This window comes from Arachis ipaensis, chromosome B7, assembly GCF_059453495.1.
Source record: "Arachis ipaensis isolate K30076 ecotype BB chromosome B7, ASM5945349v1, whole genome shotgun sequence".
NCBI lineage: Eukaryota > Viridiplantae > Streptophyta > Magnoliopsida > Fabales > Fabaceae > Arachis > Arachis ipaensis.
This window is the reverse complement of record NC_142442.1, coordinates 24,344,373-24,416,461: the sequence shown is the minus strand read 5'-3', so window position 1 is coordinate 24,416,461 and position 72,089 is coordinate 24,344,373. Positions and strand designations below refer to the sequence as shown.

Genomic DNA, 72,089 nt, shown 5'->3' with positions numbered 1-72,089 from the left:
TTACAAAATTTAATCTGTAAATTTTAAACCCTAAACAACTAAAACCATAACATTAGAATTTAAACTTACATATTTAAAAGTTAAAATTTTAAATCTAAGTTTTTAAATACGATACTTAAATAACAACTCAAAAAGCCTTACAATTTGAACCCTATATCTCAAATACAAGAGTATCATCATTCTACTTAAACATTTGATCCTACCTTTAAATTTTATATCTTAACTTTGAAATCCTAAACTGGCCAATCCTTAATTATGTGTTCTAACTACTGCACCCGAATACTACATTTTATGTTATATGAAATTCAATAACTAAAAGAAAACAAACTTACCTCTTCGTTGATGCTGCCGACAACGTGCGCAACGCCGTTGAGCCGGTAAAGACTGCGTTCATCCGCCATGGTCCTGGCCCCAGCAAAGTCATAATGGCCAAATCCTCTAAATGTGAAGAACTTTGTCTTTCTCACCACACTTTCCTCTCTCCCTCTCTCTAGAACATCTCTTTCTCTCTCTAAGAAGGTGAAAATAGCTTAAATTGAATAATCCGCGACACCCCTCTCGTGTATTTATACTAAAGCATAAACCGCTGGACCCCCTGTCGTGGTTTATGCACGTTTGACATTTGCACAGAAACCGCGAGACACCTGCCGCGGTTTCTAGCCATTTTGCATCTCAACATAAACCGCTGGAGGGGTGTAGCGGTTTATGTACATTTAGAATCCGTGGGACTCCTCTCGCGGTTTATATAGTTTAGTGAAAAATTACATTTTCGTATGCAATATACATAAGTTATATTTCGGTAAATTTGAAGCCCAAATGTTTTATTTTGGTCATTTTCCCTTTTTTTAACATGATTTTTACCCTCAAACGTATGTTTACTTGAAATAATATTTTGTAACTTTTGCTTTCAGTTCTTACCGAATTAATTGCAAAATTTATTCTCTCAATTATCTTTCTTCACCTTCTTCTTCCTTTTCTACATACACGGTCATCTTTATTTTATTTTTCAACTCTCCTTCTTTACCTTTCTGTCTCATTTTTTCTACATACAAGATCATCTTCATTTTATTCAACTACCCTTCTTATCCTCATTTTCCTCATCTTCAATAATCAAGGTAAATCTCTTTGTTCTGTCATAATTTTGTTTATTAAATAATTTTGGTACTGAAAAAATTGTTTTCTATTTTAAAATTAGTCAAATACTAATTCACTCTAAATTAAAAAATAAAAATAAATCCTACCATTTACCACTCATCAAGGAAAATATATATTTGATCTAAGATGAAATATTATAATAGACTTCAAAAAAATGTATTTGAGCTAAAATGAAATTAGTTGATATGTTTTGACTTGTTATAAAGGTTGTCTGCCCAGCTCTGATCCAACATGCCAATTTACAAGTCTTGATATGTATTAGAATGTCTTCACAAGCTTGTCAATGCCATTTCTTTTTGTTAAGAATATGACCAATTTGTCTACTATGTCATACATGCTTTGGAAAGAAATAATAGTAGCACACGTCACGTAATAAAATTTATTCAAAGCATTAGAGCTCCATTATGTGGTGTCTTGTTTTAGTTACTAAAATAGTTTAATGTATTATGCTATTTTTAATTTAATTTTATTTTATTGACCTTTTTAATCTTTTGTGGATATAGTGGTTTTATACTTATTTATTTAAGTGATTGTAGTGTAATCAGTTTAGTTTTTTTATTCTTATAAGTAGAATAATAAGTAATAGAAGAAAAAAGATTATGGACAATGAACCTCAAAAGATAAAGGCTGCATGGGATTCAGAGACGACTTACCACTCTATCCAAGTATGTTTGGGTTAAAGTAAACAACGTCATGGAACCACTCTTACAAAACAAGGTTGAAGAAATGTTATACTCTAATTCGAGCAGAGGAGTGAAAGGCAATATGATAAAGGTCAATTGAAAAACAAATAAGATAACCTTAAAAAGGAGTGGGTTGCATGGTTCAAGCTATTTGAAAAAGGGACAGGTTTAGGATAGGATAATGTTAAGCATATTATTGATGCACCAAAAGACTAGTAGGATAAAAAGATATTGGTATGTATATAAAAAAATAATTCAAAGTTTTAATTAATGGTGTTGCTAATTGTCTTAATAAATTTTATATATGCAGAAAAATTCACAATATAAAAAATAGAGGCATAAAGGACTTTCATATGCTCATGAATTAACTACTTTGTTCAAAGATGTTGTAGCTACTAAAAAGTATTCTGGGGCATTGATAAAGCTCAATTTTGTGGTTTATCTTGTGCTTAATTTGGGAGAATTTTATCAACTTATCTTACATTTATTCAATGAAATAGCATGGTTTTGTAATTCTCCCTAATTTTGTACTTAAATGTGAAAACATGCTTTTTAGGCCTTAAAATTGCTAATTTTAATTCACTTTAATTCCATTCGATGCCTTGATATGTGTGTTGAGTGATTTCAGGTTCATAAGGCAAATATTGGATGGAAGAAGTGAAGAGAAAAGCATGCAAAGTGGAGAATTCATGAAGAAATGAGCATTTGAAGAATTGAAGGCCACGCGCACGCGTCACTCACATGTACGCGTGAGAAGAAGATCTGCAAGCCACGCGCATGCGTCACCCACGCGTACGCGTGAGGAGGAATTTCGGTCAACAACGCGCACGCGTCGTCCACGTGCACGCGTGACGAGCAGCACGTGACTCACATAAAGTGAATTCGCTGGGGGCGATTTCTGAGCTTTCTAGACCCAAATCCAACTCGTTTCTGAATCTATTTCATGCAGAATTGAAGATTGGACAAAGGGGGAGCAATTAGTTTAGGTTAGGAATCGTGTAGGTTAGTTTTCTAGAGAGAGAAGCTCCCTCTTCTCTCTAGAATTAGGGTTTTAGGTTAATTTCATCTTAGATTTAGGGTTTAATTCTTGCTTTCATATACTTTTTCTTGCAATTTATTGTTCTTTCATTCTAGTTCTTCTAGTTTTACTTGTCATTTCCTTTACTTTGTTACTTTTAGTTTACGAACACCCTTATTGGATTTGGATTTTCTTTAATGCAATTCGATGTTTGATGTTCTTTTATTGTTGATTTGAGTTGCTATTGTTAATTTCTTACATTGGGTAGTTGTAGAATTTATATTTCTTGCAATTTATGATACTTTCCTTTTATGCCTTCCAAGTGTTTGACAAAATGTTTGGTTGGATGTTAGAGTAGATTTTTGAGCATTCTTGGCTTGGAAAGAGAAATTAGGCAATCTTGAGTCATTAATACCCAATTTAGATTGGTGATCTAGAGCTGTTAGTTAATATTGTTTCCATTGACGCTAGTCTTTTGCTAATTCAATTAGTAAGTTGACTAGGACTTTTAGATTGGGATTAACTAGTCTTATTTGACTTTCTCCCTATGTTGAAGATGACATTGTACCTTCTTCCGATGCTGGAGATGACTAAATAGGATTAGCTCTTGTTAATTATTGAATGACTAGGATAGAAAGCCTATATTCTCAATCATTGCCATGAATGTCTCTCTTTATTACTTGCTTTCTTTAGTTGCTTACATTAATTCTCTTGTCATATTTATTTTCTTACCCCTTTTTACCAACCCAACCCCTTGGATACCATAACCAATAATATGCATACCTCACTGCAATTCCTTGAGAAGACGACCTGGGACTAATACTCTCGATTATTTTTATTGGGTTGGACTTGTGACAACCAAAAATTAAACTTTGATTGAGCATTGTTTGTTGGTTGGAAACTATACTATCAACGGAATTATTTTGTGTGAAATTTCTAACCGACGATAATACTCTTTCAGGCATCCTCATCTGGAATATTACCTAATGAAATACATGAAGATGATGATGGGTACCATCAATAATTTGAGAGTGATTTTTTAAATTTAGAAGAAGAAGGTTCAGAAAATAGTGAGAAAAATGTAAATGCTAGTGTGGGAGTTAGTGCTGAATTTCAATAGATAAATTTAAGTTCTTCCCAAAAAAATAGTTGTCAAATCAGTAATGAAAAGAGGAAAAGAATTGGAATATGTGATATGACAGATAAGAAAAGAAAGATCAAAGTTCCTCCATCAAAACAAATTGCAAACACAATAAATAGAATTGCATTTGCTTCTGAATTATACTCTGTTGTTGTTAGTACACTTGTAGTATCCGGATTATCTATCGGTGATGTGATGACTGAAATTCAAAAGATAGAAGCTATTACTAATAATCCTAATTGGCATTTTTGGTGTTATCAACTAATGATGCAAAAACAAGCACGAAAAATATTTGTTGCTTTGAAAGACTGTGAAAAAAATTATTAAATTGGCTTAAATATGCAACTGACCATGCAAAAAATAAGTCAGTTGAATCAATAGAGTATTTTACCAAAGTTTAGGTTGTGTTTATATATTTTATTTGGAATAAATCATTAATATTTAATATTAATATTTGTCTGAGAACTACTTTTGATGCTAACTAATATATTATTTTTGAATATATTTATCATGTAATATGTCTAGTATGATTATATACTAACGTATGATGTATGTATTAAACTACTTTTATTATATATTGTTAGTAAATTTAGTTTCCAATTTATTTCTACATGAACATTTGAATTTTTAATTATATTGTAATATATATTGTACAAATTTAGATTTAAAATTAGAATTAATGGACAACTGGAATGAAGATGATGAAAAAGAATGCAATGATAAAGCTAAATTATTTTTCATTATAAAAGATAATCTAATGGAAGCGAAAGAAATGTGCACATTGATTGGTGAATATGCAGTTAAATATATTTGCAAAAATTCACATAGAACTAATGAACAAACTGGTTATTTATTGGTTCAAAAAATTTTGGAAAATCATCCTATTCGATGTTATGAAATATTTCGAATGGAAAAATATATTTTTATTCATTTGTGTGCAGAATTAGTTGAACACAATTTAAAGAGAACTAAACAAATAGTAGTGTAAGAGATGGTTGCGATGTTTTTAAATATGGTTGGTCATGAGATTAGCAATAAAATGATACAAGAAAGATTTCAGGATTTAGGAGAGACGGCGAGTAGGCATTTTAAGTAAGTATTACTTGCTTACTTGAGGTTATCATTCAAATACATAAAGCCATTAGATTCTATGTTTCGAAAAGTTCAAACCAAAATACAAAATGATCAACGATATTGGCCATTTTTTAAGAATGCTATAGGAGTCATTGATGATACTCATTCCATGTGTGGTTAGCCAAACCGAACAAGCCAAATTTATTGGAAGAAAAGGATTTCTAACACAAAACGTAATGGCAGTGTGATAAGAATATGTATTTTATATTTGCATTACCAGGATAGAAAGGCACAGCTTATGATGCTCGTGTTTTTGAAAATGCAATAACAAGACCTAGTATGAAATTTTCCACAATTATATTTTTTTCATAATTATGAAATATTTTTCTAAATTTATTATTGATATGACAAAAATATTCTTTTTTTAGGTAAATATTATTTAGTAGATTTAGGATATCAAGTACCAGTTGGGTATATTGATCCATATAAATGTGAATGCTATCATCTTTCAGATTTTAGGCATTCATCTGAATTTGCAAATGGTAATAAAATGTTTAATTATTATCACTCAAGTCTAAGGTGCACAATTAAAAGAACTTTTGGTGTGTGAAAGAATAGATTTATAATTTTGCGTCGTATGCCGAAGTTTAAAATGAAAACTCAAGTTCAAATAGTTAGTCCAACAATAACTATTCATAATTTTATTCGACAAAATTTTGAAACAGATTTTGAGTTCACACGATATGAAGATGAAAATATTATTGAAGATGAAAATGATAAACAAATTGGTGATAGCATGTCCCCAAATTTATTTGTTGCCTTTTTTTTCAGAAATGAACATTGTGTGAGACTCTATCTGAAATCAAATTTTAGGCACAGATAAAATCTTATCAAATAAATTAAATTTAATACTTTTGCAATTAAATTAGTGTTATATTTATATTTATATGTTATAATACACTTTTGTATTTTATGCACTTTATTGTTATTTTTATTTAATTTTATAAACTTGTGTGTGTGTGATTTATTATAATACGCATATATAATATTTAAGATAATATTTTATATAATAATATGTTCTAATTTAAAATTCTATAATATAAAAATTGTTAAAATAATAATTTTAAAAGTTTAATTTAATTTTTATTTTTTTAATAATTTCATATCTAAAAATAATTTTATTTATTATTATTTAAATAATATTTTATTAAGTATAATTATTTTTAAATTAAAATATCCAAACATAAATCACGTCAAAATAAATTTAATTTTAGTATAATTAAATTGAATTCAACTTCAATTTACAAAAGCTAAATCAAACACACATGAAGATGAAGAGCAACAATAACAACTAGGATTCACAATGTGAATGAACAAGAAGTATCAAATGCAACATGTTAAATACTCGCCTAAAGATAGGCCGTGGACAAACGGATAACGGCGGTTTTAGCTAATCACTGGAATAACTGCCGCAAAATTAAAAATGATTTTGTGGCGGTTTTAACCTGCCGTCGTAGGGGGTTCGGAAAATGCATATCAATTTTATAGCGGTTGCAAACTGTCGCTAAATAGCATTGAAATGAAAACGATGGAAGTTTTGCAGCGGTTGTAGGTGGTTGTAAACCGCCGCTAAATAACAGCGGAATGAAAACGATAACCGTTTTGCGGCGGTTAGAAACCGCTGCCAAATTCCGTATTCTCATTAAAGTTTCAGCCTCTTTTATAGCTGTCGGTTTATTAATTTAAAGAACTTTCAACCAAATAAAACAACAAAATAACATAACAAACTAAATTATATATATACAAACATAACATATATAATGAGATTGTCGTAAGTGCATCATTCAATATAAACTAAAATTCGAAAATGTCAAGAAAATAAACATAAAGCACTAAAACAACTTAAATTCAATAGTATCTAATAACAATGATTAAAGTCGTTATTTTTGTTGTGGGTCATGATTGCCAGATAAAGATGGCCTTGCGCGCAATGAGGTTGGTGTACCGCCCAAATAATCCAGCTCTGCAGCAATGTCAGTTGGCAAATTGTCTCCTTGCTCTATCGACTGTCTCTTCGCTTGCTCTTCTTCTATTTTAGCCGTTAATTCTGCAATCCTCCTCTCATACTCATCATTTGGCACACCAGAACTCGACGGTTGTGCAACAGCGTTACCAAAAACTTGGGTGGGACATGATCTAGCACCTAAGGCACGAACTCGTCCTGGGTGTTCTTTTCCAAGAACTTGTGCTAGCGAATCATTTTGTGAAAGATGCTTAGAGGATTCATCTTGGCTCTCAATATTCGCAATTGCTTCCTACATATATACAAAAAATTGGGTTATGATGATTTAAAATTAGCATCATATATACAATAAGAGAAGTTTAAAATTTTCAAACATTACTTACACCAACAACACGCGCATCGGCATGGATATAGGAGCCATTTTTTTTCTTATGAGTGATGATAAACAACTCTCCTCTATCAACGGGACTTCCTCATACTTTCTCCTATAACATTGATATCCACACAATTATATAAATAACAACACCATATTCAGGAAGATTAAGAAAAATCTCAAAGCCAATAATTATTTATTACCACTTCGTCTTTTTTCTTGCCAATATTTTGGAGCTCCCAGTATGTGTGTAAAATTGCTTACTCCGATTTAAAGCATTTTGTTTACACTTTTTCTATGAACAAATAATATAACAAATACAAATGAGAATGGGATGTTGAATATAAAACGTAAGGAGTTTATTATGTATACAAATGTATGTTTTCATGGAAATAATAAAAAATACCAAGGGTTACCTTTGTTACTTCCTTTTGGCGATATTCAAGGAACCATTTCCAGTGATTTTCTTCTATTCTTGATGGGCGATGCTTAACATTTTTCTCAAAAGTCCTTGTTGATTCGTGAAACTTATGATACAAGTTGTGTCTTGTATCCATCCAGTTCTTTCCTATCCTTTTCATAAGATCCCGTTTTATCTTTCCTCCGGCATCATTCTCATAGTGAAAGACCCGCTGCAATTGTTAGATATTGTCATTAACCAAACCCAATCAACAAGAATAAGTCTGGTAATGTGAAGAATATCTATAACCAAAACAGACTACTTCAATGTGAAAAAGGATAACACTCACATCTAGGTCAACAAGTCACTGTTACGTATAAGATAGAGATGCTGACATAAACATGTGAAAAACGAAATATGGAAATGTAACCAACAATATAATTTACCCATGCAAACGTTCTTACAAAAAAAATTGAATACTAAATTTGCTTAAGATGTTGAAACTAAAAGATGTACCTTAACCATGTCATATGCATGTTCCTTCTTAGATCTGTTTACGTGCTTCCAACTGTCTTCACATATGGGAAAATAGGAGGACGAAAATGGAGGAGCTCTATCACGTGGTTGCTCACGTGATATCTGAGCTTCTCTAGTCATGGATCCAACCTTTAAGGCAATATGAAATCATTTAGAATTATATTGAACAAAAAGAATTATTTCAGAATATTAATTGAATTCATATACTAGTAAGTTTCCACGAAAAAGTTACAAAACTGTTCAATGATATAATTGAAGGCTACATAATTTTCACATAAGCTTTACGTAAAGAAATGTTAATGAGGAACACTTACCGTAGTCTATTCAATTTCGGCATTAGTTCTATTATCTTTTGGGGTTTCCGTATAATATTGTATCGTGGTTTCCTAAGTATTCTTACAAACCTTAACAAAAAATAATATTACTAGACAAATATGAAGATTAACAACAATTTAAAAAATCATTAAATTAATGATTAATATTGCTCGTTGTGTTGATTTGCGACTGTTGTCTGGATTGAAAAATCACGACTGCCATATTCTGATGGAACAATTACTTCCAAACTTAGATTACTTCAATTAAGATTTGAGAATAAAAATAAAGATAAGAAAGCTTAAATAATAAGTCATGATATTGATGAAATAGAAAAAAGCATAATAAAATAAATGAAGTGAAAATGGGTAAGAACTAAGAACTCATCATATAAGAAGAAAGATGACACGAGGGAGAGGAGGGACTTTCAGCAACGTTTTTTTTTTGGACAATGACTTTCAGCAACGTTGGAAGAGAAGAAAGTATATGGAAAGTGTGTGTTTCATGCTGTGTTGTTAGAGAGGAAAAAATTAAAATAGAGAAAGAATAGTAATCGGCTTGGGCCACTATCTTTTTTTATTTCTTTTTTTACGGGCCTTACATTTTTCTTTGTACGGTTAATTTTGAAGTGTGGTTAATGAGAACGGTAATTTTTTTATACACAATATCTACTATTTATATTTAGTTATTTATTTTTATTAAAATACAACAATAACAACTTATCGCATTAGGTGGAGTTGATTATATGAATCAAATAATGTAATTGCATTTTATTATGTATCATGTTTACAGTAAAATTATTAACACATAAATCTCTTTTAATCATCTTATCATGTATGATTTTTTTAAGTCTTTTTTTACTATTTATCACATGTCCATCTTTTATCCCATCTACCTTTTTAACTGACTGTTCTATTAATTTTCTTTTTATTTGTTCAAGCCACTTGAGACGAGATTCTATCATATTTTCTACAATAGATACTTATCGATCTCAACATCCTCATTTCTATCACACTTTATTTTTGTTTATGTTCATCTTTTGTTGTCTAACACTTTATTCCATATAACATAACTAGTCTAATGACTATATGATAAAATTTTTCTTTAAGTTTTAAAGTATTTTTTGTTGCATATAAAATCAAACGCACTCTGTCACTCTAATCAACCTGTTTATATCCGATGTTTTACATCTTCCTCAGTTTTTCTATTATCCTATATGATATACCCAACAATAAATGAATGAGGGAATGCTCCCATAAAGACGCGTAAAACGTCTTTTTGTAAAGACATTTACGTGTCGCATTATTATTAGACGTATTAATGAACCGGTTATTTTTGAATTTCTTAACAAATTAGAATAAAACCGATTTTTTTATAACAATAACAATAAATTCAAATTTTTTTTAAGGATTTAATTGTATTTTTAAATTTTTAAAAATTTAAATGTCTACAAAACAAAAAATCAGGCATATATATTTATCTTTTTATCAAAAAATTTAAAGATATTCAGTTTAGATTATATAATTCGATCAGATTAAATCAGGTCTAATAATTATAATGCAGACAATTGAATTTATTATTGTTGCTATAATAAACTGATTTTGTTCTGGTTTATTAAAAAATAAATTAGTAATCGATTTAATAAAAATGTCCAATAATAACATAACATGTGTGAATGTCTTTAAAAAAAGATATTTTTAGTGTCTTAATTAAAGTGGTCTCCAATGAATAAAACCTTTTTATGGAGTTTAAAAAATTTAGTTTATAGAAAATATCTCTATGCGTATATACTATAAGGAAAAGTCTAGGGGACCAGTAACTTTGTTAAATTCTGGCCAGCATGTAACCAGCAAAGAAAAGTGAGTCATTGGATGAAATCTCACACTAATCTCATACTATTAAAACTATCATTAATGACTATTTGATAGCTACAAATCACAAAAATTGCTTACTCCCTAGCATTTTTCGTACTAAAAAATAGGGCAAATAATTGGAAGCCACTATTTCGCTCAGCTCAATATCCAATCATACTTGGAATTATTTTCAGTCTAGCACACATAATTGTACCACAGACGATAATAACTTCAGATTTTGCTTTCTTCCTTCTTAATTTTGTTAGTAATATTTGATATTTCAAAAAAGAGAGTTAAGCATCTGCTAAATTAAAAATATAAAAACTTCCTAAACTAATACTATCTTGTTATAAAATAACTAAATAAATAAATAAATAAATAAATAAGGAAGAGGTAATATAAAATAAGAAAATATAATTAGATAATAATATTCACCATAATTACTATCTCAATATAATAGAAATGATTAATATATTTACTAATATTATATATAAAGAGTAAGAGAGGGGAATAGGGTTTTTTATTTAAATAAAATATTTGGGCTCCTATATTACCTAATTCCCCTAAATAATTTTTTTGAACGTGAATCCCCTAAACCATATAATATATAAATCGTCTTAGGGTTGTGTGTTTTAATGAATATCTAAATCATTGTACCCTGGGACGATTTATGCATGAATTGCATAGGTGAATAAGGCATAAATCGTCCCAACCCACTGTGTGTTACGAATAACACGTAAATCGTCATAGCCTAGGATGATTTATGCATTTTAACCTAAAACACTCTATACTGGCACGATTTATGTGCTTCTTCCTAACCCTATAGTACGATTTACGTACAAATCCCAAATCCACAAGTTCCTAGGACGATTTTTATTTGTATTTAACAATAATTTTTTTAATTTAAAAATTTATTTCTAATCAACATTTAACACTTGATTATTAGTAAAAATTATATATTAATTTTATAAAAAATATAAAATAATATATACCATTTTTAAAAATTAATCATTTAATCTTTGATTTTTCATAAAAAATAATTAATTAATACAAATAATATTTTAAAAACTTAAATTTTGAAAACAAAATAAAATTATTTTAAATATTTTAACATTTTAAAATAATTTTTTTAGTTACAAAAATTCTTATATTTTGTGACAAACAAATAACTTATTACAAACAATATTGAATTTTGTGACAAATTAATTTTTTATTACAAAATAATTGGAGTTTTTAAAACAAATGAATATTTTGTTACAAAATATTTTGAATGTTTGCAACAACTTCATTTTTTGTTACAAAATATTATAAAATATCAAAACGTTTTATAACAAATTGTATTGTTGTTACAAAATATTATTATTATGTAACAATCACTAATTTTTGTTACAAATATTTCATTTTCTTATAGTATATATATAATCAAGCCCATAATGTGATTTACATAAATATTTGTGTAGTAGAATATTGTAGAACAAATAAATAAGTCAACACAATATAAATTTGATGAATAAATATATGAAAATTAACTTTAATTAATATTAGTTTATTTTTTATTGTAAATCAATTTTTTATTTTTATTTTTTTAAATTTAAAATTTAAAATAAAAATAAATTAAAAAATTGTAACTTAAAAAATTAACTTCTTAATTGAACTCAAATTTGATATAGTAGTAAATATGGTGTGATTGCATCAAAAAATAGTTGTCATATATTAAAGAAACACATGTCTTTTTACTCTAGATGAATTAGAATTCGAATTACACATAAAAGTTTCCACATAAATTGTCCTAGGAACTTGTGGGTTTGGAATTTGCACGTAAATCGTGTTAGGGTGTAGAGGATTAGGAAGAAGCACGTAAATCGTGCCAGGGTAGAGTGTTTTAGGTTAAAATGCATAAATCATCCTAGGTTAGGACGATTTACGTGTTATTCGTAATACACAGTGGGCTGGGACGATTTATGCCTTATTCACCTATGCAATTCATGCATAAATCGTCCCAAGGTACAATGATTTATATATTCATTAAAACACACGACCCTAGGACGATTTATATATTATATGGTTTAGGGGATTCACGTTCAAGAAAACCATTTAGGGGAATCAGGTAATATAGAAGCCTAAATATTTTATTTAAATAAAAAACCCAGAGGAATATTCAAAATACTTGTAAAATAAAGAAAGAGAGAAAATATAAGAGAGAGAACGTTGCTATTATTGATGATGTGTAAAGAGAGAGAGAATAGTATTTGTTATTGATTATAGTGTGTTTTCATTCAGAGGCTTAAGCCTCTATTTATATGTGTACATGATGACACATTTTCAAACTATATTTAATAGAGTCATCCTTGATAAACTAAGCTTCATTAGAAATGGGCATCAACATCAGTACTTATCACAACACTCTCCCTTGGATGACCATTTAGGATTATCGCCTCGTTAAAACTTTACTAAAGAAAAACCCAGTGGGAAAAAAAACTTAGTGAAGGAAAAAGAGTACAATATCCTTTGGTGATGGAGACTGTCTCATTAAAAACCTTGTCAAGAAAAACCCAATGGAAAAAAACCTGACCAAGAAAAAAAGGGTACAGTCTCCCCCTCTTGTTGACATCAGTTAATGTCTCGAAATCGGCGCATCCCAATCTCATGTACCAATCTTTCAAAGGAGGATTTTTGGAGTGACTTTGTAAATAAATCTATTAGATTGTGACTTGAGCGGATCTGTTGGACATCAATTGTCTCTTGATTTTGAAGATCATGAGTGAAGAAGAATTTGGGAGAAATATGCTTTGTTCTATCACCTTTGATATATCTGCCTTTAAGTTGAGCAATACATGCTGTATTATCTTCAAACAGGACAGTTGGAGCTATCTTATGATCAATCAGTCCACATGATGACAGAGTATATTGGATCAAACTCCTGAGCCAAAAACACTCGCGACTTGCTTCATGAATCGCTAGTATTTTGGCATGATTAAAGGATATTGCAGCAATCGTCTATTTTGTGGACCTCCATGATATAGCTGTTCCACCATATGTAAATAGGTATCCTGTTTGAGATCTCCCTTTATGTGGATCAGACAAGTAGCCAGCATCTGCATAGCCAACTAGTTGTGACTTGGATCCATAGAGATAAAACAATCCCATATCAACCCTTCCATGAAGATATCGAAAGATTTGCTTGATTCCACTCCAATGTCTTCTGGTTGGAGAGGAACTATACCTTGCTAGTAAATTCACAGCAAATGATATATCGGGTCGTGAATTATTAGCAAGATACATTAGTGCTCCAATGGCACTAAGATATGGTACTTCAGGACCGATGATATCTTCATTCTCTTCTTTAGGACGGAATTGATCCTTTTCCACATCCAAAGATCTTACGATCATTGGAGTACTCAAGGGATGTGACTTATCCATATAAAATCTTTTCAAGATCTTTTCTGTGTATGTTGCTTGATGAATAAAGATTCCATTTTTTGTATGCTCGATCTGCAGGTCGAGAAAAAATTTAGTCTTTCCAAGATCTTTTATCTCAAACTCTTCTTTTAGAGTTTTTATAATTGTTGGAATCTCTTCAGGAGTCCCAATGATATTAAAATCATCAACGTACATAGCAATTATAATAAATCCAAATACAGATTTCTTTATGAAAATACATGGACAGATATCATCATTCTTGAATCCATTTTTGGCCAGATACTCAGTAAGACGATTATACCACATTCGTCCAGATTGCTTTAGACCATATAAAGATCTTTGTAATTTGACTAAGTATAACCCTTGCGAATATTCTTTGGATGGTTTAGATATCTTTAGTCCTTCAGGGACGTTCATATAGATATCCCGATCTAATGAGACGTATAAATAGGCTGTTACCACATCCATTAAATGCATATGCAGTTTATGATATGCAGATAAACTGACCAAATAACACAATGTTATCGTATCCACTACAGGAAAATACGTTTCTTCATAATCTATTCCGAGCCTTTGTGAAAAACCTTGTGCCACAAGTCGGGCTTTGTAGCGCACAACTTCATTTTTCTCATTTCGTTTTCTCACAAATACCCATCGATATCCAACAGGTTTTACATCTTCTGGTGTACCGACTACAGGTCCAAAGGCTTCACGTTTTGCAAGTGAGTCTAATTCAACCTTCATGGCTTCTTTCCATTTTGGCCAATCATTTCTTTGTCGACATTCTTCAACTGGTCTTGGCTCAAGATCCTTATTTTCATGCATGATATTTAATGCCACATTATATGCAAATATTTCATTGACAATTGTCTTATTTCGGTCCCATTTCTCTCCTATAAAGACATAATTTATCGAGATCTCGTCATTTTCACAATTTTCAGGTACCTGAACGTCTTCTGGCGTTAAAACTATATCAGAATTTTAGACAACTGCAGGTGTCTCTACTATGTCTTTTTCAACAGGAATCGTATTTACCTCTTTTTTCTTTCGAGGATTTTTGTCTTTGGAACCGACAGGCCTACCACGCTTCTGGCATGAATTTGCTTCAGTGGCTACTTGTCCTACTGGGACATCAATTTGAATTGGGGCATTTTCTTCTGGTATATAAGATTTGGTTATCCTCTTTGTATCGGAAAATGCATCAGGCAATTCATTTGATATTCTTTGCAAATTTATAATCTTTTGAACTTCTAGTTCATATTGCCTTGATCGAGGATCTAAATGCATCAACGATGATGCTTTCCAATTAAGTTCCTTTTCAGGAAGCTTATTCTCTCCTCCTAATGTTAAAAATTTTGATTCATCAAAATGACTATCTGCAAATCTGGCTTTAAATACATCTCCAGTTTGTATCTCAAGATACCTCACTATATAGGGAGAATCATATCCAACATATATCCACAATTTTCTTTGGGGTCCCATTTTGATGCGATTAGGTGGTGTAATGGGAACATATATCACACACCCGAATATTCTTAAATGGGAAATATTTTGGCTGCTGGCCAAAAGCTAATTGCATAGGAGAGAACTGATGGTAACTCGTTGACCTCAAACGAATAAGTGTTGCGGCATGTAAAATAGCATGCCTCCAAACCGAGGTTGGGAGATTTGTTCTCATAAGTAAGGGTCTAGCAATAATTGGAGGTGTTTAATAAGTGATTCTGCTAACTCATTTTGTGTGTGAACATGAGCTACGGGATGTTCAACACTTATTCTATTAGCCATACAATAGGCATCAAAAGCTTGGGAAGTAAATTCACCAGCATTATCAAGATGAATTGCTTTGATTAGATTTTTTGGAATTTGTGCTTTTAACCAAATAATTTGAGTTAGTAATCTCGCAAAGGCTAAGTTGCGAGAAGATAATAAACACAAATGTGACCATCTCGAAGATGCGTCTATTAGGACCATAAAATATCTAAAAGATCCACATGGTGGATGAATATGTCCACATATATCACTTTGAATCCTTTCTAGGAATTCAGAGGACTTAAATCCAATCTTTACTGGTGATGGCCTTAAAATTAACTTTCCCTGAGAACATGCAGCATAACAAAATTAACTAGTTTTAAGAATCTTCTGATTCTTTAGTGAATGTCCATAGGAGTTTTCAATAATTCTCCTCATCATGGTTGTTCTCGGATGACCCAATCTATCATACCAAGTTATGAATTCATTTGGGCTAGTAAACTTCTGGTTTACAATGGCATGTGATTCAATTGCACTAATCCTGGTATAATACAACCCAGATGAAAGTGAGGGCAAATTTTCTAATATAACCTTTTTATTTAAATCATGAGTTGTGATACATAAGTACTCATGATTTTCCTCATTCATAGTCTCAATATGATATCCATTTCAGCGAATATCTTTAAAACTCAACAAGTTTCTTAGAGACTTGGTAGACAATAGTGCATTATTTATTATAAATTTTCTTCTTTTGGCACAAGATGGGTAAAATATATATTACTTTTAAGAATAGTGTGCGAACTTGCACTATCCGCAAGACAAATATCTTCAGAATATGTCCTTGCAATTTTTTTTCAAAGACAAATAATAATAATAATAAAAATGAGTAGAAGTACATGCACAGTAAAATTATTCACATGAATACTTAACAAACACACATATTAAACTATTCCATCATTGATCAAATAGCCAATATTTTCTTCAGAATAACAAGAAGAAGGCAAGAAATTAACTCAGAATATTTTTTAAATTCTTTTTCTCGATACTGCTGCAGGAGGAGCACATTCGAGGCATGGAAGATCGAGAAAGTTTTCTCTAACATTTCGGGCTTGAGGAAGTATCACCGTCTTTTGATGATTGTACCTTTCTTCAAGGTCTTTCCATAGATCTGCAGGATCTTTTAATGTAGGATATTCATTTTTCAATCATACGTTAAGATGACGACGGAGAAAAATCATAGTTTTGGCTTTATCCTTCTGGGATGTATTATTTTCAGCCTCAATGGTATTTTCAAGATCCATTGAATCAAGATGGATTTTAACATCAAGTATCCATGATAAATAATTGTTTCCAGATATATTAAAAGCATTATATTCAAGATGAAAGAGATTCGACATAATAAAAATTTGTTACCTGAAGTCTTCCTAAAATTTCATTAGAGTTTCGTGCTGATAACATGTTATAAAATAACTAAATAAATAAATAAATAAGGAAGAGGTAATATAAAATAAGGAAGTATAATTAGATAACAATATTCACCACAATTACTATCTCAGTATAATAGAAATGATTAATATATTTACTAATATTATATATAAAGAGTAAGAGAGAGAAATATTCAAAATACTTGTAAAATAAAGAAAGAGAGAAAATATAAGAGAGAGAAGTTGCTATTACTATGCTATGTAAAGAGAGAGAATAGTATTTGTTATTGATTATAGTGTGTTTTTATTAAGCCTCTATTTATACGTGTACATGATGACATATTTTCAAACTACATTTAATAGAGTCATCCTTGATAAACTAAGTTTAATTGGAAATGGGCATCCACATCAGTGTTTATCACAACATATCTATCAATTATTCAATTTTTTATCAATGGAATTCATCTTTTTTTTTTTTAAATAGAATTATCGATTATGGTAAGCATAAATGCATAATACATGTTTTAGTGGGATACAAAATTAACCATATCTCTATTCTAACTCTAATCATACTACCAATACATGCACAATTTCCATCAGCTTTAAACTTTACTTTTGGTGACTAGTTGATGCACTAACACCTCCAAGCAAATCGTTCAGTTTTGCTTCAATGTCTCCATACTTAACATACTTATCAGCATTCTTGCCAAGTTTGGCAACACTTTGGAACCTTCTAATGAAGCTTCCATATGCAGGCAAAAGAGTCTTCACAAGTACAATCATTATATCTTGCCTTAGCTTCTCATCTACATACCAAGAAGACTGAACCCGGCATATATTCTCAAACTCCACGTTGAACATCTTCAGCTTCTTCTTCATTGCCTTTGCCGCACCATTAGGCCGAGTTTGGATGCTGTCACTACTACCATCAAGTTTCAAAATCTCGAGCACCTTGTCCCATGAACTGCTTAGATACCCAGCAAGGTATTGCCTAATTTTTTCAGATTGTTTCTGGAACCAATCATCACCCAAAACGATTCCCAATTCTCTATTTCTCGCCTTTTGAACCATGTAGTGTCGGTTATTCATCAGGAAAACATGGCTTAAAGCAAGGTCCTCAAAAGTTTTTGACTTTGCCTCCAAATTACGGTCAAACATTTCCATAATCCAATTGATTACAGTTTGCATAGACGAAGAATTGGATCCAACTCTCTCATCAAGCTCAGGATACTCTTTCAACAAATGCATGTTCTCTTTAAAAACTTGCTCCAAAGTCTGACGTGAATCACAAGCAATAAGGAGGTAGTTCATCAAGTAGCGAGTATGGGAATGGATGGTGCCGCCAATAGGAGTCATCGTCAGCGGTGTTTGATTGCGAATAAGCGCATACCCTAACTCCATGAAATTTTTCCAAATTGCTTCGCCCAACTTCTTCCAAATGGTAACCGCTTCATTTCTCATCTGATCCTGAAAGATCCTTTCAAAGTCCGGAATCATGTCACGCAATGCCTCAAACAAGTCAAGGATCATGAACAGCCGCTCTGGCGAGGGGCTCGCTGTTGCTACGGCGTTTGCGAAATCTAGAAGCCAGGTGGCAGTTTTGCCGGAGATCTCCATGAACGAGAGATCCGCCGCGGCGGGGAATCCCAAGAAGACTCTGCCGCAGAGTCTGCGCTCTCCGTCAAACAAGATCTTGAGGCAGACGTTGGAGGCCTTGATCCACCTCACCGCCGTGTCCCTCTGGTTCTTCCATGACATGCTGTGAACTTCATCGGTACTCAGCTTCTTCAACCCCAAGCTAGTGAGGCTCTCCTCCAAGAACTCCCGCCGGCAACTTCCATACACTTGTATGAACTGCTCACCAAATCCTCCGTTCACCGCCGTCTGCTGTGCAATCTTGTGGAGGTCGCTAATCGTCTCAGCCAGAAGCGACTCGATCTTGACGTCATAGCTAATCACCGGCACCACCACCACCGGAATCTGTTCCTCATCCTCTTGGGAGTTATTTTCTTCTTCCGCGTTGGTCAACGGTTTGTGGTCTTTGTTTTGTTCTTTCACCTGCTCCGAAATAATTTGAATCAGATCAGAGTTTCTGTTCCGAAGGGCCTCAATACAAGCCACGAGTTGTAAATCATTATTTGATTGTTGTGAATCAACTCTAATGGCTATATGATCTTGATGTTCCAGTTGGAGATCATCGTTTTCTGATTGGGAATCCAAAGAGGATCGAAGAATAACAAGGAAATAACTGAAACAAACTCCAATTGTGCCTAACAACAATCTTAGTTTCATGAGTTGTATTATCAATACTCCAAGAAAGAAATATAGCAGATCCACTTCGAATCCACAGTGAATTTGTCTCGATAAACTGAGCGACATCATAGCAAAAGCGGCACAAGATAGAAGGCTAAACGCATCTGGTTTACCGTTCACGGCTTTGTCGAAAAAGAATGAGTAAGCAGAGGTAACTGTAAGAACTAAAAAAGCCATGTGAGCTCTGAATCGGAGGCTTGAAGAATGTTGCCATACCTTGGCAAAGAATGTGGCAAGGCAAATTATAATACTGAAAACAACGTATATAAACATTTTGGTCAAGTTCCATTTTCCGAATAGGAAGTTGAAAGAGGTGCTGAGAGCGTAACAGAGCAGTCCAACTATGGATGAAGTTAAACCAATGAATCTCCACGGCTCTGGATGCATCAGCCATCTTGGAATTTGGATGGACATAAGCTTCATATTCTTTGTAAAATAAGCTGAGTGAGTAGCAATTGCTTTCTGAGTTGAAGAGAGGAGCCATTTTTAGGTCAAAGACAGAAGCCTACGCTATTAAGAGGAAATTTCAAGGAATTCATTGTTATTTTAAAACATACTTTTGGCAGTCAGCCTCATTCAACTCACTTCCCTTTATATGATAATCATTAGGTTGATTTAATAAAAAATGTTTAAATTTTAAGTACTTGATTGAAATTTTAGATATTTATGGATACTAAACTACAAATTTTAAATTATAATAAAATAATTATTGCATAATTAAGGGACTTCTAATATTTTACTTCTTCATTTTCTAGATATGAAGCATGAGTTTGGTAAGCAGGTAAACATTGGTGACAAAATTTTATTGATAGAATTTTATGTGTAATTTTACAGTGTCGGTTATTCTTTTGGTGGGGTTGGGGGAATAGACATCAATTGAAGTATTTTTCAGTGTGTCTTGATTGTTGAAGAAGCTCAATCTTTTCTGCTTTTAAAGAACCATAATCATGTTTCATTGTTCCCAAATAACAATTTTTCCCGATGTTATCAAGTAACATTTTTTATTGGCCACTATTCTGATAAAGGCATCATAAGTATCTTTTTGTAAAAACGTTATATTGCTGTTGGACAAATTATTAAATTGGTTAATAAATTATTTTTAATAAACTAAAATAAAATTGGTTTATTATAATTATCAGATTCAATTCGATTCGATCGATTTACATAATCTAAACTAAATTATGTTTAAATTTTTTTATTAAAATAATAAATGTATTCCTAATTTTTTATTCTGCAAACATTTTAATTTATAAAAATTTAAAATTATAATTAAGTCCCTAAAAAAAATCCTAACCTTCTACCCTTGCTCTAGCCCAAGTCTAAGCCAAGCCAAGCCAAGTTCAATCTAAATGTCTCACCAATATCTGAATCTGACCCAAAAAAGCCCTAACCTTCGTTGTCGTCTTCTTACTTTGAATCTCGCCGTCAGCTTCCTCCCGCCCTCAGATTCCTTCGCCCAACCAGAAGCTAGTCCCCGATTTGGTGATTTTCAATAAATTCCTCTGTTCTTTTTTTTTTTTTTCAGTTTTGTTGCCCTAATTCATCACTACACTTTTATTTTAATTTTTTCCTGAATTTTGTTACTGAAAATATCACTGAAGTAGTTTTTATTTTTGCTAAAAATTATCATTGACGTGAATTTGTTACTATTTATCACCACCGAACCTTGAATAATTTGTTGAGCTAGTTTCTTTGTTGCTTAAAATCATCACTAAGATGAATTTTGTACTGATTATCATCAATGAAGCTTGAATTTGTTGCTGTCTTGCTCAAATATTTACTTAGCTAAATGTTTTTTTGCTGAAAATGTGAGTTTAATTTATTAGTGATTGAACCTTGAATCTGTTGTTGTCTTGCTGAATAATCACTTAGTACATGAAAATGAATGTTAAAGGGTGATCCCTGCTAGAAATTATTATTTCTCCTTTTTTTGATGATTTACTGTGTAATATCATGGTTAGTTATGAGAGCAGGACAGATTTGTATGGTTGTTCATTTTTTTCGATGATTTGCTGTTTGTTACATGTCTTTGGTTGCTACAAATATTAGCTAAATACATATGATTCATTGGTTAAAATATTTTCTTATTTTTTCTAAGCTTCCTCTAGTCTTTAAGATGATTATTTACACCTTTTTAGTATATGTTTGTATCCCATTGATGTCCTGAAAGCACACTATATTTTATAGCAAAATTCCTAGGTGAGGTTACCTCTTTGACTGCATGACTTTTAAAATAGTGGTGGAGTGGTAGAAATTATATTCATCTATACTTGGCAAAGTTGGCAGGGAAGGTCCACTAGTTTGAAAATGAAATAACTTGCATTATGAATGTACACACATGGCTTTTTCATTCTAGCTGATACGATTACCATGAATGGAGCTTATTAAATTTGAGGGTGATCGGCCTTCTTGTTCATAGATTTTCCTTCTCTGTTATTATGATTTGCCCAAGCAATTCTAACACTTCTATGATGTTTGTATTTATTCAGAATTCAAGGCCTGTTATTCCTTCCGATTGCCCACCTGCAATGCGCGCTTTAATTGAGCAATGTTGGTCCGTGCATCCAGACAAGAGGCCTGAGTTCTGGTAGGTTGTTAAGGTGTTAGAACAATTCGAATCATCACTTGTATTGGACGGAACCTTGACTCTGGTGCAAAACCCTTTGTACCAAGATCATAAGAAAGGGCTTTTTCATTGGATTCAAAAGCTTAGTCCTTCTCATCAAAATAGTGGTCCAGCACTTAAACCTAGATTCTCATGAATCTTTTGAGTAGCCTGACTTTCGTAGCAGTGATAGCACCCCAGGTCCATTGTAATTAAAAAATGGTAAGTTTGGAGTGTAAAAAAGGACAAGAAAAGAAATTTTTTATCTTTTTTTAAAATGCTCTGGTTGTAGTAATCTTTATGAAATTCTTATGGAGGGTAAATTGATTTGTGTACATTGAGGCGAAAGCGTGTTTATTTGTCCTATTGTGCATACACACTAATTATATTGAAGCTATGGCAATGGGTTAGGAGCAGTCTTTCTTCTTGACCACAGTTTCCTGTTTTTGTTTGTTGTTAATACACTTATAAAGTACTCATATTTCTTTTGTTTCTTTAAAGTCTAATATCTCCCAGTTATACATTCTTTTAGTCATTTATTTTTAAAGGAAACTTATTGATGCAATGATATCTGCATAATAACCCAGCAAAGATTAGTTAGTTAACTCCACTTTGTGCTTATTCTGTTCCACCATGCAATTGATCTCTTGATAAGTTTAGTCCTTGACTCATTAGTCTCTTCAATTAACTTAAGCGCATAATCCTGTTTGCCAAATTTTAGTTTATAACAGAATTAGACCAAAACAGGCCATTTACCATGATACATCGATTATGACAACGCTGTAGTTATTACATGTCGCACTTTTATCTTTCATGTTACTATTTTTTTTTTTGTGACTGAAATAAATTAAACAAAGAAAAACAAAACAAACAAAATAAAGAACTGCCTAAATAGAGGGACAATCCCGTTCAAGACTACTCTTAAACTCCTCCCAAGGTGAAAGAAGCTCCACATGCGAAAGTTGTAACTTCATCGCCATCTTTGCCATAGTATTTGCCACCGTGTTTGCATCTCTCATAATCAAACGAAAGTCAACCCGCCAATTCCAATGCATGATATCTCTTATTTTGAGCACCAGTGGATCAATAAACCCAAAACCATCTTGAGTAACAAGATTAAATGCTTCCACACAATCCGTCTCACAAATAACATCTCGTTGACCCACATCCCAAGCTAAGAGATATCCTCTCCAAATAGCAAACAATTCTCCTTGAAGAATACTATTACTCTCAATCATTCCCAAACACCCCTTTTGCCATCTCCCATTACAATCTCTAATAACACAAGCAAAACCAACACTATCACCCGAACCAAAATAACTAGCATCACAATTAATCTTAAAAGTACCAATAGATGGGGGATTCCAAAAACCATTTAGAGTAGAGGGAAGGGACATACGTTGTAATTCAAAAATATTCCTAAGCTCATTTTCTGAAGTTAATGCCAGACAAATCACTTTTTCCGGAGGCCAAGTTTCATGGGGATTAAAGATGTCATTATTCCTTGCTCGCCATATCCACCAAAGTCCCGAAAAGAACTTGAACGGATGCTCTCTGCTATGATACAAGAACCAGTTCTTCAAATCCAAAGGATGACAAGAAATATCCAACCTATGCCAGACAAGCTGAGCTTTTGGACAATCCCGAATACAATGTAAAACTGATTCCTGGCTAGAAAGACATCTTGGACACCTATCCGATGACGACATCCCTCTTCTAAAGCGAAAACTTGCAGTAGGAAGATCCTCCTTAAGACACAACCAAGCCAAAAACTTATGCTTTTCCGAAATAAGCTGACGCCAAAGCCAAAGCCAATTCTCCCGCTCCTCCCAACCAAACAGCTGCTTACACAACCACAAGTAACCATTGCGTGAGTCATAGACTTTGGCAGCAGACCCACTCCAATACCAACCCACTTCCGGACCTGCTTGTTCATCTGGATTGTAAGAGAGAATATTATCTTTCAGATTTTGAGATAAAGGAGAATAAAGAGTATCCAAATGCCACCTACCAACCGACCAAATATCCTGTATCCGGAGATTCGAATCAGAAATGTGAACATAATCCATCTCATTAGATAACCGTCCTTCTCTCCTCCAGCTAGAAAACCAAAAATTCTGGTTCAAATCTCCAATACACCAAGCAAACCCATCCTTCAATACTTCCCAAGCCTTGCAAAGACACCTCCAAATGGGAGAGTCCTTGTTCTTAGGATAACTAAAACAGTCATATAGAGATGATCGGTATTTGGCATCCAACAATTGGACCCATAGCTTGTTTGGCTGCTGGAAAAAAGTCCAAACTAGCTTCCCAAGAAGAGCAATATTTACACAATAAGGATCTCTAATCCCCAAACCTCCATATTTTTTTGGAGTAACCAGTACCTTCCAACTAACAAGATTCAATCCTCTTCCATCAACTTGTCCTTTCCAAAGAAAATTCCTCATCATAGACTCCAATTTACTAATGATTCCTTTGGGAAAAAATAGAGACCTGCATCTGGTACGTGGGAATAGCAGCAGCAACAGAATTAACCAAGCAGAGGCTACCAGCCCGATTGAGTAAACTTCCTTTCCAGCTTGCTAGCCTACTCCGAATCTTATCCAGGACACCATTGAAAGCTGAACGAGTCACCCTAGAATGGCTAAGGGTAACTCCAAGATACTTGCCCAAGTCCTGGACAAATCTGATAGAGGATACCCCAGTAAAAACCTTTTTTCTTGTTGCAGAGACATTCTTGGAGCAAAGCGCTTTAGACTTCTCAACATTAATCTTCATACCAGATGCTTTGCAAAAAGTCTCTAAAACCAACATCACATTTTGCACTTGTCTCTTTGTAGCTTTACAGAACAAAAGCAAGTCATCCGCAAACATTAAGTGGGATATTCTTGGTCCCCCTCTAGAAATAGCAACCGGCTCCCACAAGCCCAAATCAACCTGATGACTAATAAAGCATGCCAATCGCTCCATACACAACACAAAAAGATAGGGTGACATAGGCTCTCCTTGTCTAAGACCTCGGCTAGGAGTAAAGCCATTCAGACGACTCCCATTCCAAAGAATAGATAAGGAAAAAGCAGTGACACAATTCATAATAAAATTAAGTGTAGGAATAGGAAAACCAAAGCTTTTAAGGGTATGAGCTAAAAACCTCCAGTCAACTCTGTCATAAGCTTTCTCCAGATCAATCTTAAAGGCTAGTGTGCCTTTCTTTGATTTAGTCTTCTTCATAAAGTGGAGGACTTCTTGAGCAATAATGATGTTGTCAGGAGTTCTTCGTCCCGGAATAAATCCTCCTTGAAGCGGGCCAACAATCTCCGCAAGATGAGGACGAAGCCTATTAACAAGGACCTTCGTGATGATCTTGTAAACTATATTGCAGAGACTAATCGGCCTGAAATCTTTCATAGATACCGGTGATTCAACCTTTGGAATGAGAACCAGTAAAGTCTCCAACATTCTCGGATCAAGAGGAACACCAGAGAATGCCTGCTTAACCATCTTCCAAACATCAAGACCAATGATCTCCCAATATTCTTTGAAGAAGAAAGCTTAAAACCCATCAGAACCCGGAGCTTTAAAAGAGTTCATGTGAAAAGCAGCTGCTTTGACTTCCTCCATAATAACTGGTGCCGTAAGGTTATTGCAAGCTTCCTCATTCAGAGAAGGAAGAGGCACATCACCAAGGCAACCCAAATCAACATCATCCAAATGACAGAATAAGCTTTTATAGAAAGACTCTGCTTCTTGACTCAGAACCTCTGGATCAGTTTCCCACACTCCATCCTTGAGAAAAAGGCCATGAATCTTATTACGCTTCCTTCGCGCAAGAGTTTGAATATGAAAGAATCTTGTATTCCTATCCCCGAACCTTACCCACTGCTCTCTGGACTTTTGGAACCATATGAGCTCTTCTTGCACTAGAGTATTATTATAATCATCAAGCAACTGTTGCTCTTTCTGACGTAAATAAATACTATCCACCACTTCCAAACTCTTTTGTAAATAATTAATCTGCTACTCTAATTCACATTTCTTAACAAAAATGTTACCAAATACCTTCGAGTTAAACTCTAGTGAATTCTTCTGTACTTCCGAAAGCTTGCCATGAATTCCTCTATTACCAGACCACCATGACTGGTTCACAATATCCCTATACCCAGGGTGAGTAGCCCAAGCAGCAACAAATCGGAAAGGTCGATTCCCTTTAGGCTGAGGACGACCTTTACAACGCACCAGAATAGGGCAATGATCAGACTGAAGCCTATTTAAAACTTCTGCATAAGCCTCTGGAAAGATAGATAACCAACTACTATTTATACAGACTCGATCAAGCTTTTTTGCCACGTCAACATAATTTTTCACCCTCCTGTACCAAGAAAACTGCCTCCCAATAGTCTTCAGATCAAACAAACCACTATCCCCTAATGAAGTAGCAAATATGTCGGCTCTTTGATGAAAAAATTGACAGCCCTTAGATTCATGAGAAAATTTGACTTCATTAAAATCACCAAGAACAATCCAAGGTCCTTGAAAAATCATGGATTGTGCAACAAGATAATCCCAAAGGAGAACCCTTTTATTAAATTGAGGACTGCCATAAATACCACTACACCTCCAAATTAAATTATCAAAGTGAACCTCAACAGTAACACCCTGATCAAAAGCATCAATGAACTTACAACAAACACCCTTCGTAGAGGATAGAAACCAAATACCTCCCTTATGCCCCTCTGCTTCTACTATACCAACAGAGTGATACCCCAACCTTTTCCAAAATAATTTTAAATGCTGAAAAGGGGAGTGAGTTTCAACCACAATAAAGAAAACAGGTCTAAATTTCCTAACAAGTTCCTTACAATGCACCCGGGCTAACTTATTAGAAGCACCCTTAATATTCCAAACAATCATATTTAAACTATCCATAAATAATAGGGACAGAATAAATAAGAACATAAACTCTAAACAGAATCACCAACCTCAATAGGTGGTTTGTCCTGCGGTACTGGCACACTCTGATCCTCAATAATTGCCACCTTTGGACCTCCTGACACTGCACCTGCCATGCTTCCATCTACTAAGGTTTCCTCCGTTGTGCCACCATTTTTATCAACTGGCGAGTTCTACAAGGAAGAAGGCCGAGGACGCTTCCGTAGAGAGATTCCACGACGTGCAGGAGTTATGCGCGATGGAGATGGCGCAATTTCATGTTTTTCTCGCTTCCCCATCCTAATGCCAATTGATTTGCCTCTATCACCATGCAAATTGGGCCTTGGAACCCTTCTCGAACCAAACTTGTGCTGCTTTCCATCTTGGTCCTTCAAACCTGATGACTGGCCCATTGTGAATTTTTCCTTACACAGCACTTGTTGCCAGCCCTCTCCATCATCCATGCATGCCTCATTAACATGACCATCAGGCACGTGAGGAGCCAATGATTCCGTAACTACATCCTTCCCTTTAACAACTCCTAATTTCTCACCAAAATTACAAGGATTCTCACCCAAATTACGAGCTTCTGATTCAGCCTCTTGTTGAATCTCATGATTGTTGTGTGGCACTAATGTCGGGGCTTTATTATTTTTTTCATCACCAAAGGAATTTCCGTTTTCTTCCAAGGACTCATTCTCCATGCACAACGATTTATCATGCCCATACCGTGCACAAGTAGCACAAATCAACTGTAAACTCTCGTACTCCACTTCATAAGTCACACCCTCCACTATAATATGTTTGATTACAGGCAACTCAAGATTAATTTGAACACAAGCTCGGGCATATTTTCCTCTTTCTGCAAGCTTAGTAGCCAAATCTACTTTCACCGGAATCCCTATTGCAGAAGCAATTCGCAGCATTGCTTGTTCCTGGTAGCACCAAATTGGAAGTCCCGAGACTCGAATCCATACCAGCATTGATCCAAAGGATTTTTCGCATGGCCTAAAATCCACATCCCATGGCTTTACTGCAACATAGTGACCGTCTATCAACCACGGGCCACCAAGAATGACTTTCTCACGATCCGCAGCAATATCAAATTTAACCAAAAAATATCCAAACCCCACATCCAACAAATCAAACCCGCCTTTGATGCGCCATACTATCCGAAGCTTATGCATGAGAGCTGTGTAGCCATAATGCTTATCCAGCACCTTGATCACGATGGCTTCCTTATAAGGTTCAGCTAGACAGCTCTTTGCCTCCTTGGTAAAACTGACACTTGGTGGACGAGAATCACCCTACTTACCTATCACCGTCGCGATACCATCCCCAGATAAAGACCCTACTAATGCAAAGGCCTTAGACTTTTCTGCACCAATGACTTTATCTCTAAAAGAGACCTTGGATGGCTTTTCTAACCCCTCTCGAGAAGAACCCTCCTTAACACTGGATGCACACCCACCCACGCTCTCCCCCTTATCTCTTCCGATGGCATGACCATCTTCTTCACCGTGTTTCACCCTCAACCGCTCACCCCCGCTCTCTCCTTCTCTCATTCTCCTTGAGTCTTTCATGTTACTGTTTATTTTGCCAGAGCCATATACTAAACTTAGGGAAAAGAAAAGAAAAGGGGAGTATTGGGAAAGAGCTATAATTGCTAAATATTGATAGATTTTACCACGGTCTGTGCCAGCTGATTGGACCAATTTTAAACTCTAGGATACTAGCACCAAATTGTGCAGTAACTAAAACAGAAAGACCACTCCAAATTTAACTCTTACAGGTAATATCGAAGCTTTCCCTTTTTGGTATCCTGCTTTATGGGATTATATAGCTTATCAGTTGCGACCTCCATCTTTGCATTAGATTATTTTGGTATTTCAACAACATAATTGAAGACACCATCACCCAATCGCAATGGAATATCATGCCAAGGAGAAAATTGCATATTTTTCACTAAATCATTTCAGTGGGTACAAGGATACAACTCATTCTTACAACATTCTTCTTTACATATCTAGTCATATAAGAGCTTTCACATTTCCTAATTTACTTGACCACGGAATGCAGAAATTATAAATGCAATTTTCTTGGTTGGAATAGATTCAATGCATTTCTGTATAACATGATTCCCATTTTGATCACGTACACATCTCATAACATGTCCATCTAGCTCACGAACAAAGCTAGGCTTTTTGTTCAAGTTCAACGACCTCAAGTGCCTGCATGGGAGTAAATCAAAATAAAAACATGGCAATACTATTAAATTTGGAACAGAGACAAGGTTAAAAACATGTTCAAAGCTTGATAGTAGCCATTATCCTTCAAAATTCTTGTACAACTTTTAAGGTAAATAAAACTAGTTACCAGGGACAACCAAGTAACAGAATTGTGGCTTAAGCACCTAGTGCAACAATGGAGTTTCCTGTAGCCTAAAACAAATGAAAGTATAATATGCTTATTATGCACAATCCTCACCATGTCCAACAAAATTGTTTGACAAAATTCATCCTGTTTCCTCCCCCCCTTCCATTCAAGTGAAAATCTTGGATTTTGAGATTCTTTATGACTTAACCGTTTTGATGTGTTATAAATTCTAATAAAGCAGCTGAAGAACAGATGATGCTGATCATATGTCTCTGCCTTCTTGAAAACCTCGACAGCAATGGGAACAGTGGAGTTCAAAGGATTTCTAATCATGTTAACAAGGGCTTGATTGATCAAATAAGTAAAAAAAAAAATTGGTAATCTTCCAACTGCTTGTATACAACCAACCCTTTAGTACCAGTTCAATGGCCAGAAAGATTTTTCAGTTCTAGGATCAATTTAGATATATATTCTATAGCAGATAATAGATACCAATGTCTAGCAACATTTTCCATATAATATTAAAGCCGATGTTCGTGTTTATATTGTTAAAGCTTTTTCAAATTCAAGATACCAAACATTTCACGCACAATTTTTCAAATAGTATATGCATCAAAACATAGGTCTCGAAGCAATCAGTTTTGTAATACTACTAGTAATATCCTATGAAAAATCTAGGGCAGCATTTTTAACATAGTGATCATTTGAGTAGAACCACAACAAATTCAAATTCAGGTGAATGTTATCAACGTCAAATTCATCTCAATGATTTTTCAGCAACAAAAGAACTAGCACAGTGTATTTTCATCAACAAATTATTTAAAGTTCAATGAAGTAACAATGTGACACATTTGGGTTTGACAAATAACGTCACACATTTCATTCATTTGTGCCAAACTCCTCTACATACTTCATACCCAACAACCTTTGACTCTGTGTACATAACAAACACAAATGCATTCATCATAGATATATCTCCCTAACCCCATGCATAGATTCCTTTACAACATTGTTAGTTACTCGGGCCACTGCTTATTTCAAAAGTCCTTTTAAATTTCAGTTACCAGGTTTCTGCATAACCCCTTTAATTCTGTTTGATCCCAATTATACAATTATTAATAAAATAGTAAAAACCCCCAATTTCGGCTTCAATCAATGATAAAGTTCATGTTTTTATGGATACCCATTGGTGATCTTCACTCAATGTGATTATTTTTAGCAACAAAGAAACTAATTCATGGATATTTTTAGCAAAAAAAAATCAAAGAAAGCAACAAAATAGAAAAGGGAGGAACAGGGAAATTTTTTGGAACTCACCAAATTGGGACCAGGTTGTGCGAAGGAAGCCGAGGAGTTGCTGAAGGCGAGAGTTGCTAAAGGCAAGGAGGAAGTCCTGGGACCTGCTGCTTCTGTCTCCGGCGACGACGGGTGCAACAACGACGCGAGACTGACTACGAGGCGGTGACAAGACAGGGAGCGACGACGACGTCCAGTCCCTGAAGCTGCTGCTACTGCCGCCAGCGACGACGAGGGCAGGGAAGGTGCGCGAGATTGGAGACCGTACGTGAGCGACGACGAGCTTGTGGGAGACAGTTAGAGACACCGATGCCGATAGAGGGAGAGAACTTGGGTTCGCGTCAATGAGGCACAGAGGCACAGTGAGAGATGAGAGAGCTGTTGTGACAGTAATGCTGAGAGAGGAGAAGAGGACTGTGAAATGACGTAGTTTCATAGATCTAAGAAAAAAAAGAGACCTGAACCGGTTTATTTAAACAGAACGGGATCGAACCGGGTTTAAAGTTTTTAGTTTGAAAACAGATTTCATTAATCGGTTTTTAATAAACAACCAATTACAAAGTGACACGTCAGCAACCTTAAAAAAAAGTTTTTTTGACCATTTTTATGTGAGTCTCTCCTTTTTTTATTTTCCTCAATCGTCACCTTAGTCATTGCAATATTCTATTATCTTGACTCTTCTCTTTTTTCTAGCCAACTTCATCTCCTCTCTTTATCTGTTCTCTTTTTCTGTTGATTAATTTTTTTTATTCTATTTTTCTTGCTGCATTATTATGAGTTATAGGACTCATCTAACTGTTTATTCCATTCAGTAATTTCAGTAACTTGTATGATAGCTATTAGATGCACTGTTTTTGTATCGTCGTCTATTCCTTGTTTTTTCCTAAACATCAATTTGGTAATTTTAAAACTATTGATCTAGTGGGATAATAGATTTTACAGTACAAGTGGTGGTGGATAGAGAAGAAAGAGAAAATGAGAGGGGTATTTACAATTTTTTTTTAAACAAAGGAGTTCAACACAAACGTAGAGCTTAAAAGCAAGAAAAACAACAAAACAACACCTGTTAAAGCCACCTAGTAACATCTCAAAGCAAATATTTATCCCTATGTCATCTCCAACATTGACATCAACAATAAAAAGGATCTTCACACCTCCACTCCTTGTAATTAAGAAGCGTCATGTTAATGATTTCTTCAGTACCTTTACCTTTATTCTGAAACAACTTCCTGTTCCTTTCCAACCAGATGTTCCAAACAATGGCAAAGAAATTTATAAAACACTTTTTACGCTCCTCTTTCCTAGTTGTAGCACCTGTCCAGCTTTGAAAATATTCTTTCAAAGTACCCGAAACAGACCATTGTCTACTAAAATCAGATAGCCAAGCGCACCACACCTGCCAAGTAAATTCACAGCCAAGAAATAAGTGGTGAACATATTCAACATCCTTATTACATAATACACATACGTTCTCATCCTGATTAACAATTCCGAGTCGACACAACCTTTTCTTAGTGTTCACCCTATCTATCAAAACAAGCCAGGCAAACAACTCCACTCTTGGGGGGACTAAGCCTTTCCAAACAGTCTTCGTGAAGCTATAGCTTGTTATATTTTTCGAGAGCGTTTCTGCTTGTAAGACCTGCACAAATGAGTTAGTGGAAAATACACCTTGCTTGTCAAATTTCCAAACAACTCTATCCTTTCTGTGAATAGCTAGTTTAACCGGTCTCAAAGTGTCATGTAATTGATTCACAAGTTCCAACTCCCATTGAAAAAGCTCAAGCCTCTATTGGAAGTTCTAAATCCACTCTAACCTATCCTAGAACCCACAAGCCCCTATGACGGATCCTTTTTGGATTGAAACCGAGAAGAGCCTTGGAAACCTATCCTTTAAAGGACCACCACTTAGCCAGGTATCTTCCCAGAAATGAGTTCTCCTGCCGTCACCAATCTCTATAGACAAGCCAGTTATCATCTTATCTCTTATATGTTGCTCTTTAATCTGTAGCTGACAAATATCCTTTCATGGACCCCCTCTAGTAGGTAATGCCTGGGTAGATAATAGCTTATTAGGAGAAAGATTATTACAAGAGCAAACCACCTTCTTCCACAACGGACACTCCTCTTTGAAAACCTCCACCACCATTTAAACAGGAGGGCTGTGTTCCAAAGCATCACATTTCCAACTCCTAACCCACCTTGCTTTTTTGGAGCTTGGACCACTTTCCAACTAACCAAAGCAATACCATTCCTCCATCCTCCTTACTCTACAAGAACCTTTTCTATAATGAAATTAATTTCTCCGCAACAGCTTTCGACATCTTATATAAGCTTAAATAATATGCCGGCAGGCTACTTAAAATACTACTTTGATGAGCACCAGCTTCCCCGCTTTGTTGAGTATCTTAGATTTTTATAAGTTGAGGTTCTCCTCCACTTTGTCTATAATTAGCTTTCAAGTCTTGACCAACCTTGGATTAGCTCCTAAGGGAATTCCAAAGTATCTGATCGGGAGAGTAGCCTCCTTACACCCCAACAAGCTGCACATACTTCGAACCCACTATTGTTCACAGTTGATTGGGATCAAAATGAATTTGTCAAAATTGATACTTAATCCCGACATCACCGCAAAACTTCGTAGAAGCCTCTTGTAGTTTTTAATAGTCTCCTCTTTTAGCGGACAGAACAACATAGTATCATCGGCAAACTGCAGATGTGATAATTCTATATTGTCTCTCCCAACAAATAACGGGGATATCCATCCATTCCTAACTGCCTCTCCAATCATTCTATGTAGGACATAACAACAAGTACAAACAAGAATAGAGATAGATGATGACCTTGTCTCAGACCTCTTTCCATCTTGAACGGCTTTGTTGGTGACCCATTTATCAACACCGACATAGAAGTTGTGCTGACACACTCCATAACCCACTCCCTCCACCTTCGCCCTAAACCCATCTTCTGCAGAACAATGTCTACAAAATTCTACTTGACCCTATCGTATGCCTTTCGAAAGTTCAGCTTGATTATTGCCGCTTCCTTCTTCCTCATTTTAAGCCAATGTACCGTTTCACATGCAATAAGAGCCCCATCATGTATTTTTCGACCCTTGACAAACGTACTCTGAGTCTCTTCAACCAGCCTGGCATAACTGATCTCATCCTCCTAACCAAAACCTTTGAGATCACCTTATACATATAGCCAACCATACTAATCGGTTGGAGGTCCTTGATCTCCTTAGCCCCAATGAACTTTGGTGCCAAAGCAACCCATGTGATATTAGAGTCTGTCGGTAACCTGGACGTTTGAAAGAACCCTAACTCAGCTACCGTGAACTCAGCTCTAATCTCATCCTAGCACTTCTTAATAAAATTTATGTTATACCCATCACTTCCTGGTGCCCTAGATGATTCACAATCCCACACTACCTCTCTAATCTCCTCAACTGACAACAACAACTCTAAAGCCACAGCATCCTCTTCAGCTATCATATCCACCAGTCCATCCCTAAAACCCACTATAGGAGACTTCTCTTGATGATACAATTTCCTGTAGAACTCGCGGATAGCAATTTTTATTCTTGCTGGATTTCTTACCAACCTTCCATCAATTACCAAAGCATTAATCCTGTTATTTGTCCTACTTATTGAAGCTATATTGTGGAAGTACCTGGTATTTTTGTCCATATCCTTCGCAAGTCGTGATCGTGACATTTGTTTCCAGTGCAATTCTTTCCTCACATACCACTTCTCACAACAAGTCACTAACACCTTCCTTCTTGCTTCCACTGTTCCATCATATACCCCATTACTTACCATGTCATCTATCTTCTTGATCTCTTCCTTAAACTTCATAATTTTTTTATCCATGTCACCAAAGTTGTTTCTGTGCCATCTCCCTAAAGGAATCTTCAAGGCTTTCAATTTTTCTGTGAAGTGCATCTCCCCTAAACCCATCCATTCCTCTTTAATCATTCTTAGAAAATCGTCATGTGTAAACCATGAGTCCAGGTTTCGGAAAGGTCTAGGTCCATATCTCAACCTTGTATCTTCCACTATCATCGGGAAGTGATCTGATAAGCCCCTTGGCCCTCCTCTTAAGAAAATCTTTGGGAACTCCTTAACCCATTCCAGACTCACAAAAACTCTGTCAATCCAACTGCATGAACGACCTCTGAACCAGGTAAACTTACGGTAATTGAACGGCAAGTCCACCAAGTACATTTCTTGTATCCAATTTTTAAATTCTTCAGCAAATACTGATAGGCTCGCAGTACCCTTTCTTTCATCAACTTGTACAATCTCATTAAAGTCTCCCATAAAGCAACAAGGGACCTGGCATAATCTAGCTACATAGCTCAACTCTTCCCACATAACAAGCTTCTCATCTCTAGTATGAGCACCATAAACCAAGACAAAAGCACAGTTAAAATTGTTCTTTACTATGATCCCCTCCACACACAACCATCTCTCTCCTTTATAACAATTATTCATTTTAAAAAACATCTCATCTCATATTAACAACAACCCAACCGAAGCACCTCAGACTCAACATATTCCCACCCCGCACTATCACATCCCCAAAAACTAGCTATGTCAAACTGTCACTACCTGCCTTTTGGTCTCAATCAAGCCTAACATGTTGAGTTTATATTTTTTCTTAAGGTCTTTTATCATTCTCAACTTTTCATCCCCCCTCAACCCCCTAACATTCCACGAACTAAAGATCATTTTAAAGAATTATTACACACCTTTTTGTTATTCTTAGGTCTGCACCGTCTTGCTTTCACCAATCTTCTTTTCTGAGCAGTTTTTTCATTTTGAGCTTGGAGGATAGCCATGATATCATCTTCTTCGTTGTACAATATTGCACCAGACTCCACTGCTACTTCCCATGTCCTCTTGTTTTCCAGTAACTGCTCCTCCAAAGTTGTACACTGATTGTTACCAATTTCCTCATCATTTTTGTTTTCATAGTCCCCCGTTTGTGTATCTCCAACTCCATCCCCACCCTCACCAACATCCTCTGATCAACCGTAAAACCACTACGTCCATTCACAGCATCAGTTACTACAATTTTTTTGTTTGTGTAGCTTCTGCTTTCAGCTTCACTTACCGCCTTGTTCTCCCCATCTGAACCATTTTCCCCATCAATATCCCCATAATTCCCATCGTCGCTAACACCACCATGTATACCTTCGACAACCCCTTGTAGCCATAGCCTATACCCTCTTGGCACTCATTGTTATCAACCCCCTCAACCCCTGTAATCCTTCCAACCTCCAACTCTGCCGGTACCATCGCGAGAACATCATTCTCTAACTCCTCTGTATTGCCACTACCATTATTCCCAACCTTCTCAACCACAACCCCAACACTCACTGTGCTTGAGTACCGCTTGGGAGCTTCAAATCGGTCCTCAAATTGTTGGCTCCCACGGTTCCACTCTCGGACTGCACCAGAATTGACGCTTCCACCGTTCGAAACCTTCTTAATCGCAACCCCATCATCCACCATGCCTGGGCAGCGTTGAGCAAATGCAAGACGGTTCTCGAAGCCATGGCTCTCACCATCCCCGTCTCAGCCTATGCCAGCTCGCCGTGCTCCTAAGTCCTTAGTCAACATATCGCCTCCACCTCCAAAAATCATAGGTCTACCTGTTGTACTCGGGACATCGCGGCTCTCCCTCCATCTGCTGCTATCAACACGACCCAACCTCAGCTGACTTGGTCCACCCGTCACGCCTTTCCTAGCACCCATCAAGTTTTTGCCCGCTGGATTAGTTTGGCCCAACAGCATTTCATAGCCACAATTGTAATTACAAGAGTTCTTGGCCCATTTTATTTGCCTGCCTTTGTTTGTAATTTTTTCCTTTTTGGCACCCTCTAACAGCCCACAATGCATGTTGTCAAAATCCCAAGATACAGTTTTATCTGAATCTTCTTTATTACTCATAATGGCACCCCCACAAAATCAGCGCTCCCTTTATTAGCATCATTATGTCAATCGTACGTTACCAAATTAAGATGATTCTGATTTAAATTTTCATTAATCCACTCATTCAAAATACTTTATGAAATTATCGATTTGTCCTTTGCTTCTTCCTCCTCTCGCGTCACCAAAATTACGAGTTCTTCCGCCTGATTTACGCATTCTGGTTGGTATGCTTGTCTCACCGGCTTGACAACTGCATCTGTACAGTTACCTGTGATACTTTTCCTTTGTTGTTCACTGCTTGTGTCTCCATCAACACCATTATCCAACATACAACCTATTCCATACGTCTCTTGACCCACCTTTTTTACCAGGACATCGAAGCAATTGATTTCTATTGTAATGTGTATCCATTTGTTGATCACGTCCATAACACAGGTATAAATTTGCACTCTTCCAACACTGAAGCAACTGCACGATTCCATCATTGTATCACAACCTACTACCTCACCCCACTGACCTCTTAAGGTTTTAAAAGTTTCCACAGACCAAGCATGCAACGAGACTCCAAAGCATTCTAGCCACATTCTTTTGGACAGCATAGGCAAGCAATAATCTTATTGCTTCCATTCTAGCCACCGGAGCAAATGACTCATCAAAGTCAATGCCCTCTTCTTGATTGTATCCAAATATGTGAAAATATTTAACATTTGGAGGTGTTCCTTTCCATAGCTCATAAGAAGTTTTCTTTAACCCTTTTCTAATGATGGTTCTATTTAAAATATAGCAAGCTGTGTTCACAGCCTCTGTCCAAAAGAATTTTAGAACTTCATTTTCACAAAGTATTGCCTTAGCCATTTCTTGGAGACTTCTATTTCTCCTTTCAATAACTCCGTTTTGTTGGAGAGTTCTAGGACATGAAAAATTATGAGAAATTCTAAATTCATCATAAAACATTTCAAAGTCTTGATTCTCAAACTCCTTTCCATGATCACTTCTTAGACAAGCTATTTTTAAATCCTTCTCATTTTGAATTCTTTTACAAAGAGAAGAGAAAGCTTTGAATGCATCATTTTTGTGAGCCAAGAAAAAAACCCATCCAAATCTAGAGTAGTCATCAACCACCACTAAACCATAGTATTTTTCTCCCAAATTTTGGGTTCTAGTAGGACCAAAAAGATCAATGTGTAGCACTTCTAATGGCCTTTTGGTAGAGATTCTATCATTGGGCTTAAAAGAAAATTTGGTTTATTTGCCTAATTGGCATTCATCACAAGTGATATCTTTGTCAAACTTTAAGTTAGGAATACCTCTAACCAAATTTTTTTTACAAGTTTAGAAATTTGGTACATGCTTGCATGTCTTAATTTCTTATGCCAAATCCATTTTTCAGATTCTATGGAGGTAAAATATGTTACATTTTGTTCTTTAAGGCTATGTTTGTTTATTGTCTTTCAAATACATGGACACAGATATAAATATACAAAGAGACATATACACAAAGATACACAAATTTTTTATTGTGTTTGGTGATACTGGATAAGACACACCAGTATAAACTAAATATCAATTTTATCCCTATATTATCACCAATGGGATAAGTATAAGAGTAAATTAATAAGGATAAAAGAGTAAATATTTGTGTCTTATTCAATGTGTCTCAGTGTCTCATCTTTTTTGAAAGAAACCAAATACATGTATTTTATGTATGTTTGTGTGTCACCGTGTCCTTCAAAAATCCGTGTCTCAGCAAACAAACGGTGGATGTGTACCACCGTGTTTATGTATTAGTGTCTACGTCCATCAAACAAACGCAGCATACCACATTATTACACCTCTTTGCTACAAACAACGTCTCACCGAATTTTTCACAAATGACTAAGCATACCAATTTTTTTTAAAATGACCAATTATCCTAAGTCGCATAATTGACTAATGCTTAGTAAGTTGTATTTCAATCCGTTAACAAGAAAAATATCATTTATAAAGGAAGAGAAATTTTTACCTACTTTACCTATGGCCACTATTTTTTCTTTTCCGTTATCACCGAAAGTCACGAAGCCTCCATCATACTTGTCTAACTTGATGAAAAACGTTGACTTTCCGGTCATATGCCTAGAGCATCCGCTGTCTAAGTACCACATATTGTCCTTCCTATTGGATGCTAGGCACAACTGCAAGAAAAATTCTCAAGTGACCTTAGGTATCCAAATTTTTTTGGATCCTTTAATGTTAAACCATATCCTTTAGCCAAGATCATTATAATTGCCAACTATTTTGTAGACCTTATCACCAATCAGTTTTTCAATTATAAAGTATTGAATGGGAAAATGTCCATCTCGATTACATAAATGACAAAATCTTTTTTGTTGCTATTTTTTTAGATTAGTTGGGTTTTGAAATCTTATGTCATCTGAGGTAGAAGCCATGTTTGCAAATGGTGATCTTTTAAAGACAATTTCAGATTTCTTATGAAAACCCAATCCAGCCTTATCATAAAAAGGTTTTTGACTAGCCAATAGTTTATTTAAATTTTCAGAACTTTGAGTAAATTTGACCGGATCTTGTTTTAAACTTTTGACCTCTTTGTGCAGCCTATCATTTTCTTCAAAACAGTTTAAATATGCAATTACTGAATGTTGTTTCTCACAACCTTTAATTTCAGCTTTAAGCCGCTTGTTTTCTTCAACAAGATCAACAGCGGTTTCGTCTTCCCTTAATTTATCTTTGAGAAAAGCATTTTCAGCTTTTAAGATGTCATTTTGAGATTCAAGATCATGATTTTCATTTAAGAAGCATCTTAATTTTTCAGTAAGATGATCAGTCATGAGATGAAGGTCTTTATTGGAATGTTCAACAAAAATTACCTCATCAGGTTGGTTATGGTCGGCCATGAGGCAGGTTTGAGAGTTATTTTCTAGATCCTTATCTTCATATGAATCGTTCTCCAGATCCTCCCAAGAGGCCATAAGCCCCTTCTTTTTGTCTTTTCTGGTCTTATCTTCTTTCTTCAGTTATTTTGCTTAAGTCCTTCTTTGGTCTTCTTGAACTGCCCCCCTTGCTTCTTCCTTTCAGCTTCATCATTTTTTGGAATTTCTTAGCAAAAAGAACAAACTCGTTATCAGATAAATTATCACTGGATTCATCATCCAGAGACTCAGCAAATGATTTGAGAGCAATTCCTTTTTTGTGTGTGTCATTTTTCAAGTAAGTGGTTTCAAAAGCAAGTAATTTTCCTCTCAATTCATCATAAGTCATTTGACTAATGCCACTACTTTCGGCTATGACTATGGCCTTAGTTTCCACTCTTTTGAGAGACTTCTCAGAAATTTTCTCACTAGCACAGGTTCAGGATGAGTAATCCCCAAGCATCTAAGCCGTTGATGATGACGGTGAATCTTTTGAATATTTCGTCAATAGATTTTTCTTCCTTCATAGAGAACATCTTGTACTCTTTACACAACATGTCTATTCTGGTCTTCTTTACTTGGATAGTGCCTTCGTGTGTGACTTGGAACTTATCCCAGATCACCTTTGCTGTTTTGTATCTTGATACCTTTCGGTATTTCTCGAAGCTGATAGCACAGTTAAGCATGTTGACAACTTTAGCATTGAGCTCTATTTTCTTCTTGTCTTCATCATTCCATTCAGTTTCAGACTTGGGAACAACTACACCATCTGCTCCTGTTTTGGTAGGGACTTGGGGACCATTCATGATGATCTTCCATATGTTGTAGTCCACCGATTAAACAAAGATCTTCATTATTTCCTTCCAATAGATGTAGTTATTTCCATTGAAGAATGGAGGTCTGTTGTTGGATTGCCCTTCTATTAGAGTATAGGCCACCACGTTGGAACCATTGTTGCTCGCCATTAGGATCTTTCCTCCAAGCTGCAAAGTTTGATCTCTTTGAGACCAAACTTTGATACCAATTGATAGTTATCAGTGGTTAAGAGAAAGAAAGGGTTGAATCTTGGTCTCCTTTTCTTGCTGACTTTTAACCTAGCTTAACCAAGAGACCTTGAGGAGATATTTTAGTTTTTGTCTCGTATCAAAATACGAGACACTTTCTTTTTGTCGCATAAATTTCAGAAACTGAGATAGAGTAGAGAAAAGAGAATTACACACAGATGTATCCTGGTTCAGCTACCCAGTGCAATGTAGCCTACATCCAGTCTCCATCACAACTGTGACGGAATTTCACTATCTTTCAATGGATTACAGTCACCAATTCTCCCTAGGATCTACCCAATCCTATCCGGGACAAATCCAGATTCTAACCCAATCTGAATTTGACTAGGACTTAACCTAGCTTTCAACAGCCAAGTGCTAACCCAACTTGCAAGAAAATTTTCGCAGGATCATGACACAAAATAGAAAGATCTATAAAGAAAATATGAGACATATTATGCTTTTTTCTCCAAGTATAAGTCACTGACTTTTACCTCTCATTGGCTTTTTCTTACAAATCTCACCATGTTTGTCTTTTTCAATGAGACTCATACAGACTAAACTGAGAAAAAGAAATACTCAATGAGAACCATGAAGGAGAAGAACTCAAAGCAGCTTAGGTAGCTATGAGAACCGAACTCAGTGCTTTGTTCTACTCTCTTGCCTTGAACCCTTGGCCATTCACCCTTATTATAGAAGAGTGAAGCTTCCAATGTTGAAATAATTCAAACCTGTTGCTGTCTTCTTCTCCAGCATCAGACTTTACAGCGGTGTCATCAGAACATAGAGAGAAGGCTGAATCTTTAACATGCAGCTTACCTTCTCTTTCATCCTTTTTTTTCAAGCTTCTTTAATCTTGATCGTGAATCTTTTCTTTGGCCCCAAGTTTAGATTCGGACCGTGAATTTTCTACTGACCATATTTGACTTTATTTTTTTCATGGTTGCTTGATCTGTACTTGAGGCTTGGCAGATTTCTTCACGGTTCCTAGGTGTAGCACAAATGGGGAAAGATACGTTTTGATGTGCTCTAACCTAATAAGAATTGCTTCTTTGTTGTAGTCCTTCTTCTTGCTTGGATTTGGAAATAAACTTTTTGTTCTTGACCAGAACCTAGCTTTGGCTCTTTTCACTTTCTTCTTTCTTGGTTCTGAGCTTTTGATGAGAAAGGGAGAAAAAGAAGAGAGAGAAGAGAGAGAGAGTGTGTTCGGTAGAATTGAAAGAGAAATCAAATGAGTTTGAATTTTATTTACTTTGTTGGTGACCTAGTGATTTGTGTGGATTTGGCTTTAGGATCACCGAGTGAACTCAGAAGGGTTTGGTCTCAATTCCTTCTTTCTTTCTTGGTTCATCCATATTCCTTCCTTGGATAAGATTGGAGTTGTGAGGCTGAAATTACATTCGGCCAAGGTATATGTGTATTAGCTTAATATTTGGGCCATCTTGTGCATAGATGGGCAAGACATTGTTTGGGTTGCATCTCAAGCTGCATGGGTCAATTTTGCTTAACTTATTCTCCTGCACACTAAGACAAATTACACAAACAATTTATAATGATCCAATAATATTTGTTCATCATTTTTAACATCTTTAATTAAGAATTAGTTTTTCAAAATCAATAGTTACTATTATTATAATGAACTGTGAATGACATAAAAAACTCATTTCTTCATTCATTCAATTTTCTTGGCTAAGGTTTTATTCATCTCAGTCATTATAATTATAGGGCTCAAATTCTTTACCGAGAGTTGATGGATTCCTTATTGACTAATCATTAATGCTACAAGTATTTAAATCATACCCAATATCCATTCAATTAGCATCCTAGGGTATTGTGGTCATACTATTTATTCCCAACATTCTCCGCCGTCATCATCATCTTTTCACCATTTTCGACCACCATCCTCCTCGGCCACCACCATCGACGACCCCTGTCTCTCTTCTTTTTCTTCTTCCATTATCAGCATGGATCACCAACAAATTTCTCTCCTTTTTTTCCTCCTTTAGTTCTAGTTAGCTTTTTTTACTCTCTCTTTTTCTTCATGAAATCAATACTAAAGTACTCTTTCCCTTTGTTCTGACTACCACCAACCATCTTGCACCGCTGCGACGTCTTCTTTAGCCCCAAATAGTGTGGCGGTGAATGGAAGTGAGCTGAACTGCTAAAGTGAGTTCTGATAGTATGGTAATGTCTGGAGTGAATAGTGAACTCCCGACTATTTGTGACTTGTAAAGGAGATTGTGGTGTATGAGATGTGTTTTAGAGAGTTATGAAAGACTGAACCAAGTGTCAACTAAATGTGTTACGTCATCTTTTATCTTCAGTGATAAAAATAGATGAAAAGACCAATTTAAATTACGTCTTAAAATTTTAAGATATATATTGGATTAATTGAAAATTGGAGGCCAAATTAAGTCCATGGTCAAATTTTAAAAATGAAAAAATTGAAAAGCATAGAGTACAGGGGATCAAATCCAGCTACCCGCAGGCAAGACAGTATTCCTGGCATTGGGTTCTGTAATTTTATCAGCTGCACCTGCGAAAACCAACCCCACGTGATCCTCGTGCCTGGACCACCACCACTGCAACCATCTTCTTCTTCTTCTTCTTCTTCTTCTTCATTCTTCAACCTTACTCTTCCAACCCAAACCCATTAACCCTATTTTGTTACACCCCCGGCGTATGTTAGCCCGCACCACTGAACACTCTCACCTCCCTCCTCCTCTTTCTCTTTCTCTCTCAGCAGCGGCACCACCAGCACCAAATCCCTAAAAGATGCCAACCACCCCCAACTCCATTTTCCTCAACCCCAAGCCTTCCTGATTCACCAAGGAACATCAGTTTCAGCCACAATTTCATTTCAATTTCAATTTCAATTTCATTTTGATTTCATTAAAGCGCAATGATGGGCTCTGAGAACCAGAGCTCCGAGGTTTCAGAACCCACAGAGCAAATGCACAACCTCGTACTCCACGACGAACACGACAACGACAATAACGACCACAACGGCGACGATCCCCTCGGCATCAAATCGTACTCCAACTACCGCAGTGCCATGTCCACCCTTTCCGACACCCACCACCCTCTCGCCGACACCGATCCCCTCTTATCGCCGCCGTCGCCCCGCCGCCACCACTTCCCTGACACCTCCTCTTACATCGACCCTCCTTCCTATAACGACGCCGTTTTCAGCCCCTTCAACGGCGCTGCTTCCTCCGTCGATAGCCCCTCCGGTAGCTCCGACAGCCCCTCCTTCTCTGGATCTCGTTCCCCGACCTCGGAGTACATAAAGATCACCGTATCGAACCCTATCAAGGAGCAGGAGAATTCCAATTCCATCGTTCCCGGCGGTAACAGCTATGTTACCTACTTGATCACGACGAGGACGAATGTGCCAGAGTTCGGAGGGAATGAATTCGGAGTCCGGAGAAGGTTCCGGGACGTGGTCACGCTTTCCGACAGACTGGCAGAGTCGTACCGGGGCTTCTTCATCCCACCAAGACCAGATAAAAGCATAGTGGAGAGCCAGGTAGTTAGAAGTTTGTTACAATTTCAGTTGCTACTGACTAGTTCAATTCTGTTATACAGACTATACTTGATGAATTTGATGCATATAAATTTGGTAAGTTTGGTTGATCAATACAATTTTCTCATTCACTTGTTTGAATAACAGGTTATGCAGAAGCAGGAGTTTGTGGAGCAGAGGAGGGTTGCCCTGGAGAAGTACCTGCGGCGACTCGGAGCACACCCGGTGATAGGAAAGAGTGATGAGTTCAGGGTGTTCCTGCAGGTTCAGGGGAAGCTCCCATTACCAACGACTACTGATGTGGCGTCGAGGATGCTGGACGGTGCGGCAAGGCTTCCCAAGCAGTTGATGGGGGAAAGTGTGATTGGGCCACAGGAGGTTGTGCAACCCGCGAAAGGGGGAAGGGATTTTATGAGGCTGTTTAAGGAGTTGAAGCAGTCGATGGCCAATGACTGGGGAGGTTCTAAGCCGCCAGTTGTGGAGGAAGATAAAGAGTTCCTTGAAAAGAAGGAAAGGATTCAAGAGCTTGAGCAGCAGATCACTAATGCATCTACACAGGTGTTCCTCTGCTCATGGAACTGTCAATTGTGTGTACTTATCAGTAACTTTTTTATTTTATCTTCCATGTGTCTGATAGCTTGTTTGATTTGTCTTGTAATATGTTTTGCAGAGTTTTTTGACTCGATTATTGTTTGTTACTGTGAATTTTTTTCATCATTGGCATATTTTGTGCAGGCTGAATCACTTGTCAAAGCTCAGCAAGATATGGGAGAAACCATGGGTGAACTAGGGTTGGCATTCATAAAACTGACTAAATTTGAGAATGAGGAAGCTGTCATGAATACGCAGAGGGTACGGGCTACGGATATGAAGGGTTTAGCAACAGCTGCTGTCAAAGCTAGCAGATTCTATCGAGAATTAAATGCTCAAACAGTGAAGCACTTGGTAAATTACAAAATCATTGTTTATATTATTTTCAACTACGTACTTTGCTGATTTTCTGGTTTAGGTGGTCCCTTTCAAACTCTATAAAATCAATTGCAAGCTGCAAATTTTCTTAAAGTGGTGGATTATAAGCTTTGCATGATTATAACCATACTAGGTATACATCAAAATCAGCTACCAAAGTTAGCCACTAGTGTAGAATACACATTGAAGTACAAAATACTCATTAAAATGAGTTAAACTACACATGTACACAAATATATAATGGCTGATTTTTGGTGTGTACATAGCATTTTTGTTATACGAACTATGTTCTTTGGCCTCAGCTTTTGCGTTAGTCTTATCTTCTCCTTGTCTGTTGGATATATGAATACCATAAGATGCAATATTCTTATGACGATCGTGCTCATACCAAAGGACTACTCACCAAATAATTTGGTTTGGTCATTTTCCAATTTATGCATAGCAGGATACACTTCACGAATATCTTGGATTGATGTTGGCTGTCCATGGCGCATTCTCAGACCGTTCAAGTGCATTATTGACAGTGCAGACTCTCCTATCAGAACTATCCACTTTGCAGTCTAGAGCTGAAAAACTTGAAGCGGCATCATCCAGAGTTTTTGGGGGTGACAAATCAAGGATGCGGAAGTTAGAGGAGCTACAAGATACCATAAAAGTTACTGAAGATGCTAAAAACGTGGCAATTAGGGAATATGAGCGGATCAAGGTATGTCGAACATTCAAGTGTCGTAAAATTTTATTCATTGTTTGAAGGTAGTTTTTCAACATTATATAGCTTTCTGGTTTGAGGACAGTTTGTGATCCAAATTTATATGAATTTCCAGTTAAAAGTTTTTGGTGATGTTATCTTTTTTTGATCCATCAAAGTTGTGCCTTTTTCTGTTTTTTGTTTTTTTAAATAATTTCCTTGACAATTAAACACCTGTAAATTGTAACAGGTGATTAATGTGTTAGTGAAGTTGCACCACCTGATTAATATACATCACTGATCTCTTTATCAATAAGAACTAGTCTTGCATCACTGTTATTGTTTTGATTTTATGTAAAAATTTATGGCAATACTTTTGGCTGCTGCTAGAAATTTCCATCTCAGCCTGATTTATAAGGGCTCTGTCTCCTATTTATGTTCAAAGTTCACAAGCCTGCCTATGATTCTTAGCTAAGCTGAAATGTTTCAGACTTAATTATTTATCTTTGCTTACTCTTTATGGTTAAATCATTTAATCTTCAATTCTGAAATTGGTTGCAATGCGACTTTCCTTGCATTATGTTTTATGCAATTCTTATTTAATATACATGTTTTATTTTATTGCTGAATATTCAATTGGCTGATGGCGTGCCAAATTTTCAATGCAGGAGAACAATAAGAGTGAACTGGAAAGGCTTGATAGAGAGAGGCGAACAGACTTCTTAAACATGTTGAAAGGATACGTTGTTAGTCAGGTATGACTTAGTATGTTGTTTGAAAAGAGTATATGACATGATATGGCACTCAATCAATGATAATTCTTCCTGCTCGTCTCTGAATGAAGCTTCGTGAAAATTCGCGGCAAAAATTTTTCATTTCACGTTCTAAGAATGAGTATGGTAGATTTTGATTCAGCTGCTTTTGAATTCAGTAGTGCATGCACGCTTCTGATTTAGTTCCTTACCATCTTTGTGAATTAACAAACAGGTGGGGTATGCTGAGAAAATAGCAAATGTATGGACAAAAGTTGTTGAAGATACTGGTGGATATGTGAAAGAAAGCACTTGATAACTGTGGCCGTAGTTTTAAATGTTCATCTTTTATTCATTTATGTGCCACAATCTGGAAATACATTTGTACCTATGACAATAAACTAAAAGGAAGCACTCTCAGGTTTCTAGGTTCTCTGTCACACTTGTACTCCTCAGTTCTTACATCGTTTCTTACACATCAGTTAAAGGCATTCTTGATGTTGTAAATTCACCTTTCTGGCTTTCTTGTTTTGTGTTTGACTGAATGCTGGTTTTGCAATTTTTCCCCCTTTTCTTTAAGCTGTGTAATATGGTTTTTTTTTTTTTTTTTTTTTTTTAATCTTTTTCTTTTCTTTTTGGTTACACTTGCTCCTCCACTATCTAGCATCATTTTTTAATTTGAGAAAAAAACAAATAGGTCCCTCACCTTTTGTCATGTGGACATTTTGGTTTTTGAGGATTGGAAAATACATTTACGTTCCTGATTTTTTCAAAATCAGGACATTTGGATCCTTCCGTTCAACTAAGATTGTGAAACATAACGGAGATGTCTTATGTGGATGCCGTTATGTTGACGTGGCCGTAACGGTGTCCACGTGGATGTGGTAGAAAGGTTTAGGGACAAAAAAGTCCCCCAACCTTAAAACGACACCGTTCCATGCTCAACCCAGAAACCCGACCTGACATTGCAATCCCTCTTCCTTATCATGCTCGCTGAGCCTTTTCCCTCCTCCATGGCTTCTTCAATGCTCGCTGAACGCCGATTGCCTTGCTGCTGTTGGTTGGAAACGGAAATGCTGCCTCCAGCCTCTTCGTTATCATCATCTGTTGGTTACTCTCTCCTTCACTTGCAATGCCATTGTTGCATTCCCTTTGAACCAAATTCCGCACCAGCCTTCTTCAAAGGACAATTATGAACATCGCCTGCCTTGTCGCTGTTGGTTGGACCGGCAACTTTGCCCTCATTAACCGAGTAAGAATTTTAAAAGAAAAAAATGGACAGAAAAGAAACAAAAAGGAACAGAAAATTGAAGCACGCATGTCACGTAGAGAATGAGGGTAGGAAGAGAGGGTGAAGCTTACTTGAAGCAATTTGACAACGAAATCATTGTTTGGACGAGTTCGGTGGGCGACTTGAATGCTGAGTTCAGAGACGCGTTGCAACAAGGGTTCGTCCATAAGGATGCTAATGAACGAAAGGAATGTTATGAGAATTTCTCAGAGAAAACTAATCAAACACATGATGCATTCTCATAGTTGCGGCCCGCGGTCATGGACGATCTTATGAGGGAGTTTGGACAGGAACGATGTCGTTTTAGGGTTGGGGGACTTTTTTGTCGCTAAACCTTTCTACCACATCCATGTGGGACACCATTACAACCATGTCAGCATAACATTATCCACGTCAGATATTTCCGTTACGTTTCACAATCTCAGTTGGACAGAGGGATCCAAATGTTCTTGTTTTCAGAAAGTCAGGGACGTAAATATATTTTCTAATCCTCAAAGACCAAAACTTCTGCGTGACAAAAGTTTAGGGACCTATTTGTTTTTGTTTTAATTTTAATATTGGAAAGATGGTTGTGTTTTGCTTTGTTATTGAAAGTTGGTGTTTCACTCAGCTGTGGAAGTCAGCTTCAAAGAAATTGGAGGGTCAGTTTTTGTTCACATGAAATTGGAGGGTTAGTTTTCATTCACATACCCACAAATTTCTTAATTTTGAATTTTAAATTTTTTTATTTGCAAATTTGATCTACCAATTTGTCTACAATGAAAATAAAAAAATTAACTACCCACAAATTAGATCCTTCGATTTGTGCATCCTCAAACATGAATTTATCACTCTAAAAATATGATCCTCATGTTTTAATTAAAAATTTGCCTAACTCCAAATCTGATCCTCATATTTGAGTTTTGCAATAAAAAAAAATCACCTCCATATTCTCCTTGACTAACAATAAAACAATAACAAATTAAAGTATTTTAATGGATTTTTTACAGGATTTTTTACAATAACATCTTCCACTTGGATTTTAATGAATTTTTATAAATTAAAAGTCTTATTAACTTATTTATACAAATTAAAATATTATTCTCATTATTATTTATTATTCTCATTATCAACTAGGTTTTATAATTTTAATGTTAGAATTAGTTATAGTGAAATTAATTTCTTTTATCTATATAGTTATTTATTTTACAATTTTAATTCTGAAATTTCTAAAGTATTTTATAGGATTTTTTTCTATTATAAAATAAAAAAATTTTATTTTTCAAAGAAAATTATTGAAATTTTAATTTTCGGAATCCAACTTTTTTTTGGTGGGGGAAAGTTTGCCATAACCCCGATGAACTCTATAAAATTCATAAAGTTCGTTGTAATCCGGGTGAATTTCAAATTCCTAAGCTTTACAACTGGCAATGGCAACCATTAATATCATCGACTCCAGGAATACATAGGAGTACACAAGAGTACACAGTAATAAGTTGTATTTAACAATGGTGTAGTAGAAATGGTGCTCCCCAACACCTTAATTTTGAAAAAACCTAGTTTGGTTTAATTTGGTAAGAAAGAAAGTTGTGGAGTTAAATACTGTACAGACAATAAACATGACTTCTTCAATATCGTCAACGGCCATGACCACCATTATCAGAATATACAAGAGTACACATGAATAAGCCATATTTAACAATGGTATAGTAGGAATTGTGCTCCTCAACACAAAAAAAAACTTAGAAATTTGAAGTTTGCTGGATGTAGGCAAACTTTATGAATTTTATAGAGTTGGCTGGGATTACGGTAAACTTAAGATATTTTATAATATATGTCTATATAGTTATTTATTTATTGTCATATTAGTAATAAACTTAAAAGTAATTATATTTATAAATTTTATTTTAATATAAATAAAATTTTTTGCTTCCAAAATTTTTTCAAACTCCGCCATTGGCCTCATGTAAAATATAGTGTCTTTGTATATACTTATATGTATTGGTTTGTGAGTAAAATGTCAAATTTGTCTTAAAATAATTCATTTTTTAGATTGGTCTCTGAATTTTTTTAATCAAATTCATCTTTAAAAAATTTTAAACTAGTCATATTAGTCATTCTATCACTTCTATTACTAATAATAATATCAAAATTTAGTGATATGACACGTTAAGTGATACCACACTGATGACAATACATACCTGATAGTGACTAACATAGTAAATTTATGCAATTATATCAAATTATTTTCAAATTGAGGGAATTCTATGGGATTTGCGGTGCCCTCCAAAAGTTAAGATCTTCGTTGGAGGCTACTTTACAATAGGATTCTAGTCCAGCACATCCACAAAAGATTCCAAAATGTAAAAGACTTGTGCCCTAAGGAGAGACAGACTCTTCATTGTTTAGTGCTCTGTCCCCTTGCGAAATAGGTTTGGCAAATCTTCAACCTCGGTGCGGCGTCAATAGTCAATGACAATTAAGAACCATAGTGGTGTTGGTTAGAACTGGGTTAGCTTGCAAGAAGACGACTACAAGGAACGAAGGACCTGACGATGGCAGCAATGATAGTCTAGGCAATTTAGCGAGGAAGAAATGCCAAAATCTTCTAAGGAAGGGACATCACTATATTCATTTTATCTGATGAAATTAATAAATGACTAGCTTTGGAAAAAAATATTGCCAATTGGCTATGATGCATGGACACTGACACAGACACGGGACACGACACGATACGAGACATAGGACATGTGGACACGTGAATTTAAAATTCTTATAAAAGAAGGGACACGACATATATATAAAATATAAAGTATTTTTTAAATAAATTGTAATGATATTTTAATATTTTGTTGATATTAAAATATAAATTATTTTTAATATTTTTTTATAATTATATAAAATATTTAAAATATATTGTTTTAATATTAATAATATATAATATTTCTAAACTCATTTTAAGAATACATGTTAAGAATAAGATTAGATACGCAAACACGTGATAGTATTTAGGTGTATCCAATTGTATTCGGAGAAGAATTTTTAATTTTTTATTAAGATACAGTTGGACACAAAAAATACGGGTGTTGGACAAATATCAATATGTATCGTGTCTAAAATGTATCCGATACGAAAACACGACAAATAAAAAAAGTGTTGGTACTTCATAGCCAACTGACAATTGAAATTAATTATTTATAATAATTTAATTAAAATAAACTCAATATAACAACAAGTAAGGGCTAAATTGTGCATCAATAATGTAGTTATCAAGTATTTCTAAAGATTAAAAGAATTATTACATAAACATGTTATAATAGGACTTGATGACGCAATCGACCAATAAAAAATTTTGTTGTATCTTTTGTTATGTTGAAATAAGTCAATTTGGTAAGTCAATGAGATATTTTCTAAGACTTGAGTTCTTATATATGTAGGATGAACCTAATATTTTTCATTATTTAAATTTCTTTCGTAGTCACATGGGTTTTTCGCATATTCAAAATAAAAAATATTCTTATTTAACTACTGAGATTTATTTATAAATAAAATTAAATAAGACATAAAAATATCAATTTATTTTTTCAAACGAGAAATATAAATAAATACGATATTTTTAAATTTTAATTAAGTGAAAATGCCTTAACTAAATACATAAATATTTCCATCCAATTACACCCTTTTGATTGTTTAAGTACTTACCAAGAAAAGTAAATAAAACAAATTAAACCTCTTCTTCCTTTCATAATTTAATTTTACCTCATGCTATAACAATAGAAGAGTTGTCTTTCTTATTACAGTTGTAAATATCTTTAATCAGTTTTATTTTTTATTGTTTTGTATTTGTACATTGTTGTAAGTGATGGATTTTTAGCCAGTTTTACTTAGAATAAACAAAAAATCCCTTTAAATATAACTAATTTTCGTAAAAGAGAACTAACTAGAATACTAAACTAAGCATTTGTATTCGGTGAATGTTATGGTGCCTAAAAGATGGTGTCTATTTACTAAAAAGAGTTAAAAATTAATATTTAATTTAAAAGATATAAAAATAAATAATTTTTAAAAATTCAAAATTTACTACAAAAAAAAGTTGGGCAAAATTTAGGCACTAAGTCATAGGCACCATAGAATTAACCTTTGTATTCTCTATAAAATGATGTCTCATCTTTTGTATGTATAACCATAGTTGATAATCAAGGAGCAAGCTAAAATGGTAGCAGCAGATATAAATATTTCTATGAGAGAAGGATGCTTCAATTACTTAAAAAAACATCCTGAGCGTAGAATATCAATTTTTCAAAACTCTTACATCATTGCAATTACTTTCACTGCTGGCATTGGAGGTCTTTTATTCGGCTATGATACTGGTATATATATATGCATTTGAGTTCAATTAGAAAGCTAATTTTAGTAATTTTTTTAATTCTAAATTTAAAACCCTGAATTTTAAACTCTTTACACAATTCTAATCTTAACCTCTAAATTTTTCAAAGATAAAAATTTAAAAAAATAATTTTGCAAGAAAAATCAATTAATATTGACTATTTTATAATTTTTTTATTATATTTTTCTTTTAGGAATATATACCCACATAATTGCTCATATTTGTTTCTATTTGATCAATAAATGAATACTGGTGTGATATCAAGTGCCCTCTTGTATATAAAAGAGGATTTCAAGCATGTCAAGAATAATTATTTTTTTCAGGTAATAAGCAAAAAGGTTTACTAAGTTACACACTTTGACTATAGAAAGTTTTTATTTTTGATAATTGAGAAAATGCTCAACATTAAAAAAAAATTAAGCATTTATTAAAATAAGATGGTTATTTCTATAATTGCAATCTCTTAGATCATTCAATCAAAATGACAAATCATCTAATAATTTATGATATCATCTTCACATGACCTTAAAATAAAGCTTCAAAAAGAAAAAAAAAATCTTACAAACACAAGATCTAAGTGAAAAAGAATAAGACACCCACTAAAACGTAACAATGCTAGGCTTTTTGGGATTGATTGAAAATTATGAAAAAGACAAGGAAAAGAAGAAGAAGAATTCGGTAACCTATACATGAATGTTAATTTTTGTCTTGGGCGCCTAATATGATATCTATTGTTATGGCGTCTACACAGTAATTTTAATTTTGGACAAGTATTGTAAAATTTAAAATAATATTTTTTTTATTATCAAATAATACATTTAAATATGATAGTCACCATAATCATCATAATAATAACCATAGACTTTACTTTTGATTTTTATGTTTTATATATTTGTGTGTAATTATGTGTTTATATTTGCAGGAACTTATTGTTGCTATGGCCTTGGTTGGTGCAATATTTGGTGCTACCATTGGCAGTTACATTAATGATGCTTTAGGGCGAAAGATGGCAATTGTAGTAGCAAATTTTTGTTTTGCTGTAGGATCACTTATTATGGCTATTACACTAAATCCTTGTGTTATTATAATAGGCCATTTTTTGGTTGGCCTTGGTGTTGGTGCAGCTTCCGTTACTGCTCTTGTTTATATTGCAGAAGTATCACCATCTGAAATAAGAGGAGGATTAGTTGGCTTCAATGCTCTTATGATTATTGGTGGACAATTTCTTTCATTTGTCATCAATTATGGTTTGACAAAGGTAAGCGTACATAATTTGCTAATCACCACTGGATTGTTAATAAGAAGAGTAACAACAATAATAATAGTTTTTCTGTTAAATACTCAGTCATAATTTTATAATATCTAATTAAATCTATTAGAAATGTAATTATTTATGTATTTTTTCTTTAAACTTAAATTCTTGGGGGAAGTAATTTTACAACTGGTATCGTAGTTTTTATAATTTGAAGGTCTAGAATTTAAACTTTGTTGACTCCAGAAGAAATAATTTAATATAAGACAAATAAAAAGAGAAAAATGACTTATATATGCAAAAATTAAGGTAAACACACCATAAGTTTTTTAGTAGAAGAATCTATTAGAGATATAATCATTCATACACCTCCTATCAATTTAAATTTTTCGTAAAAATAGTTTCCTGATAAAATCATTTTTTTGCATGTAGGTCCTGGGTACGTGGCGTTGGATGCTCGGAGTTACAGGCTCACCTGCAGTGGTCCAAGTAGTTTTTATGATCTTCCTCCCCGAATCCCCAAGATGGCTCTATTTTAAGGTAAAACCTATACATGTCAATACATGTAAAACATGTTCCAAATTCATTGTTATTCTTCTTGTATGTGAATTTTTTTCTTTAACCTACAGAACAAGAAAGAAGCAGCCGCTAATGTTCTATCCAAGATTTACCCATAACCTCGTTTAGAAGATGAGATTGAGATTCTCGAATTTCACTTGGAGAAAGAACAGAAAAATAAGGTCAAAGTTAACTACAGTTATGTGTTCAAGCTGAAAGACATTAGAGTTGCGTTTATATGTGGGGCTGGACTTCAAGCATTCCAGCAATTTATCGGTATTAGCATTGTCTTGTATTATTGTCCAATAATCATCCAATTAGCTGGGTTCAAATCAAACAACGCTGCATTATTCTTCTCCCTCATTGTTTCTGGCTTGAATGCCGGTGGCACAATTCTTGGAATCTATCTTATCGATGCTTCAGGCCGCAAAATGCTCACTCTTGGTAGCTTATTAGGTGTGGCTATAGCCCTGACCATCCTCTCTGTGGCATGCTTTATTATAGGACATGTCAATGCCAGTCAAGTATATGCTTGGCTTGCGATCGTTGGTTTGGCTTTGTATATCATATTCTTTGCCCCTGGTATGGGTCTTGTGCCATGGGCAGTGAACTCAGAGATTTAACCTGAAGAGTATAGAGGAATATGTGGTGGCATGTCTGCAATTGTGAATTGGATTTGTAGTGTTATGATGTCTATTAGTTTTCTTTCAGTAGTTGATGCCATAGGGCTTGGTGGGAGTTTCATGATTCTCTTGGGAGTCACTTTGGTTGCAATTATTTTTGTGATCATCTACATGCCAGCGACAAAAGGATTGACCTTTGAAGAAGTTTCAAACATTTGGAAGGAAAAAGCTTACAGAAAAGACAAAAATGACATAAGTCTGGTTGAGAAAACAAATACATGATTTTGTTTTCAGTAATTACTATTGTATTGAATGTTAAATAGAATAAATCATTATTACTTTTGATTTGGGTTTAAATGAGAGTAAAATAAGATATTCTATTTTACTTGGGCCTTTAGGGTTTAATGAAAACTAATAGCTAAGTATAAATAGAACTCCAAGCTTTTGGTTCCTACATACCAAAATTACTTTGCAACCTTTGCTCCATCAGAGAGTTGTTATTTAGCCTAAAATAAGAATTTGGTAGATTTTGGTTGAAGAAGATTAAAGAATCACACATTAAAATTAAGAACAACAAATCAAGATGGTGATTGTGAATGTAGGTATGCTTCCACTGCCAGATATCTTTCTCAAAACTAGGACACTTGGATCTTTCCATCCAACTGAGATTGTGAAATGTAATGGAGATGTCTGATGTGAATGTCGTTATGTTGACGTGGCCATAATGGTGTCCCACATGGATGTGGCAGAAATGTTTAGGGACAAAAAAGTCCCCCAACCTTAAAACAACACCGTTCCATGCTCAACCCAGAAACTCGGCCCGACATTGCAACCCATCTTCCCTCTCATGCTCGCTGAACCTTTTTCCTCCTCCATGGCTTCTTCAACGCTCACTGAATGCACATTGCCTTGCTGTCGTTGGTTGGAAACAGAAATGCTGCCCCCAACCTCTTCGTTGTCATCATCCATTGGTTACTTTCTCCTTCACCTGCAATCCACTGTTACATTCCCTTTGAACCAAATTTTGCACCATCCTTCTTCAAAGGAAAATCATGAACATCGCCTGCCTTGCCACCATTGGTTAGACCAGCAACTCTGCCCTCATTAACCAAGCTAGAATTTTAAAAGCAAAAATGGACAGAAAAGAAACAGAAAGGAACATAAAATTGAAGCACGCATGTCACGTAGAGAATAAGGGTAGGGAGAGAAGGTGATGCTTACTCGAAGTAATTTGACAATGAAATCCTTGTTTAGACGAGTTTGGTGGGTAAGTTGAATGCTGAGTTCAAAGACGCATTGCAGCAACGGTTCGTCCATAAAGATGCTAATGAATGAAAGGAATGTTATGAGAGTTTCTCAGAGAAAACTAATCAAACATCTAATGCATTCTCATAGCTGCGGCCGGCAGTCAGGGACGATCTTAGGAGGGGGTTTAGACAGGAACAACGCCGTTTTAGGGTTGGGGGACTTTTTTGTCGTTAAACCTTTCTACCACATCCACGTGGGACGTCATTATGGCCACGTCAGCATAACGACATCTATGTTAGATATCTTCATTACGTTTCACAATCTTAGTTGGATAGAGGGATCTAAATGTCCTGGTTTTCAGAAAATCAGGGACGTAAATGAATTTTCCAATATCTAGGGACCAAAATTTTCGCGTGACAAAAGGTTAGGGACCTATTTGTCATTTTTTCTTTTAATTTTAATATTGGAAAGATGGTTGTGTTTTGCTTTGTTATTGAAAGTTGGTGTATTTCACTCAGCTGTGAAAGTCACATTCAAAGAAATTGGAGGGTCAGTTTTCATTCAAATAAAATTAGAGAGTCAGTTTTCGTTCACATACCCACAAGTTTCTTAATTTTGAATTTTAAATTTTTTTTATTTGAAAATTTGACTTACCGATTTGTCTTACGGTGAAAATAAAAAAAATTAACTACCCAAAAATTGAACCCTCCGATTTATACACCCTCAAATATGAGCTTATCACTCTAAAAATCTTACCCTCATATTTTAATTGAAAATTTTCCTAACTCCAAATCTGACCTCAGATTTGATTTTTGCAATAAAAAAAATCACCTCCATATTGAATTAAAACACCAAACTTTTCCATGACTAACGATAACACAACAACAATTTTCATTACTAAAGAAATGAGCCTCAAAGGGTATGGTGTGCTAGAAGGCTCAATTTTTTTGATGGAAATTGTTGTTGTGTTATCTTTAATTATGGAAAACTTGGGTATTTTAATTCAATATGGAGGTGTTTTTTTTTAATTGCGAAAACCAAATCTAAGGCTTAGATTTGGGGTTAGGCAAGTTTTCAATGAAAATCTAAGAATCAGATTTCTAGAGTGATAAGTTCATATTTGAGGATGTACAAATCGGAGGGTCCGATTTCATGTGAATGAAAATCGACCCTCTGAGTTCTTTGAATGGGACTTCCACAGCTGAGTGAAACAGACCAACTTCTAATAACAAAGCAAAACACAACCATCTCTCCAATATTAAAATTAAAAAGTGACCTTTTGATGAATACTGAAGTTTCTAAAATTAACCATGAAAATACTAAAAAATTGAGGAAAATCATGATGCTTGGCTTAGTCCATTTAACTTGCAATGTAGTTGTGAATTAGATAGAGTAAATTGTAAACCTCGTGTAATTAAAGAGTAATTAGTCAATAAATTAATTATTAATAAAAATTAGAAAATTAAATTTTATTAATTTAAAGAGGTAGAAATACTAAAAATATGAATTTTAACACTAATTTTAAAGAATTTGGCTCAAAACTGGGCCAATAGATCGAACCGATTGAACTGGATCCAAATCGAACTGGATCCAAATCGGGCCCATGGCCCAATATATAAACATGAAGTTCAGCTCATCTTCCCCAAGTCAAAAGGGAAACACGCTGAAACTCCATGAAAGGGAAGGGGGCAAGAGCTCAAACCCTAACCTCTCACATAATCTCCCATAACTTCCAATCCTGATCTCCGATCGCCGCATCGTTTGCAGCTATGCGATCATCGCGTCGAGCTCTATGAAACCCACTGCGTCGAGAATCGGAATGGCTCCGTATGAGGCTCTGTATGGAAGAAAGTGCCAATCTCTACTATGTTGGTATGAAGCAGGAGAATAAAGTTTGTTAGAGCCTGAGTTAGTAGCTGAAACCACTAAACAGATTAAGAAAATCAGAAATAGAGTTCTTACTGCTTAAAGTTGCCAGAAAAGCTGCGCCGACTAAAGGCAGAAGCCTTTAGATTTTGAGGAAGGAGATCATGTATTCTTAAAGGTTACACCAACAACCAGAGTGGGTAGAGTGATCAAGACAAAGAAGCTGAACCCTCGTTACATCGGTCCATTTCAGATTTTGAAGAGAATTGGGCCGGTGGCGTATCTGATAGCTTTGCCACCGCATCTTTTGAACCTGCACGACGTATTTCACGTGTCGCATCTTCAGAAGTACACTTCTGATGCTAGCCACATTTTAAAACCCGAATCAGTTCAATTGAGAGAGGATTTAACACTTCAAGTAACTCCGATTAGAATTGACGATACCAGCATCAAACAATTACGCGAAAAAGAGGTTTTATTAGTCAAAGTTGTTTGGAATCGGCCTGGAATTGAAGAACATACTTGGGAACTTGAATCCAAAATGCGGAAGGACCATCCACACTTATTTTCAGGTAACTAAATTTGAATTTTAAGGGCAAAATTCTTATTTAGGTAGGTAGGATGTAAACCTTGCGTAATTAAAGAGTAATTAGCCAATAAATTAATTATTAATAAAAAAATTAGGAAATTAAAATTTATTAATCCAAAGAGGTAGAAATACTAAAAAATGAATTTTAATAATAATTTTAAAGAATTTGGCTCAAAACCAGGCCAACGGACTGAACCGGTTGAATCGAATCCAAATTGGGCCTGTGGCCCAATATATAAACATGAAGTTCAGCTCTTCTTCCCCAAGTCAAAAGGGAAACACACTGAAACTCCATGAAAGGGAAGGGGCAAGAGCTCAAACTCTAACCTCTCACTTAATCTCCCATAACTTCCAATCCTAAGCTCCGATCGCCCCACTGCATCGAGCTCTACGAAACCCACCGAACAATTTGATAAGAAAATCTCAATTTCTCACTCAGTCTTCCTCTCCTAAAATTCAAAATTTTGAGGTTTTCAATTTGATAGATTATGTGATTTTGATGTTCTAGGTTTCAATTAGCTTGAGAAAATTATTGGGTTTTGTTCTATTGATGCTTGAGGAAGGTAAGAACCCTCAAAACCCTTGTGGATTATTGAATTAGTAAGCTTTGATGTTGATTGTGGTGACATGATATGGAAACATATTGAATTATGTTGAATTAAGGTCCAGTGGTGATATTGAAAGTTGGAGATTGAACCTTGGAGGCTGAAATTCTGCTTGGAGAGGCTTTGGGGCTGTGGACACTTGAGGAACAGTGAAATTGAGGTGTCTTTGGCTTAAGGAGAAATCAACCAAGGTATAGTTTTGGTTTCTCATAGATAATATATAATGTCATGTGAAAACTTAGGCTAGACGACCATAGGATAGGTTGGAATGTGTAATTATGTTAGTGTTTAGTAATCTTGATGAAAATGTTGAGTAGAGTATAACATTAGATTGTGCATAAATGCTTGTGATATTTGGTGATGATGATGAATGGTGAGGATGAGATGATATTATGATGAATTTGTGGGTTGTGTGGAATGAAAATGCTAAAAATTCTGGCGTATGTATGCGTATGCGAGAGGGGAGTTTTACAGGCTCGCGTATGCAGGCAAGTGCCACGCGACGCAAGACATCTCCTCTGTCCAAGGGGCTTGCGTACGTGGACAATGGTTGCGTAAGCAAGTTGGGTAAATGATAGCCTCACGTATGCAAAACATAGCATGCGTACGCGGAACCCCTGTTTTTGAAAAGAATGGATTTTTACGATTTTCAACCTATTTTCTAACTTTCAAACCTTTATATTTACCTCCTAAAGTCTCAATTTAGTTTTTAAATCATGAAAAGGGGTAAAACTTGGAGAAGGAGTTAACTTGACGCTTAGGGATGGCAATATCTACCTTACTCGCGGGTACCCAATCCGACCCCACCCGGTCGGGTAGGGTTGCCAACCCGATCCGCAGTGGGTAGGGTAGGGTGCGGGTTGAGTCTCAACCCTACCCGACCAACCCGCACTCTATATATGTATATCTTATATACTTATATAAAAATATGTTTTAAGTGAATGTTGAACTAAAGACCTCTCACTAAATGCAAAAGATCCTTAACCACTAAAAGAAAACCATTAATTGATAATTTAATATTTTTTACATAAAATTCAGTTTTATTTTAAATTATGATCAAGTTATATAATAATGTTGTATCTTTTTTGTAACCCGCGGGTAGGGTTAGGGTTGGATCCAAACCCTACCCTACCCTACCCATTGCCACTCCTATTGATGCTGAAGAAAGTTTTGAAGTAATAAATTGTGGTTGAGAAAGTGTGGGAATGATAATGGTGTTATGTATACTGAAAAAATTGATAATAAATGATTGATATTGAATTAATTATTGGCTTATGCATTTCCACTTATCTGAGATATGAGTTTTCCTGGGTAGATGCAGTGGCTAGCCACCACGCGCTTGATAAACCCCATTTGGAGGGTTTATCTTGTGTTGAATTTAGAGGATTTTATCGCCTTCTCACACTTTTATCCAATGAAATAGCATAGTTTTGTAAATTCTCCTTTAATTGTGCTTAAGAGTGAAAACATGCTTTTGAGGTCTTAAATTAGCTAAATTTAATTCACCTTGATTCCATTAGATACCTTGATATGTTTGTTAAGTGATCTCAGATTTAGGAGGCAAGGATTGGGTTGAGGGAATGAAGAAAAAGCATGTAGAAATGGAGAACTCATGAAGAAATGAAGGAATCGCAAAAGCTGTCAAGCCGACCTCTTCGCACTTAATCGATCAAAACTTGAGCTACAGAGGTCCAAATGATGCGGTTTCAGTTGCGTTGGAAAGCTAACATCCGAGGCTTTGAAATGATATAAGATTTTCCATAGTTGTATTGTGGATAGGTGATCGCACACGCATGGTACACGTACACGCCGATGGTTGCACATAGTTCACTTAATGCAACTCGTGGCCAGTGATTTTAGAAGCCTTGTGGGCCTAATCTAACTCATTTCTGATGCTATTTAAGCCAAGGATTGAAAGGAAATTAACATACTTTTGATCATTAGTCATAGTTTAGGCTTGAGAAGTAGCTAGAATTAGTTTCTAGAGAGAGAAGCTCTCTCTTCTCTCTAGAATTAGGAGTAGGTTAGATCTAGATTAGGAATTCCTAGATCTAGGTTAATTTCATGCTTTGATTTACTTTTCCTTTTGTAATTCTTCTTCTTCTTCTACTTTTCCTCTCTTTAGTTTTGCATTTAATTCATGTAATTCTCTACTTTTATGTTGATGCACTTTTGTTCTTCCATTTTCCTTTAATACAATTTATGATTCATGTTCCTTTATTGCTTATTTGATTTGTTGTTGTTTAATTCCTTGCAATTGAGTAGTGTAGATTTACTTCCCTTGCCATATTACTATGCGTTCCTTTTGTGCCTTCCAAGTGTTTGATAAAATGCTTGGTTGGATTTTAGAGTATAATTTTATGCTCTTGGCTTGGGAAGGTAACTTAGGAACTCTTGAGTTACTAATGTCCAAGTGATTGGCGATTGGGAGCCATTAACTCTAGATCTAACTAATTGATTTGGTGGAGAACTAGGACTTATGGACTTGGATTGACATAGCTCATTTGACTTTCCTTTACTTGTTAGAGGATTACTTAATGGGGTTGATCCTTGCCAATTCTCATGTTGTGGTTAGTGATTAGGATAGAGATCCTTGACCACTAACCCTTGCCAAGACTTTTCTAGTTGTTAGTTTATTTTCATTGCCATTTACTTTTCATGCCTCTTATCCCAAAAACCCCAAAACATAACCCATAACCAATAACAACACACTTTGTTGCAATTCCTAGGGAGAACGACCCGAGGTTCAATACTTCGGTTTATAAATTTAGGGATTTGTACTTGTGACAAACAAATTTTTGTATGAAAGGATTATTGTTGGTTTAGAAACTATATTTACAACGAGATTTTATTTGTGAAATTATAAACCGTCACAAATTCGATCATCAAAATGGCGCCGTTGTCGGAGAATTGCAATGGTGTTGTGTTATTGGTTATTGTACATATGTGAATATTGTGAATAGTTTGCTTGTTTGATTTAGTAGCTAGATTTTATCTCCTTGTTTTTGTGCCTTTTATTTTTGAATTTGCTATCATGAATTCTCACTTTAGTTATGAGTTTGGTCCTAACTATGTTGTAGGAAATGAGGACTTTAATGAGAATGTGTATCAAGGATGGAATAATCAAAGGTGGGAGGAGCCATATGCATATGATCAATCTTCATGGCAACAACCTCCACCAATAAACTATGAAGAAGAGCCATTCTATGATGCATACCAATCAAATATCTATGGTGAGCATCCTTGTGACTTTCAAGAACCACCACCATATGCCTATGAGCCATATCCTCAACATAACCCTCAACCATACTCACAAGTCCCTTCTTACCAACCACCTTCATATGACCCTAATCCATATCCATCATTCCAACAACCATATGAGCCATATGAGCCACCACCATCCCAACATCAATATTTTCAAGAGCCACCCCTCCATATTATTACCAAGATGAACCACCCCCAATGTATACAAATTTTCAACCACAACATGATAGAACCATATGAGCCATATGAGCCACATATAGAACCACCACCATTCCAACCTCAATACTTCCAAGAACCACCTCCAATATATGAAAATTTTCAACCACAAGATGAACACTACTTTCCACCACAACCTCCCATGGAAGAATATTCATGTCCTTCAATCCAAGAGCCATATGATCCTACTCATGATATCCAAGAGGAACAAGAGTCAAGGGATCGTCTCAAGAAAGCATTGGATCAATTTCAAGCAACCATGGAGTGTGTTGTGCAACAAGTGGAAAGAATGGAAAATATTGAACCACCACAACTCTACCAAGAAGAACCACCTTCCTACTATGAACCCTTCCTTCAAAATGATGAACCCTTCCATCCACCCCAACCTCCAATGAATGACATCCTTAATGTTATTGTTCAAGGACAAGAGGAGATAAAAAGGGATGTGCAACAATTCACGGCCGCCTTGGACGAGGTGGTAAACCAGTTAGCATCCCAATGCTTGAATACTCAAGGAACTCCCATGGCTACATGTGGAGAGTCAAATGAAGAGCATAACACGAAGGAGAGATTGGTGGCACTACAACAAACAAGGCTTTTCGCAACGGTCAAAAACCGTTGCCGTAGATTGAAAAACCGTTCCCAAAACTTTAGGCAACGCTTTGGCAACGGTTTTTGACCTGTGGTATATGCGGCCGTTACCAATGCTCAAAGGCAACGGTTTTTTACCTAAGGCAACAGTAACAGAAAAACCGTTGCCACAGTTAGTGGCATAGACAATGGTTTTGACAAAAAATTTTAAACAACGGTTTTGATCCGTTACTTAATAAGCAACGGTTTCGAACCGTTCCTATTAACATGACAACGGTTTAAAACCGTAACTGAATAGGCAACGGTTTTAAACTGTTGTAATTTTATTATTCACATAGCCAACGGTTTTAAACCGTTACCGTTGGTGCCAGGTTTCGGCAACGGTTTTAAAACCGTTGCCAGTTTATAGCCATCTATGACAACAGTTTTAAAGCATTACTGTTGATGTTGTTTTCGGCAACGGTTTTAATTTCAATTTTTTTTATTATTTAATGTCAATAAATAATCTAAACTACTTGAATAAAGTCACTAAAGAAAAATAATTGAACATTTCCATCAAATTTGACTTATAAAAATTGTTGTAAGATCCACAATCACATATTATTTGCTAATAAGAATAAAATGTGTACATTTCCTTAAGTTTCTAAAAGAAACAAGACTAATATTCTCACTTGAACATATTCCCAAATAGCTTCTTTATCTTTAATCCCTTCCAGTTTGTGAAAATTAATGGACAAACATATGAGTTCCTTGCCACTATGCCCAATTTGCTCAAGTTGTTTACAACTTCATCAGTAGGACCAATTCTCTCTCCTTCAATATTTAGAGTAATTTCTTCTCTATCTTCCAACTATCTTGCATGAATCTTCAACCATTGTGTAGGTCCTCATGTTTTCTTCACAGTTGTCTCTATACAAAGAGAATAATTAAAATTACCATAATATATTCAAAGAGACTAAAACATTAATATTTTTAGCATTATATACCATCCCTCTTATCGATTTATATACATTTAATTGAAAAAAAAAAACAGCTTCATCCATTTAGCCAGATGAATAAAATTCCATAATTTCACTATTGCTAATGATTTATTCCAGCCGCGTAGAGAGAGTTATTTATAGAAAAATCACAGCAATTACAACTCAATGAGAGAGAGAGAGAGAGAGTTATTTATAGCCTAGTGCACCAAGTAAAAGTCACAGACTCTCACAACTGCTATAAGAAAACTAACTATTTAACACTTGAGTCTTGATTTTCTTGTTCGGGTTTTGCTATTTAACTTGAGTCTTGATTTTATTGAAAGCCTAGCTCAAATTAATCAATTCAAGTAAATTAATCGTGCTTATTAATGAAAATAACAAAAAGCCATGTCCTCACATACAACCATTTTCATCATCATGCTCACCGAACACTCTTTTTCAACCCCCGCCCTGCCGCCCCCAAATAATAATTTAGTGAACAAAAGCAACAGCATTTCCAAATAATAATTTAGTGAACAAAAGCAACAGCAAAAGATTAGCAAATCCCACATTCCCATACTTTATTCTGCTCCCTAATCGCAACACCATAATCAGTTAATCACGTCTCATCTCATAATCCAAACTCTAATCACTATTCAAAGGACTGAAACAAACACAAAAGCAGAAACTCACACACCGCTTTCCTTTCTTCTTCTTAACTCCAACAAAAATGGCCAACAGCCAAACACGCCCTAACTAAACAAAAGAAAATCAGAAAAAGACCACTTACCACAGATGACAACCCACAATCAGCCAAGGCAGTGAAGCAGAAGCAGCGAGGTAGAAGCAGTGAAGCAGAATTAAATATAATACTAAGTTCTCCCTCACCTTCATAATGATTTTCCAGTGAACAAAAAAGTTAGCAAATTAAATATAATACTAAGCCTAATGCTAATAATGTTTACTAATAGAGAGAGGGGATGAGGAAAACAAAAGATAACTATTAGGATAAAATTTGTGGAAAGAAGACTAAATAAAACATCTAAACAATTCGGCTACCTGGTGTTTCTCAGAGCAGTACCGCACTTGTCTGCAACTACTGCAGAGTTTATCTCATTTCCATGTTCCACACCTATTGCAAAAAGCAGAAAAAGATTCCCATCTTTTAATAAGATGTGCCTAATCAATAGAAGTACTAATACACCAATCTTAATGTGAAAACAGGTCATATATTAGTCATATACAAAGCAAAAATAATAGTAGAAATAATGCACAGTATAGCAACAATAAAAATACAATGTAAGAGCAGCTTGTGCAGGGTATCAAATTAAGTCTGACATTGAAATATAGCAAAAGCATAGTGCTACAAAATCAAAAAGATGGATTGCATGTACTCATGAACTCTATAACTCATGCATAACTCTAGAATGCTACTCCTCATAAGGAAATAGTCACCAGTTATAATCCATCTCCATGTTTACAGTATCTTTAGGGTGGTGAAGTGTGATAATCCATCTCTATGTTTACAGGGAGTGTCATAAATCTTAATTTACATAAAAGTTGTATCACTCAATCATCTAGAATATTATCACTGAGAGAACCCATCATTTAAACTCAGAGAAGCAGTGACCAAAACAGGCAGCATTATACCAAATCAAAATTCAAATAAAAACAGAAACCAAATCAATTAAACTCCAACAACAGTGACCATGGTTGTAGCAAAATGGAGAATTCAAACTCAATGGAATCAAAAACAGAAATGAATTCAATGGAATTCAAAACAGAGATGGCTTACAATAAAAGAACGAGGCAACAGCAACAGGAAAGGAAGCCCCCTTCTCTCCGGTCCGTGATTCCGGCGACCAGAGGCACGACGGTACGGTGTGTTCTCCAGTGACAATCGACGGTGGCAGCGGCTCCTCTTTTGGTGGCGACAAGCATGAACGGCGGCTCCTCTCCACGTCCTCGGCGACGGACCTTCGACGGCAACAGTGGAGATCAGACGCGACGGAGCTGGCAGCACAGGCGGCGTCTTTTTTCTCCCCTACGAGCTTCCTTCCTCACGCATCTCTTCTCCCTCGCGACAGCAATGACATCACGGCAGCGGCGGTGTGACGGGTTCGACGGAGGCACAGCCACGGTGACGCGACGGTGCGGCTTCGACGGCGTTCGGCTCCTCGGCTTCAGATCTGACGGTGACGTGACCTCCTTCGGCGGCGTGAAGGCATGGCGGCACGGAATAGAGCCTCCCTCCTTCCCTAGTTCTCGCGTTCTCTTCTCCCTCACGTCAGACTCTCTCTCGGTCACTCCTCCACCTCCACTCTACGGCGACGGCGACGGCGACGACGGTGGAACCCTTGCTGGCGCCGTCCCTTCCATCTCTTCCCTCTCTTCTTCTCTGTTTCTTTGCCCTTTTGGTTCCCCCCTTCGAGCTCCCTTTTCTCGTTTCTTTTCTTTTCTTTATGTATGGTTAATTTAGAAATTAGGTTATAGAGTTAGGGTTACGAAAAAAAAAATAAAGATAATATGAAGATTTTAATAAAATTATAAAGTAAAATATTTATTCAATGGATATATAATATTTATTCTAAAATTATTTTAATTTTATTTTTTTATATTAATATTTGTTATATATTTATAATAAAAATATATAATATTTATTATAAATTTATTTTAACTTTATGTTTTTAAAATATAATATTTTTTATATATTTATAATAATAATAATAATAATATATAATATTTATTATAAATTTATTTTAACTTTATGTTTTTAAAATATAATATTTTTATATTTATAATAATAATAATAATATATAATATTTATTATAAATTTATTTTAATATTATTTTTTTTAAAATAACATTTATTATTTATTTATAACAATAGTTTTTGAGTATTTTATAAATTTAGTATTTATAGAAAAAATAGTTTATATTTATATGATTATCTGAAATTATTTTTATTGGTATTGTTTAATTTGTATAATTATTTAAATAATATTAAAAAATAGTTGTTTCATAAACAATTGTTGTAATGGTTGTAAAACCGTTCTTTAAAATAGTTAAAAGAGAACGATTTTATTTTGTTACTATAGCGTAATGAAAAATGAACTTCAACAGCAACACTGTAAAAACCGTTGTCTAAGACAATCTAATGGAACGGTTTTAAAGTGTAGCATTTCGGCAACGGTTTTAATGCGTTTCTTTTGTGCAATTCTTTAAACAACAATAAAAAACCGTTGCTTAAAGCCAACTCATGGTAACGGTTATAAAACCGTTCTTTAAAATAGTCAAACAGAACGGTTTTACTGTGTTGCTAGAAATTGATGAAAAATGAAATTCACCAGTAACACTTTAAAAAACCGTTTTCTAAACCTATCTAAGAGAACGGTTTTAAGGCGTTGCAAAATTTGGCGTTGCTAAAGGCCATATTTGTTGTAGTGTGGAGAATGAGAGAAGTTGCTTTGTATTAGAACAATTGGAGGAAGCTACAATTGTTGAAGAAGAGGAAGAGGTGGTTGAAGACTTAGGAGATGCGGAACCACCTTGGGAACATAGAGTTGAAGAAAACCCCTCCAAGATGAATAAAATTGATGCTAGGGAGGAAAGTGCACACCTTCCAAGGCATATTCCATATGAAGACTTGGATGGGATAGAGCAAGAATTGAGTCCCCTTGGTGATGAAGATCAAGCATCAAGTCTTAGTGGTGAAGAATCCTTTGAGCATGAAGAACCTTCTCCCGTTGGATTTGAAAGCGTTGTGGAGGTAAATTTTTCTCACCCTCCCAATTATGACTTGAGTAAGGGAAAAGGCTTAGATAAAATTGTTGAACAAAGGATTGAAATTAAGCGATCTTGTGAAGAGGTGGAAGTCCCTAGAAATAGAAGAACGAGGGTTGGTTACGCTTTGTCAAGATCTTTGGAAGCATCTTTGCCTAGGTTGCCATCTACTCCTTCACTTGAGTGGGTAAAATTAATTTCTATTAGTTTTATTGTCCCACTTGAGTATGGCTTGCTTGAAATGGATGGTCAACTTAGGATGCTTTGTGAGATGAAGCGTAAAAGAAGAATGTTTCATGGTTGGCGTTGCAAATCAAGGCTCATTTTGGTTGATACTTCAAGAGTTGAATATAAAGGTTGGAGTAGTCCTCAAATAGATGGGTTTAGGAGGATTGTTGGCCACTTCATTGAGAATTCGTCTTGCTCACCACCCAGTTGGACTAATAATGAGAGTCAACTTCAAGAAGGGTGTGAAAATAGAGTGTGAGATCCCGGATTACAAGACGAGGATCAACTTTGGGAGCCCCAAGCTTGTGAAGAACTCCATCAAGACTTGGCTCAATCCATGAAAAATCTTGGGGCGCAATGGAGAACCAAGCATTGGTGGGAGTTCTAAGATGAATTCAAGCACAAGCCACCTTGATGAGGAGCTCCCCATAAGTCCAACTTAAGGACAATAAACAAAAGTGCTAGGTGGGAGACACCCCACCATGGTAATATCTTTTCATTTTATTAGTAAAAAAATTAGTTTAATTTCATGTTTTTGTTGGTTTGTTGAGTTTATTTGGTAGTTTAGTAGGTTAAATAAGGTTTTATGGTGTTTTGGTAGCTGTTTGGAAGGCTTGATTTGGTGCAAGAACTTGGAAAAATTTTGAAAAATAGAGTACCATCCGCGCGTGCGTGCACCTGTCGCATACGCATGCCTCAAGCATTTTCGACCATCGACGTGGATGCGCCATATACGCGTACGCGTGGATGCAAAAATTCCACCCCCAGCCAAAAACCCGAGAGTTAGGCCTGCACTGTGCGAATATTGGGCCTAAGGCACAAACCAACCCGCGTGTGCGCGCACCTGGCGCGTACGCGCCAATGACCCTAATCGCGCAAAGCGCGCGTACGCGCACTAGCCGCGTGCGCGCCGATAGCGCCACCTGCCCTCCTGGTACATGTTCTAGAGAGTTGGGCCAATCCTGAGCTGACATTGTGCCCTGTGCCCAACTTAACCCACACGTGCGCGCACCTGGCACGTACGCGCCCTTCGGCCAAAATGCACATCGGCGCGTAAGCGTGCATGACGCGTCTGGTGCGGTGTTTATAACCCACAAACTAACCGGCAAGTGCACCGGGTCGTACCAAGTAATACCTCAGGTGAGTGAGGGTCGATCCCACGAGGATTGAAGGACTAAGCAACAATGGTTAATTGATTTACTTAGTTAGGCAAACAGAAAATAGTGTTTGAGAGTTCAAAAGCATTAATTAATAAAGTTAGATGTTTGAAGACAGGCAGGTGAATAAGTTGGGAATAAAATATTGAGAAACAGTTAACGCTTCAGAGTTATCTATTTTCTAGATTGACTTTTCTTATTAATTTATTTTAATCATGTAAGATTTAATTCATGGCAAACTATATGTGACTAGACTCTAATTCTTTAGACCTTTCTAGTCTCCTCTAAAATTCATTAACTGCCAATTCCTTGGTCAATTAATTCCAATTAGAAGCTGCATGATCAAATTCCAGTTTATATGCCACAAGAATCCTAATTATCCAAAAATAAGGGGATTATATGTCACGTATCCCGTTAAATATAAACAATTAGAAATTCAGGATAATATGTTTTCAAGCTGTTGTTTAAGTAAAGAGCTTTTCCAAGTTATACAAGAATTCAATTAGAACATGGGTCATACTTCCGTTCCACCCAAATTCATAAAATAAAGAATGAAAACAATTATTGAAATATAAATCAAAACATGAATTAAAATAGAAAAATAATAATATCAATCCATACAATAGACAGAGCTCCTAACCTTAACAATGGAAGATTAGTTGCTCATGACTCCGAGTAGAAAATAAGGATTCTGATAAAATGTATTTTTGTAGTCTGGAATGTGATAATGTTGTGTTCCTGGTTGAATGAATAGTTAACTAATTGGAATCCCTTTTATATCTAATCCTAATAAATTTAAATTCAAATTTCTAAAACTAAAATAATATCTTTTCCTATTTTAAAATAATATTTAAATTTAAATCAGAATTAATTAAATAATCCGTGCCTTGTAATGTGGGGACCACTTGGCTTCACTAGATCCACGCCTAACTTGGCTAAAAGCTTCACCTAACTTCATGCTATTCACCACACAAGGCGCCTTACTTGGACTGAAGAGGAGGCAATGCACCTTACTTGGAGGAGAGCAAATGTTGCGTGTTGTTGTTGTTTCTTGCGCCTAATCTCAAGTTAGGCGCAGCCTTGGCAGAGTTTATGGAAGGGAAGCATGAAATATTATATATCGTTGGAAAGCTCTGGAAGTTAGCTTTCCAACGCCACTAAAATCACGTCCATTGGACCTCTGTAGCTCGAGTTATTCAGGTTTGAGTGCAGAGAGGTCAGGGTTGACAACATCATTCGCCTTCTTCTCTTTTTCTGCGAAAACTCCATCAAATCCAGCCAAATGCTACCTAAAATAAACAGAATTGCACAAGACTCAAAGTAGCATCCATAGTAGCTAAAAGATAATTAATTCTTGATTAAACTCAACAATTTAAATGCAAATTCACTAGGAAAAGATAGGAAAAATGCTCACGCATTAGCGTCCGTGCCGGTAAAAAAAATAAAAAAAGAGTTTTTTTCTCATGTTCTATTTTTTTTTGTTTATCGCATTCGTATACTTCTCTTCTTTGCATTTTTATTTTGTTTTTATAGCCTGTTTTTACTTTTTTTTTCGAGTTTCTTATTTTAATAATGGTGTTGAATTCTCTTACTCAATTGTTGAGACTTTCTTGCATTATTTTGGTGCCTCTTGACTTGTTTGTTATTGTTGGGTGATGAAACTTTTAAAATAATGCTTCATCTTGTATGACTCTTGTGTCTTTGTGCATTGATATGACCTCATATTGTCTTTCATGACCCACTTTTTCTTATTTGAACTTGGTGCTCAATATGTTCTTCATGCTTTGACTTTACCCTTGCATCAAGTGTCAGTTAATATGCCTTTGCCTACATTGCTTTCTCACTTACGTGTTGTAGCTACCATGTAGTAGAGAACTTTACTCTTATTTGGCATTAGCCCCCACCTATGTTCTCTTTGCTTTAATATCTTTGTTGTAGGCTTAATTTTCCTTCTTTTTCGCTCTTTTTAGGCTGGCTGTAAGGCCCACATCAAAGGCAAAACCGTGAGGCCTTGTGTGCCAAAGCGGACAATATCGTGCTAGCGGGTGGTCTGGGCTGTTACAGATGGTATCAGAGCCAGAACCCGAATCGATGTGCCAGCGAGGGCGCTGGACTCCCTTAGGGGGGTGGATTGTAAGGCCCACATCGGTTGGGGAGGGGAACGAAGCATGCCTTATAAGGGTGTGGATACCTCTCCCTAGCATGACGCGTTTTGACGAGTGAGTGTGGGGGGTTTCGGCTATCATCCCTATCGTCAAAGGCAAAACCGTGAGGCCTTGTGTGCCAAAGCGGACAATATCGTGCTAGCGGGTGGTCTGGGCTGTTACACTGGCCACCAAGAAAGGAGAAAAAGGAAAAACTTTTAAATGGGGCAACAAACAAGTCATCCGCACAACTTTTTGAGGAACTCATCAATTGTAACAACCCATCCACCTTGCTCTTCTTTGCATGCACCGAGGACGGTGCAATCTTCAAGTGTGGGAAGGTCGTTCGACCGATCTCCATGGGTAACAATTTCCTTTTCAACACCAATCTTTTATTTTCTTTGTTAGATAGTCATTGCATTGCATGATAGGTTGCATGTTAGTTAGAATTTGTACATATTTTTACCACTTCTTTCTTATTAGGACTACTTGGTTATGGTGATGATTTCTTTTCCAAGAAAATTGTTCTAGGGCACCCTACCAATTTAAAAATTTTTTTTGTTGAACTTGCATGAAATAATTTATTTTGAAATATGGTTTTTCAGCTAAGAACACAAGCTTGTGAGTTTTGAGCCTAATTGATGTGGTTACATCTTATAACCACTTCTTTTCCCTTCTTGTGTGCAATTGTTCTCTTTCTATGATTGTGATCTTTGATTTGTTTGATTCTTTATTTCCATTATTTTGTGTATTCATGCATTTATATGATTGAGGCCATCATTTTATTAGCTCACTTACCCAAATAGCCTACCTTTTACTCTCCATTGTTAACCAATTTTGAGC

The 72,089-nt window shown here is 35.5% G+C and overlaps 2 protein-coding genes and 2 pseudogenes across 3 annotated transcripts; 2 read left to right on the top strand and 2 right to left on the bottom strand.

Moving 5' to 3' along the window:
• Positions 1-17,612: 17,612 nt before the first annotated feature.
• On the bottom strand, positions 17,613-20,059 carry LOC107608062 (exocyst complex component EXO70B1 pseudogene; annotated as a pseudogene). Its single transcript, XR_015892035.1, has one exon. The product of XR_015892035.1 is annotated as an exocyst complex component EXO70B1 pseudogene (transcript).
• Positions 20,060-39,957: 19,898 nt separating this feature from the next.
• LOC107607029 (uncharacterized) lies at positions 39,958-40,335 on the bottom strand. Its single transcript, XM_016309019.1, has one exon. The coding sequence runs from the start codon at positions 40,333-40,335 to the stop codon at positions 39,958-39,960; it is 378 nt and encodes a 125-aa protein (XP_016164505.1).
• A 2,644-nt stretch (positions 40,336-42,979) lies between these two features.
• LOC107609044 (sorting nexin 2B) lies at positions 42,980-47,086 on the top strand. Its single transcript, XM_016310866.3, has 6 exons — positions 42,980-44,101; positions 44,246-44,656; positions 44,834-45,043; positions 45,513-45,773; positions 46,424-46,510; positions 46,743-47,086. Exons 1-6 carry the CDS (start codon positions 43,475-43,477, stop codon positions 46,821-46,823), a joined length of 1,677 nt encoding a protein of 558 aa, XP_016166352.2. The 5' UTR covers positions 42,980-43,474; the 3' UTR covers positions 46,824-47,086.
• A 4,904-nt stretch (positions 47,087-51,990) lies between these two features.
• On the top strand, positions 51,991-54,879 carry LOC107607030 (inositol transporter 1-like; annotated as a pseudogene).
• Positions 54,880-72,089: the final 17,210 nt, after the last annotated feature.

Excerpts from the sequence above, each read along its gene's own strand:
- LOC107607029 (XM_016309019.1), bottom strand. The coding sequence starts at position 40,335 with ATGAATGGTCCCCAAGTCCCTACCAAAACAGGAGCAGATGGTGTAGTT.
- LOC107609044 (XM_016310866.3), top strand. The coding sequence starts at position 43,475 with ATGATGGGCTCTGAGAACCAGAGCTCCGAGGTTTCAGAACCCACAGAG. Across the intron at positions 44,102-44,245 it reads AAAGCATAGTGGAGAGCCAG|GTTATGCAGAAGCAGGAGTT; the intron begins GTAGTTAGAAGT and ends TTTGAATAACAG. Across the intron at positions 45,044-45,512 it reads CTCAAACAGTGAAGCACTTG|GATACACTTCACGAATATCT; the intron begins GTAAATTACAAA and ends TATGCATAGCAG.